The sequence below is a fragment of the Symsagittifera roscoffensis genome, chromosome 3, assembly GCF_963678635.1.
Source record: "Symsagittifera roscoffensis chromosome 3, txSymRosc1.1, whole genome shotgun sequence".
Taxonomy (NCBI): domain Eukaryota; kingdom Metazoa; phylum Xenacoelomorpha; order Acoela; family Convolutidae; genus Symsagittifera; species Symsagittifera roscoffensis.
This window is the reverse complement of record NC_087064.1, coordinates 77,917,611-77,989,699: the sequence shown is the minus strand read 5'-3', so window position 1 is coordinate 77,989,699 and position 72,089 is coordinate 77,917,611. Positions and strand designations below refer to the sequence as shown.

The 72,089-nt window shown below is 37.0% G+C and overlaps 1 protein-coding gene across 1 annotated transcript; it reads right to left on the bottom strand.

Moving 5' to 3' along the window:
* Window positions 1-14,872: 14,872 nt before the first annotated feature.
* Window positions 14,873-63,762, bottom strand: LOC134842946 (DNA mismatch repair protein Msh2-like). The gene is made up of 14 exons (XM_063859481.1): window positions 63,461-63,762; window positions 58,099-58,221; window positions 56,673-56,877; window positions 56,455-56,598; window positions 53,543-53,777; window positions 48,307-48,542; window positions 41,349-41,481; window positions 36,889-37,118; window positions 32,122-32,309; window positions 26,763-27,004; window positions 23,140-23,294; window positions 18,325-18,482; window positions 17,750-17,889; window positions 14,873-15,278 (listed from the first exon to the last, which is right to left on the bottom strand). Exons 1-14 carry the CDS (start codon window positions 63,730-63,732, stop codon window positions 14,950-14,952), a joined length of 2,790 nt encoding a protein of 929 aa, XP_063715551.1. The 5' UTR covers window positions 63,733-63,762; the 3' UTR covers window positions 14,873-14,949.
* Window positions 63,763-72,089: the final 8,327 nt, after the last annotated feature.

Here is a 72,089-nt window from a genome sequence, read left to right as displayed (position 1 = left end):
TATGTTCTCGACATCGATGCCTCAGTAGTTGCTAACTCTGGAATACTGCATAAGAAATACGAACGGAAAGAGAGCTGTTCTCTGTTCCATTGCATATAGAAAAAACCCTTGAGTAACACTGAGATGGAATATGGTGGGCCAAAACCAAAAAAAAAATTGCGGTCGTCACGTTTGTTGAGAAATGTCGCCATTATTGGATTGTCAGTAGAGAAGACGGTCGAGATAAATCTCATACCCAAAAATTACTCCCAGAGCCAGATACCGCAGAAAGAAGCAGTCAGGATTGTCTTGAGCCATTTTCATTGGAGACAAGGCTGTTGGCGAAGATCTGGTGTGTCAAGATGGAAAAAAACGCACACAAACCAAATGATCTGAAATGTCAACTAAAAAACGAAAACATATTTGAAGATACAGACACTCGGTCTTATGAGAGCAAAGAGAAAAGATCGTTCGACGAGCAGCTTGAAAGAATAGAAAAAGGAGCTTTAGGTAAATGAGACGTGGAGTAAGACTGTTACCGGATCTGGAGAAAATATTACATGCAGAAGGAAGAGCGGTTGCATCTGAAAAAAGACAGGATTTTCGCTTGCAAAAAAGAAAGGGGAAGGTAAAGGTTCTACACTTGTACAACTTGATGGTGTTGCCTCACCTCTATCAAACGAAACTATTTTTCAGGTCACATGATCAAATGGGACATCAGTGAGTAGATGAGGCATACCAGAGAATAAATCAGACATTTGCTTTGCAACAAACCTTATAAATTTTTATTTGGATGACCCAGGTGAAAAGCATGGAAAAGGTGGAACAATTACCTGGGCAAGATGGTTGATAAACAATGAGTGGGGCTCGATCCTGATTCTGATGCGGCAGAAGCTCAGCTGTCATGGATGGCCCCCAGGACAAACACGCAACTGATGAGCTTTAGGTTTTGCGATTTATACAGAGAAATTTTGAAAGGGTATGCAGAAAAAGTGATCAAAGGGAAAAGATCGAGTGGAATGAAAAGAATCAAGCAGCCTTTGATAAAAACAAAACGAGAGCTGATGTGCGAGGCGCCATTACAGCTCATGCCTACAGAGAAAGACATGTATGTTCTCGACATCGATGCCTCAGTAGTTGCTACCTCTAGAATACTGCATCAAAAAAAAACAACGGAAAGAGAGCTGTTCTCCGTTCCATTGCATATAGAAAAAACCATTGACTGACACTGAGATGGAAAATGGTGCGCCATAACCGGAAAAAATTGCGGTCGTCACGTTTGTTGAGAAATTGGATTGTCAGTAGAGAAGGCGGTTGAGATAAACCTCATACCCAAAAATTACTCCCAGAGCCAGATACCGCAGAAAGAAGCAGTCAGGATTGTCTTGAGCCATTTGCATTGGAGACAAGGCTGTTGGCGAAGATCTCGTGTGTCAAGATGGAAAAAAACGCACACAAACCAAATGATCTGAAATGTCAACTAAAAAACTAAAACATATTTGAAGATACAGACACTCGGTCTTATGAGAGCGAAGAGAAAAGATCGTTTGACGAGCAGCTTGAAAGAATAGAAAAAGGAGCTTTAGGTAAATGAGACGTGGAGTAAGACTGTTACCGGCTCTGGAGAAAATATTACATGCAGAAGGAAGAGCGGTTGCATCTGAAAAAGGACGGGATTTTCGCTTGCAAAAAAGAAAGGGGAAGGTAAGGTGAGTAGATGAGACATCAGTGAGTAGATGAGGCATACCAGAGAACCTTGAAACGCTTTGAGTGGCCTTGAATAAAGAAAGGATGTGAAAAATGAGCTACAGCGTGTCTATCTTGCCAGCAGGTGAAAGATCTCTGTAGACTGAAAATCCCATTGCAGTCGATAGATTCAATTGAATTCAATGAAGTCGTGCAGATTGACGATCAGAAGACATGCATGACAGATTGACTGTAATCAGGGCCTGATGATGATTGATCACTTTATGACGTACGCAGATGCTATGCCCTGCAATGACGTTCGAAACGGACAATGGAACTGCTCATGTATGCGAGCTGACAAAAGAACTCATGAGTGAGATCTTCTTAAGTGACCCAAGATCTTTCAACAACGTATCACACACAGACGAATGCCTTATTAGAGAAACAGAAACGAACTTTGGTATCAAGGTAAGGTATAATGTTCCCACTACATAACTGACTGGGATAGATATTGCCACAATTGATGAGATCTTACCGCAGTACGCATCACTCTACTACGGGAATCAATCCACACATGCTGATGACAAGACATGAGAAGGATCTGCCGCTAAATTTTTTAAACTCGAATTTGAGGGCAAAAAGATATCATCGCGGGTCTATTTGAGGGATAGGATGAGACGTCAACAAGAGCTCAATGACTTTTGAAGACGCAGTTCACAAAAAGCACAGGCAAGGCAGAGTAATGAAATTGACAAGAGAGAAGCGGTTGCCACAGCCTACTCGGTGGGACACTACGTATGTGTCCTTCAGAACGTGATCCCATCGAATCCGATTAGTACAAAAAAAACTTTTGATTAAATGGGTGAGTGTTTCATGACAACGGAATTACGTCGAGAAGGACACAGACTCGGCACAAGCCGACCTGCTTATTTTAGAAATATCAAACCCTATAATCTATCCAGCAGCAGGATAACAGAATTAGAAGCGAATACATGGTTTTGAACGAAACCATCAAACATAGAGAATTGAACTCGCAAAAGTAGGAGTCAAAAATTGCATGAAGGGGCACTGCATAAGCACAGCGCTGGAGAAGGCGCATTGCAGAGTTTGATAGTGAAATGTGAACTTTAACAATTTGATAAATTACATACGCGGTCGCTTGAAACTGACACAAAAAGAATAGAAAAAAAACAATGCATAAAAGGGTAAAGAAACTGATATTCCCAAAAAAACACAAGTTTCTACAGTGTTAATGAATTTTATTGGTGAGTAAATGCTCTTTCGCTGATGTGTAATACGGTGCGCATTCAGTTTGGTTCTCGATTAGGTTTACGTCATCAGATATACTTGCATTCTTTTATATGCGGGAGATATTGTTGATTATTGTATTTGATTTTGCTGCAAGAGAAAACAGGAAATAATAATTTTACCCCAATACTAGAATTATTGACTTTTGATATGAGCTTAACCTTCTAAAAGACAAGTAAGAAATAAGAACTTGGATCAGCGAGAAATACCAACAACTGACACAAAACTAATTGTGAGAAAAGGGGAAGATATTTCCGACTTCGAATAGTAGTTCGAGGTGCAAATTTTTCATTTGAGATTGAATTAGGTTTTTTACAGAATGTAGATTTTTTGAAATTTGTTTCAAGTTTATAATTGACAGCAAGCAGTGATCAAAAACATAACGCAATGGTTAAAAGAGAAAACATTTCGTGCAGGCTCTGGATAAAAAATCAGTTTTGTTTGAAGACCTGACATAGACAAGTGTAGCAAAACCTACGAAAAAGATTTTACGAAAAAAGTTCAAGAGTTTTCAGACCCAGGTTGAAAAAACTGATCACTGAACTTACAACCTGAAAGTTTAATTGACTCGAGCAGAGGATAATCACTATAAATTAGAGCTATGAACGAGTGATTGAAAGCATACATGACAATTTCAACTTTTACTCAGCACAGTTAAGTAAAGATAAAAAATGGAAATAAAGTTGGAAATAAGTTTACTGGTAAAGTTGAAAATAAGTTTACTGAACTTTTTCAGCGAAAAACAAACCAAGATTAAAGTATGCTGTTAACAGCAAAAAAATTTTGCTTTAAATGTCATATAGGACATCTGCCGAAACAGTTCAGAGAATAATTAGGCAGCCGAAGAGATAGCGACGACCACGCTAGAAAAATTAAATGCTATGAGTGCAAGGAGTTTGGACATCATGCCACTTTTTGCAAAGCAAAAAAAAAGAATCCTTAGTGAAAGTGAACGAGAACAGCAAAAACTAGCAGCTAAAGCAGATGCTGATTTTTTTTTGAATGGATTGTCATCGGAAGAGGTTTAGTAAAAGACTTTGGAGCCCCCAGTAATATGAGTAAGATCGGGACATGCTTATTAGGTTAGGTCCGAACTGCAAGAGGTCGGTTAGCAATGCAAGTTTTTCCGAGTCAAAATTTTAGGGCAGGTTAGTGAGCGTAGGTTTAAATTAAAATTCGAGAAAATCGAGTTCAAGAATACAGAACTGAAAGATACTTTAAACGACCTGGATAATTTTAGCAGATTGATACCTGTGTAGAAATAGAACAAAGCAGCAGCACAAGTTGTTTTTGGTACGAATTCGTTTATTCGTCACGGAAAAAAAATAATTTTATCCATTTCGAGAGACAAGTGGTCTGATTTTCTGGCAATTTTTTGTACGAAAAGACGAATTTCTGCGGTGAGTACCTTGAATTAGTGGCATTGTAACTGGGTGATGAAAACTACAAGATCTCAGTTACAGCAAAAAAGATGATTACAGCAAAAAAAAAAGAAGCCACTCGCGGAAGATGCCTATGTCGAGAAAACCAGACATTTTATTTCCTAGAAGTTTTTAAACCTAATATTGAGATGTCGACTATAAGAATAGTTCTAAGCTTAGAAAATCAAAATAAGTATGAGTTGAGACATTTAGCCATTAAAACTGGATACCTGAACGCCAATTTTAATGCAGACACCTAGATGAAGCTGCCTGAGGGTTTCGAGCAGTTTAAATTGAAGGAAAATATTTAACTGTGTCTTCCGTAAAAAGACTTAATTGGTCGAAGCAGTCAACTAAAAACTGGCTAAGGACTTTAAAAGACTACCTTGAGGAGGTAGGTTTTGAAAATTTAGTCTTTGATTCTTGCTTGTTTTTTAACAAAAAAGAAGGAAAGCTAGGTTTAATTTGCTTGTGGGTCGATGTATAGTGGCTTGTGGAGCGGCAAAAACTTCTGTAGCTGAAAAAAAATCAAAAGACAAACCAGACAAATGCTCTTAAAAAAGTTCAGGAAAAAATGAATATCAGAAATCAAAATTAGGATCAGTCATATGAAAATATTTGAAAAAATTTGTAATAAAATTGAAGGCGACTAGAGCAAAACCTATAACAACACGTCTAAAGGAAAGATAAAAACTGAAAAGTATTTCGTTTACAGGGCAGCATAAAACCGGACAATAAGAAGACATGGGACTATCGATGTCTTGTTGGTTGTCTAAATTATTTAATCTATCAAATAAATCTGGCATTTGCTTTGCAACAAACCTTATAATTTCTTTTGCAATTGATGAGCTTTTTAGGATTTGCGAATTATACAGAAAAATTATGAAAAGGTATGCAGAAAAAGTGATCAAAGGGAAAAAATCGAGTTGAATGAAAAGGCTCAAGCAGCCTTTGATAAAAAACAAAACGAGAGCTGATCTGAGAGGCGCCAGTACAGCTCATGCCTACAGAGAAGGACATGTATGTTCTCGACATCGATGCCTCAGTAGTTGCTAACTCTGGAATACTGCATAAGAAATACGAACGGAAAGAGAGCTGTTCTCTGTTCCATTGCATATAGAAAAAACCCTTGAGTAACACTGAGATGGAATATGGTGCGCCAAAACCGGAAAAATTTGCGGTCGTCACGTTTGTTGAGAAATATCGCGCCTATTGGATTGTCAGTAGAGAAGGCGGTCGAGATAAATCTCATACCCAAAAATTACTCCCTGAGCCATATACCGCAGAAGGAAGCAGTCAGGATTGTGTTGAGCCATTTGCATAGGAGACAAGACTATTGGCGAAGATCTGGTGTGTCAAGATGGGAAATAACGCACACAAACCAAATGATCTGAATTGTCAACTAAAAAACGAAAACATATTTGAAGATACAAACTCTCGGTCTTATGAGAGCGAAGAGAAAAGATCTCTTAACGAGCAGGTTGAAGGAATAGAAAGCGGAACTCTAGGTAAACGAGACCTGGAGTAGGACTGTTACCGGATCTGGAGATAGTATAACATGCAGTAGGAAGAGCGGTTGCATCTAGAAAAGTACGGTATTTTCGCTTGCAAAAGGAAAGGGGAAGATAAAGTTCTACACCTGTACAACGCGCTAGTATTGCCTCACCTCTATCAAACCGAACAATTGTTCAGGTCACATGATCAAATGGGAAATCAGTGAATAGATAGGTATACCAGAGAATCTTGAAACGATTTGAGTGGCCTTGAAAGAAGAAAAGATGTGAAAAGTGAGCTACAGCGTGTCTAACTCGCCAGCAGGTGAAAGATTTCTGGAGACGGAAAAGTCCATTGCAGTCGATAGATTCATCTGAATTCAAAGAAGTCGTGCAGATTGACTATCAGAAGACATGCATGACAGATTGGCTGGTGATCATTGCTCAGGGCCTGGTGATGATTGATCACTTTTTGACGTACGCAGATGCTATGCCCTGCAATGATGTTCGAAACGGACAATGGAACTGCCCATGTATGCGAGTTGGCAAAAGAACTCATGAGTGAGCTCTTCTTAAGTGGTCCAAGATCTTTCAACAACGTATCACACACAGACGAATGCCTTATTAGAGAAACAGAAACGAATTTCGGTATCAAGTTAAGGGTATAATGTTCCCAATACATAACTGACTGGGATAGATATTGCCACAAGTGATGAGAGCTTACAGCAGTACTCATCACTCTACTACGGGAATCAAGCCACACATGCTGATGACAAGACATGAGAAGGGTCTGCCGCTAACTTTTTTTAACTCTAATTTGAGGGGAAAAAGACATCATCACAGACTAATTGAGGGATGTGATGAGACGTCAACAAGAGCTTTATAACTATTGAAGACACAGTGCACAAAAAGCACAGGCAAGGCAGAGTAATGAAATTCACAAGAGAGAAGCGGTTGCCACAGCTTACTCGGTGGGAGACTATGTACATGTCCTTCAGAACGTGATCCCACAGAATAGTACAAAAAAAAAACTTTTGAATAAATGAATGAGTGTTTCATGACAACGGAAGTACGCCGAGAAGGACGTTTCCACAGACTCGGCACAAAACGACCTGCTTATTTTGGAAGTATCAAACCCGATAATCCATCCAGCAGCAGGATAACAGAATTAGAAGCGAATACATGGTTTTGAGCGAAACCATCAACTATAGAGAATTGAACTCGTAAAGGTAGGAGTTAAAAAATGCGTGAAGGGGCACTGCATGAGCACAGCGCTGGAAAAGGTGCATTGCAGAGTTTGATGGTGAAACGTGAACTTTAGCAATTTGATAAATTACATACGCGGTCGCTTGAAACTGACACAAAAAGAATAGAAAAAAAACAATGCATAAAAGGGTAAAGAAACTGATATTCACAAAAAACACAAGTTTCTATAGTGCTAATGAGTTTTATTGATGAGTAAATGCTCTTTCGCTGATGTGTTATACGGTGTGCAATCAGTTTGGTTCTGGATAAGATTTACGTCATCAGATATACTTGCATTCTGATATATTCTATCGATGTTGTTGATTATCGTATTTGATTTTGCCGCAAAAGAACACAGAAAAAAAACAATTTTACCTCAATACTAGGCTTACTGAATTTCGATATGAGCTTAACCTTCTAAAAGACTTAAGTAAGAAATAAGAACTTGGGTCAGCGAGAAAGGCCAACGACTGACACAAAACTAATTGTGAGAAAAAGGGGAAGATATTTTTACGACTTCGAATAGTAATTCGAGGTGCACATTTTTCATTTGAAATTGAATTAGATTTTTCACAGAATGTAGATTTTTTGAACTTTGTGCCAAGTTTATAACTGAAAGCAAGCAGCGATCAAAAACATAATGCAATGGTTAAAAGAAAAAAGATTTCGTGCGAGCTTTGGATAAGAAATCAGTTTTGTTTGAAGACCTGACATAGAAAAGGGTAGCAAAATTTACGAAAAAGATTCCAGACTTTTCAGACCTAGGTTGAAAAAACTGATCACTGAACTTACAACCTGAAACTTTAATTGACTCGAGCAGACGATAATCAGCATAAATTAGAGCTATGAACGAATGATTAAAAGCGTAAATGTCAATTTCAACTTTTACTCAGCAAGTTAGGTGAAGATGAAAAAAATTTGGTTAAGTTGGAAATAAGTTTACCGAACTTTGTCAGCGAAAACCAAATCAAGATGAAAGAACGCTTTTAACAGCAAAAAAAAAGAGTTTGTTTTAAATGTCACAAAGGACATCTGCCAAAACAGTGCAGAGAAAAAATAGGTGACCAAAGAGATGGCGACGAAAACGCTAGGAAAATTCAATGCAATGAGTGCAATAAGTTTGGACACGGCGAAGCAAAAAAAAGAATCCTTAGTGAAAGTGAACGAGAACTGCATAAACTAGCAGCTAAAGCAGGGGCTTTTTTTTTGTAACTGAAATGTCATCGGAAGAGATTTAGTAATAGACTTTGGACCCACGGGTAATATGATTAAGATCGAGATAAATTTATTAGGTTACGGCCGAACTGCAAAAGGTCAGTTAGCAAAGCAAAGTTTTCCGAATAAAAATTTTCGGGAAGGTTAGTGAGGGGAGGTTTAAAATAAAATTCTAGAAAGCCGAGTTCAAGATTATTGAGCTGAAGGATACTTTGTACGACCTGGATAACTTTAGGAGATTGATACCTGTATAGCAATTGAACAAAGCAGCAGCAGAAATTGTTTTTGGTACGAATTTGTTTACTCGTCAGGGAAAAGAATTATTTTATCCAATTCGGGAGAAAGGACAAATCTGCATACTTGAATGCCAACTTAAAAGCAGAAACGTCTGAATTTCTGGCGTTTTTTTGTACCAAAAGACGAGTTTTTGTGGTGAGCAGATTGAATCGGTGGCATTGTAAAATGGGTCACAAAAACTACAAAGACTCATTTACAGCTAGATAAAAACAGCAAAAAAGAAGCCACTCCAGGAAGATGTCTACATCAAGGAAACCAGACATTTTAGTTCCCATTGACACTTTAGCATCAGATGGTCATAGAAAGGCTCTAAATATAGTTGAAAGTTTTGCTAGACAAGTAAAAATTTATTTCATCAAAACAAGAGATGAAGCTATAGAAAACTTGGAAAGGTTTTTAGCAGATATTTAAGTCTCAGATGGCACTGGTGAGTACAATGGTCAGGCGTTTACTCGAGTGTGTACAAAAAAGACTATAAGAATCGATACGTCCGCTCCTTGTAGCCTTTAACAAAAAGGAAAGAAAGACAGTGTGTCTGGAACAATTACTCCAATGGCTCGTTGCGTGGCGTCTGAAATAAATTTTTCAAAAAATGTTTGGACTTACACTCTTAATATAGATACCATTATCAAGAACATATGCCTACATTCTACTATAGGCAAAAACCTTTTGAGTCTATGTAAGGAGAAAAACCCAGCATATAGTATGTGAAAACTTTTGGAAGTATAGTTTTGTGGAAATCAGTTTTACAAGCTAGATAAAAAATCAATAAGAGGAATTTTCTTGAAGGCTCCGGATAATAGAAGAACTTATACGATAGAAACGTTAGTTTGGACGATTGTGAAATCATTTTTGAGAAAATGATGTAGATTGACGAAGAAGTGACCGTAGATAACGTAGTATTTCTTGAAAAAAAACTCAAAAAATTAACAAAAATGCTTTAAAAAATCTATGGCAACATTGAAAAAAGAGTTCGATTCTTTAGAGAAAAAAAAACTATTTGGTAACTAAATGGGAGTTTTATTTTGAGGTACTGCCCTTATGGTGAAGCTACTAGGGGTAGACATGTTGCTGAAGTCTTAAGCCAAGTTGAGAGTAGGTATTTTAAAAAAACTTATTAATCTAATATTGAGATGTCGACTATATGAGTAGTTCTAGGCTTAGCAAATCAAAATAAAATTGAGTTGAGACATTAAGATATTAAATCTGCATACTTGAATGCCAACTTTAATGCAGAAATCTCGATGAAGCTGCCTGAGGGTTTCGAGCAGTTTGAAGTGAAGGAAAACTTTTAGTTGTGTCTTCTGTAGAAAACACTTAATGGGTTGAAGCAGTCCAGTAAAAATTGGCGCGGGACTTTAAAAGGCTACCTTGAGGAGGTAGGTCTTGAAAATTCAGTCTTTGATGGTTGCTTGTTTTTTAAGAAAAAAAGGAAAGATAGGTTTAACTTGCTTGTTGGTAGATGGTATAGTGGCTTGTGGAGCGGCAAAAATCTGTAGCTGGTTTTTAAAAAAAAACAAATTTCAAAAGACAAACAAGACAAGTGGGCTTTAAAAAAAGTTTCAGTAGAAAATGAATACTCAGAAGACAAAGTTAGGATCAGTCATATGGAGAACATTGAAAAAAATTATCAAAATTGAAGAGGACTGAAGCAAAAGCTATAAAAATACCTCTAAATGAATGATAAAGACTGGAGAGAATTCGTTTACAGGGTAGCATAAAACCGGACAATAAGAAGACATGAGACTATCGATGTCTTTTTGGTTGTCTAAATTATTTAATTTATCAAATAATTCAGACATTTGCTTTGCAACAAGTCTTATAATTTCTTTTGTGGATGACCCGGGTGAAAAGCATGGAAAAGCTGGAAAAAATTGCTAGGTTATCAGCTAGGAACAAAAAGTTAATCTTGCGTCTGTAGTAGAGATTAGACATTAAATCTCCTTTGCCATTCTGATGCGGACAGGGTCGGAAACATAGATAATAGAAGTACTTCGGGATACTGTTTCAAGCTCAGTGTGTACTAACTTCAGGCTAGCAGACTCCAGCGGTGTGTACTAACTTCAGGAGCCGAAGCAGAACACAATGCTCTCATAGAAAAAAGGAGTTATTTACAGGGCATACTTACCAACTTAGGCATAATATCTATTAGGTATTCGGAAGTGTTCGTTGACAACCAAGCTACTTAAAGCAATCGACTTTTTACTAGGAGCTACCTAATTTTATATGGGGCGTTTTGGTGAATTTTTCTAACCGAACTGGAATTGATATTTCTTATTCGGTTCGTTCTGAAAGATCACTTTCCGATTGTTTTTGAAAGTAGCTGCTGAACACGACCTTGAGTTATAAATTCGAGAAACTTTTCAAGTGATTTACCATTTGGAATTGATCTGAAATACTACTAGAGTTATGACTCAAATCTCATTAGTTCATTCTTTATTAAACAACTGTTTGTCGCTACATTAGGCTTTGTAGAATCAAGAAGCATCATTAAATCTATCGTGGTGAAAAAGAAGTAATCTTGGCAATTGGGAAAACGGCATTAAAAACGCTCAAAATTGGTAATGGTTTCTACATTGGAACTCAATTCTGGCAAAATGTCACTTAGGGATCAGACGCTTGCCATCTGCCTTAAAGTGTACGAAAAAGCAACGTACATTCAGATGAGTAGTATCTTTGCAGCAAAGGGTAATGAAGTTATCAAACAATTCCTTACTTCAGCGATTCTTTAAACGAATCCAAACAATGTATCTCACATTACAAAATTTTTTTAAAAAAAATATCGTGAATTTTATCCAATTGTTAAAAAGTAGTGATATATCAAGTTTAGAGTGTAAAATATTATCAGGATGTGAAAAAATTTTCTTATCATGAAAGTTTAACCAATTCTCATCTTAAGCCTTGCCAATTCTACTGTTTACCTTAATGCATTGCAAACTCTATACCCTATTTTGTGACCCAACCTGGAAAGCTATACTGGAGAAAGAAAGTAACGCAACCAAACAGTTTATATTTTTCGAATTTCCCTAAAACGTTTAAACCTGGAAATTTTTCAATAGGTGTGCAAAAAGAAAGAACAAGTTTGACCATAACTAAAACTGTTTGATAAAAAAAATGAAAAACTGATTCAGATGACAGAAGTTTGGACTTTTTAAACCAGATTCAAGAAATGAGTAGGGAAAACTTTCATTGGGTTTTGGTAATTTGTAAGTCTGAGATAAGTTTTTAAGCGCTGTATTAAAAAATGTGAAAAAGCGAAACTTAGAGCTCCAAACCGAAACGTTAAAAGTAGCTTTTTAGAAATGAAAATAGTGCTTTACGTTTTTTTACTTTTTGTACCAGAACACGTTTATTTTTGGGACAAGCAATCGCCTCAACTGAAGCCAAATAATAGCTACTACCCAAAATAAATCTGAAATTGATTTAGCTTTATGAAATTTATTTTTTCAGTTAACAACTAATTGCGTTACTTTTTTCTCCAGCATAGAGCTTATCTCAATATATGGGATCTTCAATGCACCCCCTTCAGCATTTACTATTTATTAGCTTCAATACAAATTAAAGTTTGAAGTTATTTCTGTCTAAGCAGAGACGGGAGGTGTACGATTTTTAAACATTCGGAGGTCAGCTCTTCAGAATAAGGCAGCTAACTCTAGTGATTTTGCGTTATCGGAACTTTCTGTAATGTGATAAGATGCTTATACTTCGTTCGGGGTTATGTCCATCGCACTGTCCTGTATTCGCGCAAATGATGGCCAACCTCTGAATTGATTTTAATATACGCCTAAGTAACACACATAAATTGAATTGGGGGGGGGGGGGGGGGGGGGGTTGTTGCGTTTTCTTTTTTTCTGGGATTCGACACCATGCCGACCCAAAGGGTCGCCCAATTGGTAGTAATATAACACTTTCATTTTTGGAAGCCCGACCCTAACATTTTTCTAAGGGGCCAACTTATACTAATAATTTTCAGGGTGGAACGCTGGCCGAAAAAAACGCAATTTTTGGAACTTATTAAAGCGCCTAAAATGATTTTTTTTGTCTTGTTTTTTTTTCTGCGCCGAAAATTTGGCCAAAATAGGGCCTCTATAAAAAATTTAGGAGAGCTCAAAATATCAACTTGGTCAACTTATAAAACAGATCTTCAAAATGTTTTAATTTTTTTTGAAAATACCCCCTCCGCTCGAGAAAATCCTAGGTACGCCCCTGATTTAAACCACTCGCCAATGGAATGCAACACAAAAGTAAACATAAGATTAATTATAGCGACAATGTAATTTTGTACTACATTAAGTATATCGTAACAACGCCTACAAAACATTAATTGAAGGAAGATAGAAAGTGCGCTTAAGTCACTTCCTTCAGAAACATTTATTGATTCTATGTGAGCCCTCTAGTTTCTTGCACAAAAACAAACTAAATTGAAAATTCAAGCTTAATTAATTCAACACATCAGCAAATCAGAAAAAGCGAAACAATACGGCAGATTCAGTTTCATGGCAATGGGTTTGTGCACTACAGCGCTGATTTAAATTATCCGGACAAAACTTGAATTTTCAAACGCGTTTTTCTTAATTTGGGTTACGATTAAACAAAACGTGAACAGAAGAAAAGTTGCTTAGAATTTCATCAGAGTTATTATCGTGCAATTTTTTCTCCGAAATTCTCAACCAAATATTTATCCCAGAAATGGGTCATTTTGGCTTTTTTTTTCAATTAATCAAGAATTACGCAGAAACTACTTTGTTAATTGATGAGAAATATATATCAAAATAAGCCTCTTACACAGCCCAACATAGTTCTAGAGAGTTAAATCTCCAGAAATTGGAGTAGATTGTTTAATTTGTTTTTAAGCATCGATTTTGAGTTTTATATAGTAAAAAGCACATTTCTTGACAATCAAGTAAAAATATTTTCTCTTATACGGGTTGTTGGAGATTTCACCCTCTAGAACTTTGTTGGGCTGCGTAAGAGGCTTCTTGCAATATATATTTCTCATCAATTAACAAAGTAGTTCCTGTGTAATTCTTAATTAATTAAAAAAAGCCAAAATGACCCATTTTTGGGATAAAATTTTGGTTGAGAATTTCGGAGATTTGCTTGAACGATAATAATTCTGATGAAATTCTAAGCAACTTCTATTCTGTTCACTTTTTGTCTAATCTTGACCCAAATTAAGAAAAACGTGTTTGAAAATTCAAGTTTTGTTCATTTTGTCCGTATAGTTTAAATCAGCACTGTAGCTTCAAAAAACAAACGCATGAAAGTGTCGGTGAGACATAACAAGTGGCAGTTTAGCATTTTCTCCAGCGAGCATAAAAAATAATTTAAATAATTAATGATATTAGTCTTCTAATCAACAAAACATAGCCAACTGACAGTTGAAAAAGAGTAATGAACGCAAGTAAACTGAAAAAAAAAAACTGACTTTCAACTTTTCTAAGACTTGAAATTCTAAAAACTAAAAATAGATGGCCTTAAAGCTCGAATTTGTAGAACAATTTAGGAGGGACACTTTTTTGCTAAAGTTACCCAAATTCAAGAAAACAGGATCATTGGTAAAACTTTTATTTCTCTGGGAAATCTGATAATTAAAATTCGATCACGTTTTTCAAGACCTTTACACTTTTGCTGTTCGATAGTGGAGTTTGCCCTCCTTTTAAAAATGGAAATGCACTGAACTTATAAAAAAACTTAAGTCGAACCGCGAAAAAATTGAATTGAGCGTGAAAAAATTTTAAGACTGTTTACTGATAAAAAAAAAATTAGCAAGACCTATATAAGAGTACTAATCACGTTCATTACTCTTAATATTTTGCGAAAAAAAAATTAAAACGTAACATTTGTTTGCGGCTATTAAATTGAGTTTGATTTGCATGCATCAATTCTAATGAACTTCAAAGCTGCCACCTATTATAATAAATCACCAATATGTCATTGCTAGGGCAACCAAAATCCCGATGGAGAAAAATCAAAGTCGACAAATTTGTCGACAACCTTTTTGTCGACAAATTAACCTTCACCTGCCTGCTGTAGAAATTTAAACAAAATCAGCAAATCAACCAAACTGGGGGCAAAAGATCAAATCCTAAAGGATCTGGTGGTAAAGTGGTGATCATCGAAACGTAAATTTGTGATATGAAACCTCGAAATTACATACAAAATTTCGAAAGGGCGGCAGAGGGTCGGAATTAATTCAAAAACTTAAGGCGAAATAACAAGGGACGAAATTTAGCAAAACAAAGGTGGAGGGTGGTTGCCGTAGTCACTGAACAGTGTCTTACTAGTTGTTTAAGTCTCTTTAGTTATGCTTTGCAGAACATGTTTCGAACAAGTTGTGCGACTTGTGAGTTTGGGTGCTGCTGCATCAAATGTTGGTACATTTCTCTTATCGTGTCTATCTTGTGCTGTTCCAAATCATGCCCCCCTTCCAAATGAGTTCTTTCGTGGTCCTCGTGGTCTGCCTGCGCAACTGCCTCCACTCTTTGCATGAACTCGTGCATGATCCTGTCGTCCTCTGGTGAGAAGGGGGGCCACTCCAACTCCTGCGCCTTCCGCTCTGCCTCCTCCAACACATCCTCGGGGAACTTCACCATCTTTGCCACGTGGATCCCAAAACTACTATCACAATATCCTGTAACAAAAGCGACAAGTGTGAATGAAATTTACGGCTCAGAACTTTTATACCCAGAACTTTTCCAAAAATATTCATAAAAAGCTGGGTAAAAAAATTTGAAAACTGTTCAAACTGGTCTATTTAACTCCGACAATAGTCATCCTTAACCCTATAACTTTAATTGAAACGCTTCAAAAACGTCTTTTTTTCATTAACACTGATTCAGAAAAACGGACCGGTAACCAAAAACATTTTATGACCAGAAGGATGAAAAAATTGAAATGATTTGGTAAGTCTCGACAATCAAGACACATGTCAAAGACCTAAGTCGAGAAAAACTGTAAAATTATTGTCTAACAACACATCACATCAAACTATTCTACACATTTTTGAACGATCTTTAACGAAGAACTCAGTTTGGGCGTCTTTTTCGTATCTGTTTGAACCCGTAGATGGTCAGTTTTATCGCATGTGTCTGCGTACAGAGCATCTCTATCTTTTCTATTCAGAGCTCGTACTTTCTTTAAAGCGGTTCGGTAAAATTAGTCTCTCGCCGGAATTGCTACAGGGTTTCCCGATTGCGGAACAAGCTTTGTGGTCAGACCATTACAACCCACATCTACCGCAAGGATTTGTCATCTCGGATCGCTGACTTTTTCCTCTGTTTGTCCCTCGACTTTCTGGTTGTCTGGGACTGTTTTGATTCTGTTTATTGTCCTAAACGAGATTTCTCACCCTTTGTGTAGCAATTTCCCGGATAAGCGGCCATTTGTGTCTTGGATCTTTTGCTTGCTGGCTTCTCGTTTTTCAAGACTAATTGCCGGTTCTTTCTTAGATTAATCTCTTTCGAAAGCTCCTTATGAACATCACTATCTGCCAGGTCGAGAGTGAAAAGGTCACGTACACAACGCTCCTCGAAGTCCTCAAGTGGCGCACTTGAGCTATGTCTCTGAGAGTCGCATGGAATATTTTGCAGGATTCGTTCAGGGCTTGATTTCTGGAGGAGAGTGAAGACACCGAAAGCCATGTTCCGATGCGATTTGAATGTATCCTCCATTATTTCCCACAATCCCATGAATGTCACACTGTTCCGTGATTTCGACATTTGCATAGTTGCTTTGAAATTTCCGACTGCCTTCCTCTCCCATTGACAGGAAGGAAGATGTGCGTTTTACCCGTCTGTCTACTATACTCCAAGGGGTATTATTGATTGTGACCCCGATTTTTCTCACTCGTTGACATTCGTTTTCCACCTATTTACCAGTGCAAAAATACGGACTTTTCGCGCTCCAATAGATTGTTGTGCTAGATGTGCGTGGTTCCTTTCTTCGAACAGTATGTTTGGGAGCACGACTTCCGTTGATTTTTCTTGTAGCAGATCTTCCAGATCCAAACTCTTTTTGCCAGTGCTTGCCAGTGTTAAGAGTTGCTTCCATTTTTCCCATTTCACTGGGCGTTCCGGTGTAGGTTTCTTTCCCAGAACGCGTCGACTCCGAAAGGTGTTTTTTCCTTTGCTGGCTGCGCCGTGTGACTAGAGTTTTAAGGAGCGTATCCTAAAAACCGAAACTTGGAATCCTCATGTGAAAGGCTAAGGGAATCTCGCTAAATGGAAAGGGTACCTGAAACCAGTAATCGAAATTGAAAAGGGATAAATTGAATCACACACACACACAAATTAGTAACTCAATTATAACCTAGGTCTAACGACAAAAGAACACGTTCGAAGTGAGACAACGCTTCGCTCGTAACCTGTCAGTGTGACCTTGATGCTTTAAGTGAATTTATTGAAGTGCACAAATTAGATTACTGCATTAGATGGACTTGACATGGCCAACAAGATTAAGGAATGACTCATTAGTACATCAAGTGTAAATAACTACCTTATCCGGCTAATGAGGTACTCCAACGTTGCACCCAAAAAAATTGTTTGCGGATTAATGCAACTGGATTTGATAATAACTTTGTGAAAATCATTTTGTTGCTAACATAACGCCTTCTTGATGTAATGCAGCATTCCTTACCTGCATCATTTCAAAGCAGACTCATAACCTTTTGCTCATTTTTTGTCTGAAACTAGAATGTTGATCCAATCTAACGGGTAATTTAATTAAGCGAAATTATTTCAATTGTATTGATGTTTGTAATCCAGTTGCGGCGGAATGAGGTTTAAGTCTGAAACTCCCATCTCAAAGTAACATCAACCAAGCAATGAACAGGGCTAAACCGAACCGGAAAAAAACACATGATCCGATCTGAGATGCATGTACGAATAACGAGATACGTGAGAGGCATGTACGAATAACGAGACACGTGAGAGGCATGTACGAATAACGAGACACGTGAGAGGCATGTACGAATAACGAGACGCGTGAGAGGCATGTACGAATAACTGAACCATACATGTTTTCAAACGTTATTCATCGGAAAAAAATATAGTAAAGGGTTAGCACGAAATGTCTTCTTTCCAATTTATGGGGAAAAAAAGTTACCTGGATTCATTTTGTACATCATGATCACTTCATTGTTCTCCACAGAGGCAGTGAAGTGGTAGTTCTTCACCGTATCATACTTGTTGGCCAAAGCAGTCAGTTCGTGAAAGTGAGTGGCGAACAGGGCGAACGGTTTTATTCTGCTCACACCCAGGCACCACTTCTCAAAGGGGTAAGGGTAGCAGAGGATAGATATATTTTCTTCAGGAGGGGATGCTGCACACCAAGTTCTTCTCCATTTCAATTAAAATTACTGATGAATTCTAATGGATTTTCTCCAACAATATTTTTATTTTGACGCTGGTTCGATGAAAAACAAAAAAAGTTAATCGAAAAGTTTTTAGCTTTCATCGCGTCAAAATTAAATAAAGATCCATTTTTTTGCGTGAAAACAGCTTTTCATAGTCTAGCACTTCTTAAACATTATATGCTCACAATACATGAATCAGACTAAACTAGAAGTAGATTTTGAAAGGCTCCAATGGCACATTAATTGATTCGAAAAAAAATGTCCTTCTCCCCTCATATTTATCTTAGCAGCTGTCAGACTGTACGAGAGGAGGTGGAGGTGGTGCCTGGTGAGTATGTGTTCAGATATGGCCATGGCCAGTCCGAATCCATCAAACGTCGAAGTGCCTCTTCCGAGTTCGTCAATAATGACCAGACTGTTCTCCGTGGCTGTGTTAAGAATCACATTAGTCTCCACCATCTCCGCCATGAAAGTGGACACGCCCTAGAGCAGATATGCGCAAGAAATTGAATCATTTTGATTGAATATAGTTATCTATATTTGAAATAAGGACAGCCGGATACTGTGCAAATAGCACAGAATGTTCCGACCACAGTCTTAAAAAAATACAATATTTTTTATCAAATAAGTGTTGTTTTTTTTCTGTGTGGTGTGAGAGTAAGATCTGAATGAAAAAAAAAATTAGGTATATGCGACAGTCATAGTCAAACAAATCTATTGGAAAACAATTTCTGTAGAAAAATGACTCGAAAAATCAGTTGTAAAAAAAGTTCAAGAAATTTTCTTTTTTTTGCAGAAAACTTGAGAATTTTCAAGTTTTTGTTTCCAAAATGGCGCTAAAAAATTTCAAAAACTAAAATTACTCGAATAAAACTAAGATTTTATGGCTTAAATTAAACGAAGCTTAAATAAGCTATTGTAAGCCTGCAAGGCTCACTTTGACGAGCCTTATTAGCTCAAAATTAGACCAAAATTTCAAACTGGTTTTTCTCAATACTGAGATATTTTTAAACGTCGTTCGAATCACGATTGAAAGGGATTTAATACAATATAAAACTCGTCCCGTTCCGATGATTATTTATGGTGTATGATTTTGCGTTAAAAAATAACTAAAACACCTGAATACAAAAGTTCAGCCACATTTTTCAAATTGTTGGAACAAAAAAAAAGATCACCTTACTTACAATCATCGATACGCATAATTGCGGCACGGCTGCCTAACAAAATGGTGGACAATAACAGCAAAAAACGGCAAAAAACTTTGAAAATTAAAAAAAGGATAAAGTTGAAGAAAATGCAAAAATATGCGATCAAAGAAACTCAGCTTCAAACACTCGGCTTTAACATATTTCCTATTCTTCATTAGTATATTTCCTTTTTTATTGAAATTCTAACAGATTTCATACTTTTCACTTTTAGGTTTGATCAGAATTAGCCACAATTTATCTATCACACTTGTACGCCACTTTTATAACAAAATCAATGATATCTCAACAAAGCAAAACTAGATGGGTCTTGATCCTTGTCTCTGAGTAAAATTGATTTAACTACACCGTCTGTTCGCCAAGCTATCTTTTTTGGCTTCTCGCTCTTTACTTTATAGTTAGTGTACAGTAATGATTACTAACCAATCGTAATCCAAAGCTGATTTTTCCTAATTAACTAGTCAGACCGATTTTAGTGAAGGAAAAGAACAGGTAGAATAGCTGCCACATCCTCATTGTGTAGTCATAGCGGAGAAACAATAACGTGACACGATTTTAACGGCCGCTCGTCTCCGTGGATTTTAGCGCCACCGTTTCTTCATACCTGATATCTCTCCAGAAGGATCCCTGGCAGCGGAGAGATATCAAATTTGACTTACAAATCGTATTAACCCAAAACTAAGTTGCTTAAACGCCGAAAAACAAAAACTAACTGCTAAGAGCAAAGAAAACATTGAGGAGACTTCCTCCAGACATTGTCACCGCCAGTTGTTCAGTACATCTGGAAAGTGGTTCGCTCTTTCTGTGCGAAAATGGTTCACTGTGATAGGCAACCAAAGGGCATCGGTCAGCGCCCTGGATATCGGTCCTGAAGCCTCTTTCCGCGACGAATTGAGGACGGTAGAATCATAGGAAAATTTGTAAGTAACGTTTAAAGCTTTAATCAGATCAACACTCGGTTACTCATGCCCAGTTTGGTCGATGTAAGCTAGTCCTGCAAGCCGACTTAATTGTCGTTCAAAATGCAGTTCTCCGTTTCGTAACCGGGTGCACGAAAATTAGCCACATAGATGACTTACACACTGAGAGAAAAAAGTTTTTTTTGTGCAAGAGAACCATAAATTCCTGTCCAATCAATTCTATCTTCTTCAATTTTAGCATACCAACTCCCTTTCTCTCCTAGACAAATCAAACTTAATTTTGAAATTGAAAAAAAAAACAAATTGACCAGACAATTTTCGAGAGCAAAAGCTTAAGCCCTTTTTAACGATAACACTGACCAAGGCAACTTCGTTTTGAATAATCGACTGATGAACTGCTCCCTTGCTCAATTAGGAGCACGTTAGCGCAGCTCAGCCGGCAATCGGCGTTTTTAAATAACTATGTGAATAAAATAGACCCCAATGTCCCCTCGAACAGTCCCCACTGTCCGTACCCCCAAATTACCCTCCACCAACCGAGGTAGCAATGTTCCTAAGACTCGGGCCAAGTTCGCATTATGTGTACCCTGTACGCAACTAACAACAGAAAAACCAGAATTCAGTTGATCGCTCTCTAGCCTCGACTCTTCAGTAATAAACCATTCCTAAAAAGAAAATAAGAGTATCCTAGTTACATAGCCATGAGGAAACATCGGACGTATCGTGAATTAAAAAAGACCAGTGAAACCGTGGCAGGGACCAACCAAGTTAAACATAGAAGCGAAGCGCGTCATCAACGTGCGCTTCATCAGGCAGCTAAAAGACCAAAAACACGAAAAAACCGTAGTCTATTCGATCTTTCAACACGTACGGTAACTACGAAACATTCCCTAAATTAACTTTAAGGAAAAATAATTGAAAAAAAAAACGAACATGAAAATTAACGCTAAATATTTATGCAAATTTTCTTGAACCACTATTACAGAAATCATTTAAAATATGCAAAATTGAAACACAGATAATACTACAAACAGTTTGCATTTAAGAGGTGCCAATTTTATGTTCCTTGTCGTGCAGAGGATCACACAGAAACTGCACTAATAACTATCCGAAATCATTTAGGTAGAATTTTGCTTATTTTCGGGTTCTCAGGGTTTTAAATATCCAAAATTAATTTCAAAAGATTGGTTTTAAAATTCTCAAACAAAACAACTACGACGAACAAAATGCAACTCAAAATCAATGAAATTGAGAAAAAAACGATAAAAAATGCCTTTTTTATATTTTGAATATGTAAATTATATGCAGCCTATGTTTGAATTAGGTCTGCACTATTTGTTAAAAAACACTTGGTGAACTTTTTGCAAAAAACTTACATAAACAGACGTGATTAGACGGAAACGGATCGATCGAATGTTTGATAAAAATTGAATCGGAAATAGTTTTCCTTCTCACCCTAGAAATTTCAAGTACGTGACGCAACCAGCCCTTGTAAATGGAAGTTGAAAATCAGCCAAAAAAAACTAAATCGAAAATAAAGAAACCGAAAAAAAAATTACAAGAAAAATAATTTAAACTTTTGCGCACTATCTATTGGCGAGAACATCTAATGAGTTCTAAAAAGGGAAACTTGATCTTACATAGAGACCGCTGAACAAACGAAGTAGACCATTGAGCATAAAACGCTGAACGGACACATGTGGACACAAGAGAACGCACGTGTACTGGAATCTGTGAACAAAGTTGGTTACGGCTGAAAAAGTCTTGAACCCGGTTGCAACACACTTGCTATCGCAAGTGTAAAAAAAACTTTGATAAACAGTTCTAGACGCCTGCTAGGAACTGTTCCACAAAACCAACAAATTTTACAGGAAAATTACTTAAAGAAAAAATTTTAGGTAGCCGCAAAGCCATTGTTAGGCTTAAGCAAGAGTTTCAGAAAAACTATTTTCGTTTGCAAAATGTGATTATTTTTGTATAGTTATAACCAGACTCAACTTTTCACACAAAAGAACCAAAAATCAAAACCATTTTGTGTGGCGCCATAATTAGTTTTTCTTTGTTTTCAAACGCAAAGATAAGTCTAAGTATGACAAAAAATTATTCTAAAAACTTTCAAACACAGTTTTTTTTATGTAGAATTTATCTAAGCAACATAGAAAAAGTTACGTTCTGTTTAAATTAATCTGTGCAAAATTGAAACTTTAATTTCAATGGTGAATCTACAAATGCAGTTTAACACCGACATTGGGCTTTATTCTATTCGATTAGCCTGTGGTTTGTTTTGTTATCGGGCAGGCTCGGAAACATTTACAAATGAGAAAATTCAATGAAAAAAAAACATAGAAGCCCTGGTCTGGAATCTCACGCTGCTCCGAGAAATCCGGGCCAATCCCTTCAAGACTTTGACTTGGTTTTCCTTGGCCAGGTAACGCAGACAGGGCAGAGATAAGTTTTAGACAAAAGAGTTGAACGAACCTATTCCGCCGACAAAAGATGACGAACAGAAGCTGTTTTTTTCCTCATCTCAACACACGAGTTGACTTTAAAAAGAAAATTTAAACATAAAACTGTTTTCTTTGAGATGTACATGTTCACTGTTTTTAAAGCTATTGCAGTAGAGAGAGCCACTTTTATGGTTAATTTAACCTAGTGTTATTCCTCAGGAGCAGTAGCGGATTCAATGGGGGGGGGGGGGGGGGCGAACCCCTTGAGGGCTATGCTCATTTTTGAATTTTTTTTGAAAATCAGTACTCCAACTCCCCCACGAGAAAATCCAAGATCCGGCCCTGCTCATGAGACAATACTTTTTGTAAAATGAGTGATAGCTACAGGTTATCATTGAATTCTGAGTCCAATGGGGAATTTTTTTTACCATTACCATTAGTTTTCGCAACACAAATGGTGAGAGGCGTTCCATTTTAAGTTGCCGTCCACGAAGTTAAAGAGCCTAAAATCATGACTAAAATTCCCCGCTTACCTAACAGGAAATGGGCAAAAGGAGAAGGGGATTACCTTTTCGATGGAGTCTCCCGCTCCAATTCTGGCCATGATGGCGTCAACTACAGACAGGTGGGCTTCGTCACAGGGGACATAGCAGCCCACTTGGGCCATGAGACAAACTATGCCTACAGACCGGATGAAGGTCGACTTGCCTCCCATATTGGGCCCTACAGTGAACAAAAGTTGATGTGAGTCAATATTGAAAGCTGGGATGCCATGAATGAAATTAATGCCGCGTTTAGCTGCCAGAAGGCGCAATGATTCAGACAGACTACCGATCTCGTTTCAGCTTTTCAAAAGTTAGTCTAAGCTCATCTTGACCAAAGTATTCTGAATCTGAAACGTTTTAACGTGTGTTTTAAACTTCAAAGCTTCAGACAAGATCCACCTAAATAAACTTCAAGGCTAGACAGTAGTTTTTTTTCTGATTTTTACGCCAACTTTTTCATTTCAAAAACGAACTATCTGGATCAACAACCTTCCCTCTTTTGTCATAAGAAAACAAAAACATAGCTTGAGAGCTGCCCATTTTTCAGCAAGGTGTTCGAATGAAATTATACCTTGATACAGTGCTGATTTAAATTAACCGGACAAAAGAAAAAAACTCGCATTTTCAAACGTATTTTTCTCAAATTGGGTTAAGATTAAACAAAAAATGAACTGAACAAAGGTTGCTTAGAATTTCACCAGAATTAATATGGTACAATTTTTTCTCCAAAATTCTCAACCAAATTTTTACCCAAAATTGGGTCATTTTAGTTTTTTTTTCAATTGATCAAAAATTACGCTGAAACTACTTTGTTAATTGATGAGAAACATATATCACAAGCAGCCTCCTACACAGCTCAACAAAGTTCTACAAAAGTTGAATCACCAAAAATTTGAGTAAATTTGTTTTTGAGCAAAATTTTTGGGTTTTACATAGTAAAAATCACGTTTCTTGACTATCACGCAAAAATATTTTCTCTTATCCAGGTTTTTTGAGATTCAACCTTTCTAGAACTTTGTTGGGCTGTGTAAGAGGCTTCTTGCAATATATAATTCTCATCAACTACCAGAGCAGTTTCAGCGTAATTTTTGATCAATTGAAAAAAAAAACTAAAACAACCAATTTTGGGGTAAAAATTTAGTTGAGAATTTTGAAGAAACAATTGCACCATATTCATTCTGGTGAAATTCTAAGCAACTTTTTATCCCTCACTTTTTGTCTAATCATAACCCAATTTGAGAAAAACGCGTTCGAAATTTCAAAATTTTAATCGTTTTGTCCGGTTAATTTAAATCAGCATTGTTATTTTCGGAACCAAATAATTCAAGAAAAACTCAAAAAACTTCAAGCGTCTTGTTTCTCATTAGCTTGTTTGAAAAATTTGAATCCGAATAGATCTGATTCAAGTCAAAAACTTAACTGAAATACTTTAAAATTTATCGCTTAGAGATCTTGCATAATATCTCTCTTTTGTGAGCAGATTCAAGCTTGAAAACATACTGAAATGTTTAAAAATGCCATCTCTGGATAAACTTCCTCAAATTTCTTTTATTGGATATCTATTCAAGCTTTTGTACATACATCGAAACTCTCACATAAACTTTTGGACTTGGAACTTTGAAGTTAAGCTTTGTGGAGCCACGTTAAAACTCAAAACCTAGCCAGAATACTAATGGAAAAGAATCAATGAACGCAAGAAAACAGAAAAAAAACTTGGAAAAAAAACTTTTGAATTTCAAAGCAGAAAAAAGATGGCCTTAAAGCTTTGAATTTCAAGAACACTTTCTGACTGACACTTTTTTCTAACATTAACTGAAATTGATTTGAAACATTTTCTTTTTTTTTGCTGGGGAATCGAAAAATTAAATTCCATTTTCGAACCTAGAATCTGATCCCGTTTTCGTGACCTTTACACTTTTCCAGTTCAATAGTGGAGTTTGCCTTCCTTTCCAGGAGCGGAATTAAGGCCCCCCTCAGAGATTCGACCCGATGCCGAACCAAAGGGTGCCCCTTTGTATTATTTTAGGAGATATTTATTTTTGGCTGACTAACGCAATTTTTGGGTCAACATTTTTCATAAAAAGCCTAACAATACCTTTTTTGGTCTGTTTCTTCAAAAACTTACCTACGGCGCAGAAAACTGCTGTCAAAATAGGGTTTTTATAGTGATTTGGGAGAGTCAAGAAAAGAAATCCAAAGTCAAATCGCGAAAAAATAAATTAGAGCCTGAACAAACTGTAAGACTTTTCCTGAAAAAAAAAACGGAAAAACATCATCGACCTATATGAGAATCTGAACTAGGTTCACCGACTCTTAAAAGGCATCATCAAAAAATTCAATTTTAAGATCCACCTCGTGATAACCTTTAGTGAAGTTGAAAACAACAACAAATTGAAAGAGGGTATCAACTCAAAATTCGGTTCAAAGTGGCGAATCCTGGTAGCTTTCGCTGAGGATAAACTCAATAAGAAACCCAATTATGGTATCATCTCATAGTTCAATTTCATGATAGCGTTTATTGAAGTTAAACAACATCAACAAAACTAAAACTTATTCAAGTTAAAAAACGAAATTAGCCAATCGAAGATAGGAACAGAGTAATGAACGTAAACGTAAAAAAAACTGACTTTGTTGAAAAAATCTCAACTTTCGACTTTCAAAGGAAAATATAGATGCCCTTAAAGCTCTTTGAATTTCTAGAACGACTTATGGCTGGCGCTTTTTTGATAACATTAACCCAACTTGAGAAAACTGGATCAACAGGTAAAGTTTTCATTCCGCTGAAAATCTAAAAATTAAATTCCACTTTCGAAGCTAAAAATCGTTCACGAACTTTCGCGCCATTTGAACGTTCGTATTTGGAGAGTGCTATTTACGTCACTTTCAGTAGATGAATTTCAATTGAACTCAAGTATATATATATATATGCACTTTTTAAGTGCATCAATATTTTAAGACTTTTTCCTGAAAAACAAAAATAAAAAATCAGCAAGACCTTTATAAGAGTCTTCACTACGTTCATTACTCTTAAAAACCAAGCCAAGTCGCGGTATCAACTCATTATTCGATTCAAAGTTTCAAGTCAAGGTTGAAGTTCAGATAGTAGTCAAAAAGTGGTATCAGCTCTTGATTAACTTCAAATTTTTGAATCTGGATAGCCTTAATTGAAGATACAAATCAAAAATAAGAGCAAAGGGTGGTATCGAATCATGATTAAGTTCACAATTCCATGTCATGATACCATTTTTTTTGAAGATTGAAGTTTAACCAGAAACTCATAAAGATGATATCAGCTCAATTCAGTTCGAAGCTCCACGTTTTGGCATCCAAATGACTTTCCCATTATTTTTAGAAAAAATCAAGATTTTATTGAGGTTAAAGTGAAGTAGAAATTCTGAGGTTAAGTTGAAGTAGAAATTCCAACGAATGGTGGTATCAAAATATGATTCGATTCAAGGTTTCAAGCCATGATACCTACTTTGAAATTGAATTTCAACCAGAAAGTCAAAAGATGACATCAGCTCATTTGGCGCCTTTATCAATCTGAAGAAAAGTCATTCTTAGTGTTCTTAGAAAATTTTACTCATTTACTCAACGAATTGCAAAAAAAACGACAAATGCTTGATTTGTTCCGCAGGCTTTTTACCTGTGATGAGTATGAACTCCTCGAGGTCTCTTTTAAGAGTGAGGTTGTTAGGTATGAAGTAGACATTGTCCTCTTTCTCCACGCAGGGGTGTCGCAGTCCACTCACTCTCAACTCCCTGCCCCCTGGAAGAATATGCGGCCGCACATAAGTGCCTTTAGCTGTGCTGATGAACACAGCGAACCCAGTCAACACATCCAACTCTGCGATCACTTCACTCAGTCGGTACAACGGCTCCAGGTACCTACAAATTATCGAGTGCACAGTCTAGAAAGCGGCATTGAGCTACTAGGGCAAAACTTCGAGCACAAGAGCTGCGCACTAGTAGAAACATCAACTTTCAATTGCTCTCTGGACAAATTACACGATGTTTTTTTGGAGAATTTTCAAAAGCTGGACAAGCCCCTTAAGTGTCTCAATTAAAATTGAACAAAATGTAATTTTTTCCCGGGGTGTATAACTGTTGTGATAAACTGAAGAGCTCCGGAAACGATTGACCATCAAGGTGAGATTTCCGAAGTATTTCCTTTGAACTCAAAAACCCTGAACGAATGGATTTTCACGACAAATAGAAAACGTAAATTAGAAATTATTTGTTCTTTCGTATTAATTATAGTATGAAAGAAGCAATGTATCATTATTCGGCCTTTCCAAGAAAGTGAAAGGCATATTTTTGATCGGGATGGTTTTTTTCTCCAGACAACGTCGACTTTTTAACTAACAATTTTTGACGGAATTTTTTAATCATTCGAAAGATATTGTTGTCCTGAGCTAAAATTTGAAAAAATATTTCATATGTGATCTTTTTTTGTAAAGCTACGGGGGTTTTAAGCTGGCCAATTTGGGACAATTAAGGCGCGATATATTTCATGCTATAAACGCGCAAGCGGAGATCGTCAAAACAATCGTTCCAAATTGAACTGAGGCATGCTATTCTGGCAGCAGACTGGTCTATTTATCACTTTGCTTACAATACTTATAATATTTATCACAATACTTCAAATTTCGAAAATCAAATAAAATAATCTATGGCCTTAAAGCTCTTTCAAGAAGAAATAATGGTTGAAATTTTTTTTTGATAAAATTAACCCAATGTGAAAAAACTGGATCAATAGATAAAATTTTTAATTCATTGGGAGATCTGTAAACTGAATTCCATTTTCGAAACTACAGTTCCATCACGTTTTTCGTGACCTTAAGACTTTTGCTGTTCGACAGTGAAATAGGCCTCCCTTTTAACAAAAGCAATGAACTGAACTTATAGAAAATGAAATCAATAGTCAAACCGCGAAAAATCAAAAATGAGCGTGAGAAAACTGAAAAAAAAATCACTAAGACTTATATAAGAGTATTCACTCTGTTCACGACTAATAAAAAAAAATTGATTAAAAAATTCATTGGAAAAACGATTGAAAATTTCATCATTTTTTTAAAGTGAGCAATATTCCATAGACCTGAAAGGGCAGTCGGAACAATCAGGGCTTTCCTCTGATCCGAGCAGTCTTGTTTATAGTTTTTCGTAGTTTTCAGAGTAAACTTCAGTGCACCAGGTAAACTTCAGTGCACCAGGTAAAAAACTAATCACTTATACCTCTCTATTTATTTATGCATGATTACGAGTTAGTTTATATATATAATATGTATATATGTATATTTGTATATATGTACATATATGTATATATGAATATATAAGAGCATGGTAACTAAGCCGACAAAACAAGCAGAAAAAGGAAACCCGACAGTTCAATTTTTCCTAAGAAAAAAACAAGGTCAGGCCGGGACTCGAATACCAGATCTTAGGTTGCATGGACAACCGCGTTACCTCTAGCCAAGTGGGAAGGAGTCTCGAAGTTGCTAGGGTTCAACAATAAAGCAACTTCAGTTTCAACTTCAACAACAACCTAAATCATAAAACAAAAACCATAATCAAATTGTTTCATGCTACTCTCAAAACATGATATCCAATGTGCTCGTACCTTTTAGATAACGTGCGCTTTACAAAAAGCGTAAAAAACTAAATTATCCAACCAGGTTTTCACCATTGTGCAGCTAAATACAACCTTCACAATTAACCTACCTCAATATATTGGAATCTATATACGCTCTTTTAGCACATAATCTGCTGCCTGGATACCTAATCCATATTTAAATAGATGGGAGTCAGCAAGATAACCCTATCATCCGGACTTTTCTATGCTTTTAACTTTTAGTTACTGGTGAATTATCCACCAAACCATGAGTGCAATTTAAATAAATAACCAGTTAGACAAAAAACTTTCCGAATTAGCATGGAAAACTGAAGAACTATTCACATTGCTGCCATTTATTATTTGACGTTTTCAACATAAAGGCAAGCTGCACTTCAAAAACACAAGCGAAAAACGCTAAAAAAGCTATTATAAAGTGGTAAAAAAATGGCAGAATTTTTTTTTGAAATTTGAAAAATATATCACCTCTAAGTGATTTAAACGCCTGCCGTAATATCTGCCGTAAATACCTGTGGTACTGGAGCCTTCAGAAAACCAACACTGGTCATTAAAAGTCCAAAAACATATGCTATTTTACTCCCAATTCCATGCATCAAATGTGCTGCCTTACAGTGACTTTCAAATGGTAGCCGCAAAAGCAAGAAAAGCTCAAAAGTGTTCGATTGCGAAAGAAAGAGCGATACATTTATGAGATTCAAAGACTGGAAGGGCCTCATAAACAAGGGTTGACACAACGGAAAAACATTAACAATCTACTTCGGAAACTAAGAGTCGTTCTCGTTTGTTCGCGCCATTTCGGATTTCGTAATTGGAGATGACAATTAACCTAACTCTCATTAGATGAGTTTAAAATGAACTCAAAAACTATATATAACTAACAGCATATATACCTCAGTAAATGCAGTAATATGTATGAATGCAATTGTGTATGTATTTAAGCATTTTAAGTCTTTAAAAACAAACAAAAAATCAACACAGCTTTGAGCTTGAATTTCATTTCGTTCTTTTACACTAAATAATTGTGGTTTCTAGCAGATGATCTATGATAAGCTATCGGGCCTGTCTATGCATAGTCCGTTTCTATGGCTTCTTTTTACAATCCAGAGAGTTATTTTGTTCAGCGACGCTTCTTGGGTCTAGAATTTTCATGTGGTATCACTATTGGACCCTGCATCGGTCAATCTGTGGTAGACTTGAAGCTACATGTTAAGTGAGAGCTGGTCCTCGTTCACTAATTTTGCCATGACAAGGGATCAAATAATCTCTACTTATTGTAATTCTCAACTTTTTGGCCATCAGAATCACCAAACGAGCCCAAAATGCATGTTTACCGGCGTTTTCGATGGTATGTAGAAAACCACGTGAACAAAACTTCTTTTCATATTTTTTGTCGATACTGAGCCAAACAAACTAAAAGAAAATCAAACACACGTACTTATAGCCAAACTCAACCGAAAGCATTTAAGTCGACAGATTCTTCCTGTTTAGTATCAATCCTTTCCGTGGTCTTTTAATTTCTAGATGCCTCAATCTACCCCCAATCTCACCAATAACTTGACAAGGCCACCCGCAAATTTAGCTTCCGACCTTTGCACTCGACCTCAACAGCCTTGTCAGGCGGTTTTAATTTAAAAACGGCCAAAGAAGTAGACGATACTAGTTATTCTCAACTTGTCTAAGGCCTTCGACATGGTGAGCCATCAAACGCTGCTGACGCTTGCACAAAATTTTTTTCACATTTAAAATAGCGGATGCCTCGTCAACGTCAGAAGGTTGAACAAAATGGTGGAAATCATTAGCTCAAGATTGAAGTCTTGAGGCCTTGAGGATATCTTTCACGTAAAAGTTAAAAAACGTAGTCAATACAACTGAACCTTGAAGTACCCCAGTTCGAACAAGTTTGGTTGTCAATATAGGCTTTCTAAAAAGAGTCCTGATTTGACGCCCACTAAAGAATTTTGAAACACACCTGACAGTAACTCCGGGTATGTCGGAGCCGTGGTAAAGCTTCAGAAGCGTTTGATGACTCAGTATGTCGAAGGCTTAGACAAGTTGAGAGTAACTAGTATCGTCTATATCGTTGGCCGTTTTTGATTAAAACCACCTCAGATATACAATTCTCCTCGAACTGGCATCTACTTAATGCTCCTCATCAAAGGTTCAGTGAGTCTACTTAGCTCACACAATAAAAATATAATTCATTAAATTTAAATGGATTCTGTTCTTCGGGTCAAGCAAAACTCAAAACCACAATTTTTTTATCTCTCAATTATAGGGAATAATACAAATAAACTTCCATAAAAGTCACGAACAGGATATCTATCATGCAAGCTTTTTCCGGTGAAAACTGGGGTCATTCAAACTAAACCTCGCTTGTGACTTATAAGACTACGATATGACCAAAACAATACTCGTACCCCGTTTGGTCACACGCAGCGAGAAAGTCGTCCCTGAACTAACTGCAAGTCGTTCAAAAAGCATCTCTCTGTGTCGTAAGAGTGAGGTGAACAAAAATGAGCTCCATCAACCACCTTCATACTGAAATCAACCAACTAACGTAGTCTTGGCATCTATGATCCTCCAATTTTTATCTGAATCCTTACTTCGACTCCCATCCCTTGCATTGATTACAAGTACCAAGATTTTCACCACAATCAGGAGAGTGGAGTTAAGAAAGGGAAGAAGAGAGTGGGGAAAGAGAGTACAAGCCAGTCTTCGTCCATCGACAAAGGACGAAGAAAGGATTGATACAAGCTAGAAGAGACACCGATGGATCAGAGTGAAATTTAGCTGACTCAAGCTGATTATTGATTGTTTACGCATTTGCGCATGAGCAAGTAAGGTGACAGGATTAAGTGAGTCACTTGTTGAGTATATTTGAATTCGTCATGACAGTAAGCTTGACTATATCTGATCTAGCAAGCGAATATACAAAGAATAAGTGTAATAAAAAACACCCTGAGAAAGGTTGACTATTTATTTTTTTTATAAAAGATTGATAAAAGGTCATGAAGCCAAACGTAATTCAGACTGCATGGTCTAATGAGCCAAAAGTTATTCAATTTTTTCTACTTGTTTATTAATTTTTGACGACTGGAAGAGATGAGTTAAACTGGATAAAAAATAGTCAACCTAACACATCTCTTCCATTCGTCAAAAATTTTAAAACAAGTAGAAAAATTTGAATAACTTTTGGCGCATTAGACCATGCAGTCCGAATTACGTTTGGCTTTATGACCTTTTATCAAGCGACTTACTTATTCATAGCTTTTTCAGGTTTTATGGCGCAAAAAAAACACGTTCTTATAAGTCTGAGAATATTCTGTTGTACAGAGGGCATCTAGAAGAAGTAATAGTAATGAATAGCACTGACCCCTTGGTGACATCCAGCACTTTGTCCACCACCTCTTTCTGCTGTTCCTCATACTCACTCGCCTTGGCCGAATAATCTGCACTCAATTTGAGCATTCGGTCGTTGGTGAAGCGGATACCGTCCTTCTTACTGTCCAGCCACTTCAAATCCCCCCACTGACGCACCAGTTTATCATCCTTGATTGTCACCTGATCACAAATCACACTCACAAATTTACACAGTTAACAAGCTAATCAAGCGATGAAACTTGGATATATTTCATGAAGCTTTGATAGCTTGAAACGGCTTGCGAAGGCATCTTTGCGCAAGCTGCTCAAAAAACCTCGAAATAATTCAAAAACCTGTTTGATAGCTCGAACAGGTTCGCAGAAAGCTAAAGTGTATCTGGCAAGGAAATCTAGTTCATAAAAAGGAACATTTTCGCTATCTAACAACTAGTTGGCAGAAATTACGAATCTATCATGCAAAATTTTGATTGTTTAACGAAAACACGAGAAGGTTGTTATTTTTAGATTGCGCGTTAAAAAAAAATCCTAGGATTTGCTTTTATGGGGAGAGGCGTAATATAGGGCCTTTGAAAAAATCGTCGAGCTAATATCTGACATTCCGAGCATATGTTCTTTGAAATTTCTAAGATTAGACCATTTATCCACGGGAGAAAGGACCAACACAAGAGCTGTACAGCTCCTCACAGCGAACCGCTGTTGTGTCCCTGTTTAAGAACTACATGCAATTTTTTTGGTTACGTTTCTGGGCAGGGTACTGATATTTCACTCTCAAGGAACGAGCACGGATTTTTGTGGGATGAAATGGTTACGTCTCCGATTGAGAGGCGGAGACGTAACCATTTCACCACCGCTGCCAGAAACTCTGTGTGTAAACTTGAGGCATGCTAAGAACAGCAAATAAAAAGAACCTTGAATCTGGACCCCCATCGCATTTGCCTGCCTCTAGATTTCTCAACATAGCCGAAAAAAATATAGCACTAACTAGTTAGAATTATTCGGGTTCGAAACTTATTTATTCGGCGTTCAATTCGATATACTCACAGATCATTAGACAATTATCACATATCTAAAGAGGACCATGGGAATAAGACGTACCAATGTGAGCAGATCGCTTGATTCTATTCAATTTTAGTTTAAAATGTCCCAGGCACATCGTTGGGAATAAAAGACGGCATATCTCGTTACCCGACGTGTCAAGCACCGATGAAATCTCCTAACGACAATCTGTTTATCAACTAATCAATTTAAGCCTTTAACATGTTATCAACTTTATACATGCCAAGAGTTTCACGAGCAGGTCCCAACTAAACTCGAAATCAAAGAAAAAACCGCGAAGCAAGAAAGATATCAAGAAAAACTTGAATCAGCCAATCACAGCTCATGGCCACATTCTAGGGGAAACGTGTAAAATGACTATCAAACGTGACAGCAAAACAAATTCCAGCAATCGACGAAAGATATTGCCATGAGAGGGTGACGCAAGGTTTGAGTCCAGTCAATCGGATCACGACATACAAATTAGAGGTCCATCTGAGCGTCTGAGTTCAAACCGAATTCAGTGTATATACTCTTACATGATGCAACGGACAACTCTAACTCGCAATCCAACCTATATACGAAAACACCTCCGAATAAAAAACAATTAAATTTTGTCAAAAATTCTTAAGCTTATGTTTTGCAATCGAGAAATTGTAGAAAAATGTTAAGTCAACGTCAATCTCAGTCGAGAACTTTGAATAAGTGTATCAGATAAGTGCATCAAGTGTATCAGAAATCGGAACAGCTCGAAACCGTTCCGTGGCACAGCGATCAACAGCGCTGGTAACATAAGTGATTGAAAGGCAGCTACAAATGACGGGGTGTATGCCATCAACAGCGAGATGCCAATAGTCAATCACTAGTCGTGCGAGTCACTGGCGAACCTGACAAACGCAGCGGCGGTGAGCGACTGTGTCATTGTGAACAACAAGTTAAGAACCCGGAGCAGCTAAGAACGGCAATTCTGGCACGTTTTCATTGATATTACACAGGATAAGAGGCTATAATTGACGTCTCCAGTAGATCTGGCGGCCGCTCGTCAATCGCCAAATTGTAGAAACGTGTCGAGAGTGCCAGGACTGTCATTGTTTCAATAAGAAATTAAAAACGAGAAAAGAAATACATCTCTTAATTGCGATCAATCGCTTCTCATAATCAACAAAAACTAAGGAGGTTTCTTCGGTCTTATATAAGGATATACTGGATTCCACCAATCACAAGAACAGATACGAGTTCAGAGTTCAAAAGTGAATCAGTAGCGCAATTCTGTTACCAGAAAAGTGTCGAACATATTTTTGCATCAGCCGGCGGCCACAGACAGCGTAAGTTAGTGGAACGGTCAATACAAACTATCAAAAAGAAACTATGAACAGAGCAACTTCACTTTGAAAGAAATTAAATTACCGAAACTTAGCGAGTTCGAAACAAGTATGTTATTCGCGATGATTTAAGTGGAAGATTGAGGGAGCGCAAAATGCTGTCCCCAGAACACATGGTGTCTTAATAGTACAGCAGATACCGAGTCACAGTGGTCCCGAAACAAGCCCCCACTACAGATGTGACCGTCAGATTAAAACCACTCTTCGAAAAATCCAGCACTTGAGGGCGGCACCGCTGGAAGCAGTAGTGGGCCCCACCAAACTTTACACAACCAACTTTTAACAACGGAAAAACACCCTAGAAATCTCGCTGTCTATTTCCAGGCAGCACTTAACTTTACCGAACACAGCAGGCAAACTGCAAGTAAAGCCATGTGCAGGATAGCGGTCCTAAAGGCAAGGTCGGGCACAAACTGGAGTTAACCGAATGAGAATCATTGTAACTTATAAAAGTTCAACAAACCCAGTTCTTGGCTACGGCTCTTCGGCCTGAGTGCACGCGGCTAGTGATATCTCCATTAGTAACCTGCAAGTAGTGCAAAATGCAGCTCTTCGGAGAGTGATCGGTTGCACTAAGAAGAGCCCCATTGACCACATCAGAGAGCAAAAATCTCTGTCGAAAATCGCCAAAAGCTGCCCGCATTTCGATTAACGCTCAAAACTTATTTGACGTCATGCCTATTGCATTTATTTTTACCAATCTCAACAGCTGCCACCACAAAAAACTACTTCCAAAAATTATAGAAGAGGAATGATTATACCGAGGAGGAATTCCAACAGAACTTGGTGGGCAAACGCATCCAACTCAATAAACGATTTTTACTAGCTTAGTATTTTTGTACATCAGAATTTTAAAACGCTTCTAAGCACTTTCATATTCGTAGAGCTGATAGCTGAAGCCCGTCCAAAAAAGTCACAGCTAAAGCCCTCCACCAAGTTTTCCCACTAAGACTCCAGAAATCTCTAAGACAGAACTAACACACCCCCTCCACTCAGCTATGCACATCCTGGCACAAATAAGATCCGGCTACAGCCCCTACCTCAACACCATTTTAAATCGAATAGAGCCGAACGTCGCTCCTAAGTGCCCCCAAGCAAACTGCGCTGCATCTTTTTAATTGTCCGAAAAACTCAACTTCCCTGGCTCGGATGAACCTGTTGCAACAACAAAACGACAACAAACACAACAACAACAGTCATTCAAAATAAGGTCTATTGCGCTTGGCTCCTCTAAAAAATAAATGAGTGTTGTATATTAGATATTGTAAATCAAACTACTTTCGTAACAAAATTTAAATATTTTCATGTGAAAATCCTAAATTAAAACCAGGAAAGAGTGTGAGCCAAGATGGGCTCCTCGCTGGCTTCGCAACTATTTACGTACACTTTCTAAGGCTTTGTACATGTTCTAAGGCGATTGAGTGTTTTTCTGTTTTTCGTCAATTAATTAGGGCGACCGACACCTCTTTCACAGAGGTGATTCACAAAACATTTTCTTTCGATTAAACCCTGAAACTCAGATTTGTCAGGGCGGATAAGGAGGACGGCAGATGCCCCACTCAAGCATTCGACCCACTGAAACCCAAAGAATCCCCCTGAGGTATTATTTTATGAAATCCGTTTTTGGCTGACAGAACCTAAAATTTTTCTAAAGGCGCATTCGACGCTAATATATAGTAACTTTGATTAGGAAGCGCGAAGAAAATTTTTTGGTAAAAACTGTCAGAAAAGGCCTTAAAAACGCTTTTTTGGCCTGTTTTTTTTTTTAAATTTGCCCGTTGCGCAGAAAATTTGGGAAAGGGGGTCTTTATAATTCAACCTAAAAAAAATCAGATTTTTTGAAAATCCCCCTCTACAAAATCCTATATCCGCCCCCGGAGAAAAATTTCCAAAAGTTTACAAAAAGTAGTCAAACGTTCCAAATGGACATTTTTCTACAACTTTTCCTTTTTTAACTTTTCATACAAAATAAGGGCACAGTGAGTGAGTTTCTAACACTCATTTTTGCGATTGAGGAAAGGAAAAAGTTCAATCCAAAAAGCCAAAATTTAGACGTCTGCTCTGGCCAAAACTCTTTTTTTTTCAAGACAACTAGCGCGTAGCAAAAAAAACAAAGGAACTACTAAAACAGGTTGTTTTGATTGAAACCTTAATCTCAGACTGGTCAGGTTAATTTATGAGAAAAAAAAAACAAAAAATTTCACAACAACGGTCAAAATGTCAAAAAAGGGCTTTTTCCTAATGTATGTAACTGGTTCCTAAATTGTCTTTTTCCTAAAATGGTAATGTCAAATGATCAGCGACCAGTGACTAATAGTGTATTTGAGCAATAGTACTGGTACCTTGAAACAGTATCCGTGGTTTGGGTGGTTCTCCAACTTCACGCCCTTGTCCGGCTCCCTGTCTATCTTTCTGCCCACCTGGCAAAGCGCCTCCCTCATTTGCCCCTTCATGGCCTCCATCTCCTCGTGAGTGTCCTTCAGGTGTTCCATGAAGTGGGGGTTGATCATGAACACGCCCTCGTTCACCTTTTCCAAGTGCACCACTTTGGGCACCATCTCCACAAACTTACCTAAGGCCCACAAACCACTCTGCACTTTCAGAAGGATAGTTGATTTTATTGTAAGTGGTCATTTTGACTCTCCGCCGAATCCCACAGCTTGCACCTGTTTGGTTATCTCATTTCAAGTGTCTATCTTTCATTGGGACAGCTATTTTTCTTCCTAACTTTCGTTCCGGTAAAGGCCTTTCAGTTCCAACCTACTTCTACGGTGGTTCACAGTGGAGCTACTTTCATGTATAAAAAAGACATTCCATGCTATTCAATTCTGTTACGATTACAGTTGGGAATTTAGAAATGTTTTCCAGTTTCTTTCAATAATTATCAAATATTTGCTGAATGAACGTGTAAATCGCTAGTGGTGAAGAACGAACATCCCTTACTTCAGATTCACGTTTACTTCACCCGACTGCGTACTGACTTAACTTCAGTTCAATACTAAGCTGTCATTCATCGCTGTCTTTACAGTTGGTCGCCAACTTCCCTCTTCACTCCAACTAACAGCAACAAAAAGAATCTGTTCTCAATGTGATCTGACTAGGCGGCATTAACTTTTCAAACTGATTGGCCAACTTTAACATCCAGAGCTGAAAACTAGTAGGCTGTCCTAGACACTCTTTGCAGCTTGACTATAGGCAAGCGATCAACCTCGAAAATAGAAATTAATTGTTTGCCGTGATACTGTGCAATACCGGGGACATCAGATAATTATCTATTGCATACTTCCTGATTAGGGATTAGTCGCGATCATGTGCCATACAAAGCGAGGATCATTGTCAATTTAAACAGTCGTATTTGCGCGACAGGCGAAACGGCGGATAATCAAGAAACCGCCATGTCTACAAACCGCCATATCTTTAACCCGAATTTTTTTGCCTCAGAATAACTAAATGGGGACCGGTCGTTTAGCAGACCAATCTAAATGGGTTGCCTCAGAATAACTAAATGGGGACCGGTCGTTTAGCAGACCAATCTTTTAGCGTAAAAAGAGAAAAGGAGTATTTTAGCAGACCAACGTAAAAAAAACTGATGCATAATTTATTGACAGACTCACGAAGACGCTCAGACTTGGGTCAAGCTTGCCCAATTAGGACGATTATTTCACAATTTGTCAACAAAACTATCAACTTCAAAAACACAACAGTCTAAATTAGCGGCAAAACAAAGGTTTACGCGAACGATAACACTCATACCGAATGAAAGCGCAGCGGAGCAAGCGGTCGCTAATTACCAACGCCGCGTTTGAAGTTAGCTTTCTGATTTTCTGATCGCACTGAGTCTGCTAAAAGATATGTCTGCTAAAAAACTGGTCTGCTAAAATCCCTAGCACCAACGTAAATTACATCAGAATTGCATATTGTTTGTTAGATAGCGAAAGAGTTAGGGATTTTCCGTTGGTCGTCTTGTATAGTTCCACCAGGGTCTCTAGCGGCAAACCGACGAAGAAGGGACACCACCTTTCCCAGAAATAGCGTCTTTGCGATGGTGTCGGCGCCTCCTCTCTGTATAGCACACTCAAGAGGGAGGTTTGGTGGTCGTTAATGATACCCGTTCTAAGGGCCAAGTTTTTCGGCGTGCGGAGAACCGAGTAAAACTCCATGCCCGGTTCAAGCCGGCAAATTTTAGTTGAGGAGAGAACCGATAAACTTCCGTAACGTGAGGTTATGTGATAAGCTGCAGATGTCTGGCCGCTCCTTCAGGATTCTCCCATAGGCTGCCGATGGTAAGTGCGGTAAGGTGTACTCGGCAATTAAACAGATGGTCAGCAGTGTGCGGTCCTATACAGCAATTTGGGCAGAAGTCAGGTTTATTGTTATTTAATCTATGGTGATAACTATTAAGGTGAGTTGAATAACCCGACCTAAGTTGTGCTAGCGTGAATCTGGTTTTCTGCTCAAGTTTGTTTTCTTTAGCTGATATTATTGGTGGAATTCTGCCAAGTAGCCTAGATTTCTCGTTAAGGAAACTTTGTACTTCTGTGGTATGAAAAAGTTTTTGATCCCACAAACATATTCAAGCTAAGAGATGCTCTCATGGTTGTTCCTAAGAGGTGTTCAATTACGGGTTCAACGTTAACTGATGTCCGAGGGTGGACCTGCTGTTGCGGTTATACCCTTTATAACTTAAAGTATGGAGATCTGCTCTGTGGTCTTGATAACATCCAAGCAGAAACTGTTTGGAGAGCATTTCATAATGTTTTCTGAACAGAAGTACTTTTGTTTCGTCGAGTAAATGCGTGATGTCACTCATTTTTACGCAACCAATGATTGTTCCTGTTGCATTGTTTTGCTTAACTTGCAGATTTTGCCAGTTTGTGTAGCTCAATGTGGGGGTCCAAATGGGTGATGCATAGTTCAGTACACTCCTGCCAATTGCCTTGTAAAAATTAGTGCTTGTTTCTTTGGAGTAAAACCAAGTATTGCCGTCAAGTTTTTTCAGAACGTTATTTCTTTTTTTAAGGCTTTTCACAGACTTTATTAGTGTTCGTTGAATTAACTTGGTTGTCGAATGTAACGCCCAGAATTTTTGGGTTTCGGGTGGCAGGTAGCTGGGTGCCATCTACCATGACATTTGCTTTTAGGTTGAACTCATTTGTCCAAGTTGAAAAGATAGATGTTGTAGCTTTATCTTCTGAGAGTTAAAGATTTCTGCTCGTAAGCCAGGTGATGAAGTTTTCTAACAACGGATTAATGGTCTGGGTTAAGTTTCTGATGTTGGTACCTGGTACTGTTATGGCAATATCGCATGCATGTGCTGTTATTTTGACATTATTATTCTCAGGTATTGGCATTTGAGACATATACAGGTTATAAAGGACCGAGGATAACACACCACCTGGGGAACACCTTTACCCTTGCAAATCCAATCTAATCAAAATTGAAGCTCTTCGAAATATGATTTATATTTAGAGCCAAAGCGATGCTAACATGCGTAGTATAGATTAAAAACGGAAACGAAGCTGGCGTATGCCTTAATTAAGGAACAGCAAACACCTGAAGAAATTTTCAAAGCGGGCCGTTTTGAAATATTTCACAAGTTCTTGAAAAGTGATCGACGCTCTACCTAGACAATCTACCTAGATGATGATAAACTTTATGTGACCCAGAGAAAGCTGAAATTTCAATCACTTTTTAAAATCGGTCTGGAGCAACATTCCCTTTTCAGCTGTTTCCAATTTGTCTTCAGCAAAATATAATGAATAAATTTAAAAAAAACTAATAACCAAAAGTCTAAAGCCCTCGTTAGATTGCAGAACCTTCTTTTAAAATAACTATGGCGTTCTTTCGCCAGATCACAGTTTTTCTTTTTAACACGATAGTTGAAAAGCAACATCTCCTCTCCAAATAGAAGACAAAAAAATTAAGCCATTTACAAAGAGCGAAAAAAACTAGCGTCGAAATACCGACCTAAAAGAGTTCAACCATTTTCGTCGAAACGACTTGAAAAACTCATTTATCACATATCATGTTAAAGCGAAAAACAGAAATATAGACAGTGGCATAGAACGAACTCCAAAGCACTTCCTCGGAAAAGTTGTTTGAAAGCATATTTTACGTTTTTATCAAAAACTAATCTTACCCTTCAGACAGTCCTACTGATGCACCAACCCTCGCAAACGTTTCCAGATAAAAGTACAATGAGAAAGCCTAATCTTTCCAACTATTTTACTGCCGTACTCAAGAGTGACATTGGGCGACAAAGTGAGATAAAATTAGAAAAAGTTTGGGCCTGGTGGGACGAAAAAGAAGACAAAAATCAGAAGTTAGATAGATTCACATATTCACCTGCGATATGAATTTTAACCATCGTTTTCACATATTCCACATTATTACAAACTTAATGCCTAATGATCCAAGTAATCATTGATTGCAATAACTATTGATTCAGGGTCTGACAATATCCTCTCGTCAACATTGAGCGAGACAAATTTCATAGAAGCTGAGGCATTATCTTTAAATTCAGTTTAGATCAAATACATTTGTCTCGAGCCTTCTATATAATAATGGAATTGATGAAAGTAATGTATACTTTTTGCTATTTTTGATTGTTTTTCGAAAATTAATCATGAGAAACAGATAAAATACGGACTAAGATTCAGTCAAAAGAATAAACGTTTCAGACCAGCAGCTTTTCTTCTCCATCCTTCTACAATCGAGAGAGAGAAAGAGAGAGGGGAGAAAGAGAGAGGAGAGAGAGAGAGAGAGATAGGGATGGGAGCGAAAGGGAGAGAGGAATTTGTACCTAGATCCAACGCGACGTCCCTCAGAGGCTGGAAGAACTTCTCGTTGAAGGCTGACGCATTCGAACCCTCCTGCAATTGGCTGCTCTCAATCGTCGAAATTAGATTGGGAAGCACTTCAATTCCTTGATACACCTAAAATCCAACAGCAAGTAGTCTCTTTTTAGATAAAAGCAAAGTTAGCATGCGATTTTGCAGTGCCAAAAGTTTTATCAATTAAATCCATTTCTCAAAATTTGATCACTAATCGTAAAACTTTATCAACTTCTGAGTCTGTCACGAAATGGGTTTGTCTAATCGTCAAAAACTCGGAAATAGCTTGGGTCAATTTATTTCGTTGAGTGTATGTTTGCTGGAACATTACGTGGCTAAAATACACATTTTCGACGCATTTTCACCAAAACAAAAAAAAACAAAAAATCATTCAAAATGCTTTACGGCAAACAGCCCTCACGGGCATATTTCACCCATTTCGATAAAAATAATTAATATCAATCGAATTAAAAATGCAACAAACTTGAGCGCAACGAAGAAGAAGAATTTATTTCTCCAGTATACATAATAAGATACATCAAAACAATTTACACTGAATTAAATCGATTTTTTTTTCATTATCTTCAATTATAATCAAAAGATAAGCAACATAGAGAGGACAAGCTAAATGCACATTTAGGTGTCCACTCAATGCCTACCCTTAAATTTTATTGAATTCCAAGCCAAAAAGAACTTTTTGTCTCTTTTTTTTTCAAAAATAACTTAAGTTTTTTTTCCTATTTTTTTCCAGATATAACACGCACAACACAACTGCAAAACATTTTTTATCACAAACTACAAACATACCTATCCAAATCTGTGCTTCCTAAGATGAAAGGAACACAATTTTTCCTTTTTCTAAGAGCGCTCATATAAAAAATGTTGAATTCTGATAATTTTTAAAAATATATGTTGCTCGAAAAATAAAAACTGACGAGCATTTCAAAAGTTAGCCATTGATTGCAACCACGAGCGGTCATCAAGTTGCAGATAATTTTATTCAAAATCCTACAAAATGACTATTGAAATTACTCTCAGAAACTTTTACCTAATCATAAAAACGTCCATATCTCCATAACTTAATGATTCAGGAGTCTCAAAAACTTCTTTATTTCTAGCAAAAAGTTCACTATATAAAGTAGAGCTCTAAAAGTGCAATAAAAAAGTAGAAATAACCCTCGCATTAAAAAATTCGGATGTCTCGAATTCGAACATGCGACCTAGAGATAATGAATCTCACTCACGAACAACTCAGTCACGGACGCTTAATTGATGCAAAGAATAAGCCACAAAAAAGCAGAGAACAGATGCTATGCAATTTCCAATGCTACAGTGAAATTTCTATATAAGAGAACATTTTAATGAACACTTTTATTTGCGAGTTAGGTTAGAAAAACAAGAAGGTTCGTAGTAATACACTACGCTGATAGCTAGTGTAAACAGCTGCCAACCAGAAATATCACCAGGCGCTGTCCAAAAGTTGAAACTGATGAGATGCGGATAGCTCGCGTGAATAGATGATAGATTCGCGTCTGTAGCAATAGTGTTCAATTTCTGATCGAACTTTTGTTTAACGGTGACAAGAGAATAAAAGAACACACTCTTAAAATATAAAGTCATGCGGAGTTTCAAACAACTGCTTGGAACTTGCCGTATTACATATTCGTGTGGCTTCAACCGGGCTCACTAGATTCGGATGAAATAGTTGACCTAATGAAAAAACATCTGCCATACATTTTTCTATTCGTCATTATCTTACGAATGATATTGTTTGCTACTGCTGATCATATGACTCAAATTCAGGAATTCAATAACAAAAGCAATGCGGTGAAAACATGACGGCCACGCAAATCATGTGTTTCAAGCAACAGCACCAGGAGCGGATCTAGGATTTTGACAAGGGGGATTTTCAAAAAAATTGGAAAATTTTGTCGACCTTTTTTTAGGTTGGCTAAATTGATTTTTTCGCGCTCTCCGAAAGCACTAAAAAGACCATGTTTTGGCCAAAATTTCTGCAACAAAACCGATATTATCTCAGCAGAAACCCTTCATGCCAAAAAAAGTTCTTAAGTTTTTTTTAATTGAGTCACCTTCACCTCAGGACACACATGCACACAAAAACTTTTTTCAGTCATCAAACGACGCAATAAGAGGTCACAAAGTCGATATAAAATTACCGAACGATTAAGCCGAAAAAAAACAAAAAAAATATTTTAACAAATCAAGTAAAAAGCAAATTTCGATTCGGTCGGACTTTTTAAATGCTAAAGCACTAAAAGCAACTAAATTTAAAATGTTTACAGCAAAAATAAACAATTCTTAGACGCGGCAACTAAGATTCGTTACCTCCATGCTAAGTGAGCATGATATACTTACAAAATTGAATACAATAAGAACCAAAGTACCTCGAGGAGTCCAGATCCTTGCTTAGCGCAAGAGTAAGCACATTTAACATATAACCGGTTGCTTCAACCAAACGTTGCTGCAAGCGGATATTTACAACACTGCCCATTTTTTCTTACTTATTAGCAAAAAAATTACTGGAAAAGTTTAAACAAGCATCGAGTTCTTTGGCTCCAACCAACATTTTAAGCTGGCTGCAAAACATTTAGGTTCACTGGAGACGACGACAAAAAATTCAAATCCCAGAGAAAAATGAAAAATCAGACAAACATATCGCCACGCATCTTTTATATCACATTACAGGAACCAAGACAAATTAAGACTGAGAAAGAACTTAAAAAATTTCAAGAACAAAAATTGTTTGCTGTTTGTAATTGGAGTTTTAACTTATTGGAAAGTGGAATGAACAGAACATAGTAAGAAATCAAAAGTCAAAGCAAAAACAAATATGAGCGCTACAAGTTTCAAGATTTTTTCCTGAAAAAAAACCGAAAATAAATTGATTACGACCTGTATAAGTGACATCACTATGTTCATTGCAACCAACAAATCTCTCAAGAACAAGCACAAACACAGTTGAAATTAAACTTTGAAGCTCAAAAACTCTCAAAATCATGGGCAAAAATAATAAAACTTACAAAAACATTGACAAAAGACAGCTGGAAGCATTCGAAGAAACAATTTTCGAAGAAACAATTCTATCGCGTTAACACTATTTGCATTTCAAGAACTGTTTATAATTTAGAGAAATTTTGATCGATCTATTTCTCATTCCAAAAAAAAAAACGTGAGTCTCTTGTTTAACCTAGAAGTCATTCAAAAAACTAGGAGTCAAACCGTGAAAAATCAAACTTGAGCGTGCACAAATTTTAGGAATTTTCCTGAAAAGAAAAACAAAAAAAATTTCATCACATTCTATATCAAAAAAACTACTTCGTTCTTTAACACTTAAAATCACTTCGCACTGAATTCCATTCTATTAGTTAAAATGGTTATCCTTCTGAGCAAGATAAATCAAAGAGAAAGAAAATCAACATGAAAGAATGATTGACGAAAAAATTGCTCGAGAAGTATTTTAAAAAGAACTGAAAACTCCTGTGAATTCCAATTAATTGTATTAACTGCACCAATAATTACACACAGAGGCGTAGCCGCGCTTCCCGCCACTTGCGATAAAACCGCTTGCAACAATCACTCCGCACCACTTGCAACAAAAACATAATAAACAAGACGTCGAAAAAAATGAAAAACTCTGAAAAAAGGTGAACCGAATTTTTGGTATATTCCGATGAAAAGAAACTAGGGGCCAATCTAAAGCTGGAGGTACCTGTTCGATATTTTCGAAATTGTTAAACCGATGCGGAAAAAAAACAGGTTAACTCAAAACTTCAAAAATTGGGCTGTATCTATAAGCTTAATCGTTTCTCCAATAAAAATAAGTCAGAAGAATGGAAAATTTTGAGAAAATGGAGATTTCGCAAGGACATCATTTTTTCTACAAAAAAAGTGAGGAGTCAACGCTTCTGCAGAAAAGTTTTTCAAAACAGGTTTTTCGATTAAACTCATAGCCGCGGAGCAATCTACGCCAGGACTATTTTTCGCTTACTCTATGATTTGGCAGGGTAGTTTTGGAGAAGAGAGAAAAAGTTTGCAAAAATGGTGAAAATATCAGAAAAAGCACTTTTCTCAAAGACAAAACTTTTTTTTTCGTAAGCCAAGGAAGAGGGCCTTTTGCAGGAAAACTTTTGATATCCAGTTCTTTAGATTGAACTCTTCATCTCAGATTTGATATGATAGTTTTTGAGCGAAATCAATAACTTTCCAAACAACTGTCACAAAAATAAACAATTTGACTTTTCCGCAGGCTGTAATTTTTTACTGCAGAAAATAGGGCGTAATGCCTTATGTAGCAAAAAAGCTTACAGTCTATTTTTCGATTGCACCTTTAATCTGAGAATGGGCATTCTCAAAAAACATCAAGAGTAACCACTTATGCAGGGATGCTTTTCCAAACCAGCTATTTTGATCGATTAAACCGTTCATATCAGTCTTGGCAGGATAGTAGAAGTTCCGAAAAACAAAAATCTTAGCTTTTGTGAAAAAATTAGGTGTACCCACTTATGCAGAATATATTCACACAGGATTATATCAATTTGAACCGAAAAACTCAGATTCGAGAGAAGTCAAACATTTTCAAAAAACGGTTACAAAAAACCAAAAATTGACTTTTCCCAGGGCCATATTTTTTTTGTTACAAAAATTGGGCGTATTCGATTGTAAAAAGGAGACTCCCATGACCCGTTCGCTTCTTTCAACCCAAATTCTCAGGTTTGAGAGGGTAATTTTAGAGAAAAGTCAAAAAGTTTTACAAAACGGTGAAAAAATCATATACTAGATTTAAAGCCGACTATATTTAAGCAGAAACCAGTTGAGCCGAAAAAATTTTTTTTATAAGAACTTCCAAAAGTTTTAAGTCCCCCTGAAACTACAAAGAACAACACTTGCAACTACCATAATTCATGCTTCCAGCACAAAAACAATCCGTGATTTGGCACCTAATTCAAAAAAATTTGGGCAGACGAACGAAAGTCCGACAATTCTTGTAAATCATACTTTAAAAAATAATAAGGTCCTGCCGGGACTCATACTCGAGACTTTATGTTGCAACGCGACCGGGTTACCTCCAGGCCCAGTGATAAGAAACCTGGAAGTTGTTAAGGCTCAATAATAAAGCAAGTTAAATTTCTTGTCAGAAAAGCTCTCGCAAGTATAATGATAAAATATAGCCAACAAACCGTTGGAAAAGAGTCAATGAACGCAAGGAAATAGAAAAAAACTGAAATGTTTTTTGAAAATAGATAGCCTTAAAGCTACATATGATCAACGAGCGCATTTTGGTAAAAACGCACATTTTAGTTTTCCCCATTCTAGGAATAGCTTTAAAAGAGGGCCTTTTGCAGGAAAACTTTTGATATCCTGTTCTTTAGATTGAACTCTTCATCTCAGATTTGATATGGTAGTTTTTGAGCGAAATCAATAACTTTCCAAACAACTGTCACAAAAATAAACAATTTGACTTTTCCGCAGGCTGTAATTTTTTACTGCAGAAAATAGGGCGTAATGCCTTATGTAGCAAAAAAGCTTACAGTCTATTTTTCGATTGCACCTTTAATCTGAGAATGGGCATTCTCAAAAAACATCAAGAGTAACCACTTATGCAGGGATGCTTTTCCAAACCAGCTATTTTGATCGATTAAACCGTTCATATCAGATTTGGCAGGATAGTAGAAGTTCCGAAAAACAAAAATCTTAGCTTTTGTGAAAAAATTAGGTGTACCCACTTATGCAGAATATATTCACACAGGATTATATCAATTTGAACCGAAAAACTCAGATTCGAGAGAAGTCAAACATTTTCAAAAAACGGTTACAAAAAACCAAAAATTGACTTTTCCCAGGGCCATATTTTTTTTGTTACAAAAATTGGGCGTATTCGATTGTAAAAAGGAGACTCCCATGACCCGTTCGCTTCTTTCAACCCAAATTCTCAGGTTTGAGAGGGTAATTTTAGAGAAAAGTCAAAAAGTTTTACAAAACGGTGAAAAAATCATATACTAGATTTAAAGCCGACTATATTTAAGCAGAAACCAGTTGAGCCGAAAAAATTTTTTTTTAAGAACTTCCAAAAGTTTTAAGTCCCCCTGAAACTACAAAGAACAACACTTGCAACTACCATAATTCATGCTTCCAGCACAAAAACAATCCGTGATTTGGCACCTAATCCAAAAAAATTTGGGCAGACGAACGAAAGTCCGACAATTCTTGTAAATCATACTTTAAAAAATAATAAGGTCCTGCCGGGACTCATACTCGAGACTTTATGTTGCAACGCGACCGGGTTACCTCCAGGCCCAGTGATAAGAAACCTGGAAGTTGTTAAGGCTCAATAATAAAGCAAGTTAAATTTCTTGTCAGAAAAGCTCTCGCAAGTATAATGATAAAATATAGCCAACAAACCGTTGGAAAAGAGTCAATGAACGCAAGGAAATAGAAAAAAACTGAAATGTTTTTTGAAAATAGATAGCCTTAAAGCTACATATGATCAACGAGCGCATTTTGGTAAAAACGCACATTTTAGTTTTCCCCATTCTAGGAATAGCTTTAAAAGAGATGAATACATTTTATATACTGCTAAATGGGGAAAACTACAAAAGCAAAAATTTGAAGCGGAAAAGAATGATCTGAATATGAAAATTGGCTTTGACCATTTTTCAGAAAAATTTGCTTTACAAACTGAGCCACACTAGTAAATATTTAGCAAAAATGGCAAAGTAAACCCGTTTTCAATAGCAACTTGCAACTAACCTCATAAGTTACGTATTCAGTGAACTCGGATTTCAACCAAAAATTCTAATTTTAGACAAAGTAAAAAATTGCTCAACAGTAAAATATTAGGCTACGCTCGCACGTAGAGACTCCAAAGAACATTGGAGTAAAGTTGAAATTTAATATTATCCAATTTACCTTGTAAACATCCTTGAGACTGGCTTTGTTTTTCTGGAACCGAGCAGATATCCTCTGGACGTCTGGGATGCGGCGGAGCAAATGGTCATGCAGCTGCCTCCTCAAGTCACTGTTGCCAACCAGTACAGACACACAGTCCAGCCTCTCCTCAATCAGTCGTACATCCGTCAGGGGGTGTTTGAGAAACTGCCTCAGCAGACGGTGACCCTGCCCAGTGCGACACTTGTCCAACAGACCTGTAACCGATAAGCCCCATGCAATCTAACAGAACACAACACATCACCTAAATGCCGAGTGAAAACTTATACTTCCAGTATAGTTAACAGATTTTTTGGAGTACCCAAAGTCAACTGGTCCAATTACTCTGGCGAAATATATTTTTTTTAATTGGTGTTTTTCAATTTGATAATGTGAAATTTACAACAAACAAATGTACCTTTCAGAACGTTCTCAAAACAATATTAAACCTACAAGTGAAAAATTACTCGGAAGATGATGAAATTAGCAATACATTCCTGATAAAAAATCGTCTATACCACTGCTCCTTATCTTAGAGATAGATCTGAGCTTCGAATCCGGTAGCTTGCCCAAACTTCTGAAAAATGTTGTTATCATTCCTTATCATAAATTGGAAGCTGGTCAATTCCAATTAATTACAAGCCTTTAGTTTAAATACAAAGTTACAGCAGAACTTTGGAAAAAATAAGGCATTCTCGATCATCTAATTATTTTTTTACAAAACTTTGATAAGCGATACTGCTCGGCTTTCGACAAAAATAATGCTTGAACATGCAAGAATGCTTCAACTGTTTGGCTTTCGACAAAAACTTGCCACCATTCTTTTGTGGAACTAACATAGAAAATCAGATTCAACGGATCATTCGCTTCTCCTCAATAAACTTGAACCACTTCAACCGAATAATTTGTGTTGTTTGCGATGATGCTTCTACAGCAAGGACCTCTAAAACTAGACATGATATGAAAAACTAGCCTTCAAAAAAGTATTCTCAAATTTTGATACAGCTAGCTCCTTGCATATAGCCTCATCTAGCAAATGTCAAAAACACGAAGAAAGGTTTCGTTGATTTCAAAAAGATGGAACTTCTTTGACCAATGCTTATATGGAAACAGAACGAAGTAAAGGTTGATAGTATACTAAATTTTGCCGGTCAGGTTGTTAACCTGAGATCAAAATTAAGTAGGTTGTGGTTTTGTCTCACAAATGTGTCACTTTGTAATTTAAAAATATTCAGCTATTAAATAAAAAAAAATCAAACTTACCATACAAAATGATGTATTCAAATACAGTTGCACTCCTCTTTCTATCGCTAACACTATTTTTATGAATCAGAAAAGCAACTTAGGTCTATTTCTTCAATTGAAAATCATGTCGTGAAACGCACGTTTATGCATGTCCCAGGTCTTACACCACCATATTTCGATTAAAAACATCATATACTTTATAAATTGTTTTTTAATCGTTTAAAATCTGTATTAACCATATGAGAAAGCTTTCGGAAGTTATGAATGAAAGTCATACTACTCACCGAGAAAAGGGGGTTCTATGCTTAATAGGTAACATTGTTTTAGTACCACCAAATCTTGGGTCGATGGTAGAAAATGAACTATTAGAAGTGTTTGTTCGTCAATTAAAAGCTAACTATGTTATGTGAAACTATTGATCCTACCCGCTTGCCAAACAACAACCTAATCCCACTGGTTGGATACTTGGGGCTAGGAAAAAATCGCCCTCCAGTTGCGAACCCGACATGATGTGCAAACAGCCGCAAATGTCACTTACTCACACTCCCTAAAAAGTGGGGAACGCGAAAGCATGCTCCCTTAGTGTTTTTGGTTGCAGAGCGTACTAAGATGGCCAGGTTGCTCTGCCTGTCAATTTGAAAAACTATCTTTCGAGCTGCCATAAACTTCAACCCCAAATCTTACACCTGCTCCCCAAGCAACCAAAAAATCTTCAGAAGCATATTAAAGATTTGGTGTCAATATTAAAGCGAACAATTGGTGTCAATGTCAAACTTGCGGGTGGATTCATTTTAAATATAGCAATCCGAACAGCAGTTGAAATAGCAGAAAAAACTTTCTAAGTTGTACATGCACATCTCCTTGTAACATTCCCCAAACCAAAAAAAACTGTGCATTTCAGCCAAGAACTGTTTCCTTAAAAGCATCGATTCCCCTGCCGTATCTTCTTCTATACCCCCATCAACCAACCCGCGATTAGATCAAAAAGCGATATTGCCCGACTACCGACGACAAGTCCCCTAGTAACCAAGCCAATCCACTATGAAGTTCCTAAATGTTCTGCAATTAAATTGTAATGCGCCCTATGGGGATACTACGGAAATAGCAGCTTTAATGAGCCCTATTCACCTAACTGTTCAAGAAACCAATTTGAATTCTAAAAATTGCACTCCCTTGGTAATCTTAACTACAAGGTTAATAAAAAACACAGACAGCGAGAGGGAAAAGATCTTCTCACTGCAGTCAATAAACCTCTTCGAGGACTTGAAACAGTGAATAAGGAGATAAACGCCAAAAATCAAAACCGTTACATCGATTTGATATCCCTCCCTCTAACAAGTCTCCTAACCACTAAAGCAATCCTTTCCACTCGCCAAAACAAGAGAACAGTATTTTTAATTGAGGATACAAACCCTCATTTTCCCTATGGCGCTCAAACATACCAGAGACCCAACGTGGGGCAAGCCTAGGAGCCTAGAAGCTATGGAATCATTCTCCACGCCATACAATTACTACTATCAAATAGGTGTCACATTGACAGGAATTCATCAGCGCAAACCCGGAAGTATCACTGGCATCCTCCTCAATGCTACAAAACCTTGCATGGCAAAAATTTTTTAACCTGGGCTCAGACCAGCAACCAATTTTGTTATATCTTCCCAAGGCTGGGGATATTTCACTCTTGCTTCTTCAAACTTTCCTGAAACTTAGCGGAAGCGTACTGGCAAAGTTGTGAAATTGCAATTTAATGTTCTCACAAAGAAACTTATGTAGATTGATGCTCACTATGCAGATCGTAGTTTTTGGTGAGATGACTCTCACTGCAGCCCGTCAGCACATTCAAGCAGCCCGATATCATTTCATTGTATTGGCACCAAGTCATCAAACAAAGAAACAGCTCAGGGACAGCATAAGAACTGCGAAGCCGTCCCATCCAGTTTAAAAAAAAATTTACACGAAATTGTGACCAGAACAGCCAAAGAGAAGAGAAATATATGGCAAAAACATCTCCATACTACTTCCATTCACCAGAATTCGACTAGTGGTTTCTGAAAATGAATTCATCGTTAAAAGAAGTTTGTCCTAGGAACGGTTCCAAGCCATTTTAACGGCACCAGTGTACTTAGAAGCTTCACCAGATGGTTATTACATTATCTGAGTGGTCGTCAATGAAAAAATTTTTTCGAGATGCTCTGTCTACAATAACGTTTGTATGTGCAGGTGTCTCACTAAGATCAGTCCTATCCCCATTTTTTTTCAATTTTCAGGTTCATTAGAATCCATTATGCACCTTAAAATCTTATTGCATCGTATGCAGATGTTTTTGAACTTTTTGCTCGCCCAAAACAACTTTCCAAAGGCCCCCTTTAATTTATTAAACTACATCACCATGGTAAATTTCAAATTTTTTACTTAAGCTTCCACGAATTTTCCATATCAAAAAGTTCCGCTAACGTTTTCTATTCAATCAACAAGTAGTTCATTACCAGCCCTCAAATGAAAATGATTAATACACAGAGAAGCGCCACAAATTAGACTTCGTAAAGCGGAAAGCGTCCTCAAACAAATTTCAAAGGTTCCAAATTTCAGTCTCCGCTTAAATTATGGATAGCACATCAACAGGCGCTGCCAAATATTTGCATTGTAAATAAATGTTTACTTATAAATGTCGCCCAACACCATAACTTACTCGCTTCCCAGTTAATCCTTTGAACTTTTATTCTTTTTGTCACCAACAGCCAAAAGCTTACAAGAAAAACTGCACAAAAATGCTAGATCTCTGTTTTTCCAAAAAAAAGAACGTATCATGTACTACACGGCAAGTGCATCTTTTCACACTATCTGTAACATCAAGGTACTCAAATCGTTTGCCTCTTACAATTTTCATACATCTGAACATTGAAGGTGCTTGGAAGATACTGCAGAAGCACCTTCACCAAAACTTCTCCTCCAAACCCCCCTTCCAAAAATCCTTTCCCCGCTGCACCAGAAAAACGCTTTTCCAGTTAAAGTCCAGATATATTCCCTTCCTACACACCTACCTAAACCAAATAGGCCCAACTTTCTCTCCAAACTACCCTTACTGTCCTTCCGCCCAAACCACCTTACACGTGTTTAACTGTTCAAAGAACTCCACTACTCAGCTAGACTAATGACTCCGGTCAACCGAATTTACTACGTATCTGGGATTTGGTTTGATTTTCCGGACGCGCCTCCTCGATGCTAACAACAACATAGGCTGCAAATCCAGCCCAACATTTTCCCCCTCAAACGCAGCTAGTTTCGACGTTTTAATGGTTTTTCAGAACTTATAAATTATACGTTATAAATTATAATAAATCGTGAAAGCTGGTTGGTTTCTATGAAAGCTGGTTAGTTTCTATGAAACCTTCATTATTTGCTAGGAAACTAGTCCGATAATTTTAACCCATGTTGCTAATTTGCGAGATAGGTTTTGATTATTTTCAAAAAGTTTCAAACACTAGGATTTTTTTCGTACAACAAATGCTAATTGAAACATTGACAATGTGAGTACTCAAGGTATTACGTTCCGCATGATTTTTTCGTTGAAAATTTTTTAAGACCATTTATCCACGAGAGAAAGGACCAATATACGAGCTGTACAGCACATCAAGGTGAACCGATATTGTGCCCCTGTATAGAACTACATGCAACTTTTCTTTTGGGCTGGGTCATGTTGCCTCACCCACCCTCAAGCAACAAGCACTGATCATGGTGGGCCTCCAACATCCGACTTTTCGATCGAGAGGCGGAGACGTAATCACTCCACCACCGCTCCCCAATATGCATAATTATTATCTTTTTTTGTTACACTATAACGCTGTCGCTGTGTCAAAAATAGAAAAAATTTGGTGAAAAAATTAATGTAATCAGTCGAATCCAAACTTCACAGCCTTACGATTTCACGACCAAAACTGGATATTTAAAGGCTCTACATAGAAGTTTACAACACCTGACAGACACTTGTCCCTAGTGACTCCCTCCAGAGGATCTGGGAGCAGGTGCAGCGCCTTGATCGCACTGGAGTCCAGTCGCATGTAGTTCAAATCAGCCAGAGTGCCCAGTTTAAACTGAGATCCAAATTGCGACACCAAGTCTAAGTGTTTGATTGCTCCAGATAATGCCTTACATGCTACATCCAACTCCATCTCGGGCAGAGATGCCGCACTCACCGGCTGCTGTTTTTTCTGCAACAAACAAAACTGTCATCAACCCTCCTCTTTTTGTTTCATCCCTGATAGGACAAAAATACCAGAATTAATTCAAGTGGCATGAGATACATTTCCAATTGGCATCAAACGGAGACACGAATAAACCAACGCAGAAAAAAAAAGTTCTTAACCATTCGAATCTAGGTAACATAGCCACCAGAGAGTTGGAAATGAACTCTTCGAAACCGAAAAAAATGTTCGAATTTCGAGATGAAAATTATCACATAAAAGCTCTCTAAGTTCTAATTATCTTCTATGATTTGGATTTTTATCATTATACAATCCCAATTAGATAACATTGTGTGAATCGACACTTTCATTTCGCTGGGAAAATGAGAGAATTAAAGTCAGTTTTTTTGAAACTGAAAACATAGCCAACTGACAGTTGGAAAAGAGTAATGAACAAAGAAAAAATATATGCCCTTGAAGCTCTTTGAATTTAGCGGCCTATTATGATTGGTATTTTTGTTTTTTTGATAAAATTACCCCAATTTGAGAAAACTGGATCAATAGGTAAATTTTTATTCCGCTGGTGAATCTGTTAATTAAACTCCACTTTCAAAACTAGAAGTCGATCAAGTTTTTCACGAACTTTACATTTTGCGGTTCAATAGTGGAGTTTGCCTTCCGTTCCACAAAGGAAATGATCTGAGCTTGAAAAAAAACCACGAAAAATCAAATTTGAGCGTGAACAAATTCAAAGACTTTCCTGAAAAAACGAAAAAAAATCACCAAGACCTTAAAAGCGCACACACTGCATTCATTACTCTTAATAATTCACGTTCTTTTGCATCATTTACATTATTTTTTTTGCTCGAAGCGTGTAATATGCCTTCCTTCAGCAGATTAGTTTGAATTGCACTTGGTATTTGGTAGCGCATGATTTTTGTTCCGACCATTGAAAATGGGGAGGAACTTTGTATTAGGGTGTTTTAGTTTTTGAAATTATTTTGTTTTTATTACGCAAAAACAGGTACAAATAATCACCGGAATGGGTCGAGTGATACACATATTAAAGTCCATTCAGTTGTGATTCGATCGACACGTTGAAAAATTTTGAAAAAAATCTCAGTCTCGAGAAAATTTAGTTTGAACTTTTTGAATTTGGGTTCAATTTCGAGCGAATAAGGTGAGCGAGCAGGCTTTTGTTTTTCAACCAAAAGTTTTAACCATAAAAAATTTTTCGTTATGAGTGGAGTGCTATATCATATTAAAACCCTGACTCGAACATCAAAAAATTTTCAAAACGTTGTCTGTGTAAAGAAAACTTGGTTTTAAATTTTTGAGTTTTAGGCTAATTTCGAGCGAGTACAGCAAGCGAGCAGGCGTGTTATTGAAGAATAAGTCATGAAACTTAAGTTGAACTCCAGTAAAAATTATTTTTCCAAACTTTTTTTAGCGCCATCTCTGATATAAAAACCATCAAAAGTTCAAACAATTTGTGCAAAACTTTTTTTTGTTTGAAAATTTTGTAGTTTTGGGTCATTTTTCGACTAAAACCGTTGCCCAATATGCCTATTTTACTCTGACTGTCGAATATGCCTAAATTCTAGGTTTTCGTCAGATCCATTTATCACACGCCTCGCACAAAAAAAACAACACTAATTCGAAAGACAAACATGAAAAAGCGTTTTATGTATTTTTTAAGAGTATGGTCGGCACGAGAAAATTTAGTTTGAACTTTTTGAATTTGGGTTCAATTTCGAGCGAATAAGGTGAGCGAGCAGGCTTTTGTTTTTCAACCAAAAGTTTTAACCATAAAAAATTTTTCGTTATGAGTGGAGTGCTATATCATATTAAAACCCTGACTCGAACATCAAAAAATTTTCAAAACGTTGTCTGTGTAAAGAAAACTTGGTTTTAAATTTTTGAGTTTTAGGCTAATTTCGAGCGAGTACAGCAAGCGAGCAGGCGTGTGATTGAAGAATAAGTCATGAAACTTAAGTTGAACTCCAGTAAAAATTATTTTTCCAAACTTTTTTAGCGCCATCTCTGATATAAAAACCATCAAAAGTTCAAACAATTTGTGCAAAACTTTTTTTTAATTGAAAATTTTGTAGTTTTGGGTCATTTTTCGACTAAAACCGTTGCCCAATTTGCCTATTTTACTCTGACTGTCGAATATGCCTAAATTCTAGGTTTTCGTCAGATCCATTTATCACACGCCTCGCACAAAAAAAACAACACTAATTCGAAAGACAAACATGAAAAAGCGTTTTATGTATTTTTTAAGAGTATGGTCGGCACATTCTGTGTTACTTGCACAGCCACTGGCTATCCTTGTTTTTATTTGAAAAAAGATATACTTATTTTATTTTTTTTAGACTATTACAACGTCAGAAGAACCCTTTTCCAGTTAAGCTCTGGAGACGTTAGCATATATACAATTTGAATTTAAAAAAATCATATTGCAAAATATCAATTCTTAACAAAAAACGAAAAAAGAATCAACACAACCAATACAAGCTAAAAATCACTTCAATCAATTACACTAAATAACAAAAACACCAGGATATCCCAGCCGCATCGCAGAAGCTTAAAAAGGCTCATTAAACAATTTCAAAAACGCATAATTTGTACTTGGTTTAGAGAATAAAATCGAAGATCAAACAAGATATAGTGAGGCGTGACGTCGGATGAGAACAGAGATTACTCTTGGAATGAGGAGGGTGTTGAGATCCTGAGTGAGACTGGAAATGTCGAAAGCATTGCGGGCCACTTCTGACACGAGGATGCGGGACCTCTGCAGCACTGCCGCTAGACACTTGTCAATCGTCCCCTTCTCCACAATCGCCTCCTAAACAAACATCACTGCTTATCCTTAAATGCGGCTGAGCATGTCAAGAAGAGGAGAGAAGTAGCAATACTCACTTTGGGTCCCTTTCTGAACAAGACTGTCTCCAGTTGGTACAAATGGACAGAGTCGGAGAACTGCACCACTGATATGTCCCTCAAGATGACATCAACGAAGGCCAATCCCACCGTCAGTCCTCCGCCACCCCCCACCGAATCGGACGATGCCACAACTCGGATGGACACAAAGCAGGAGGTAATCGAATCCATTGAGTCATTAGACCTAGAAAAATTAATTCTAACAACTCTTCAATCTTGTTTTGAATGACTGGAAACCAATTACCTGAAAAACTGACTTTTTTCAAAAAATTCTGTAATCTGATAAAATCATAATTCTAGGAAGCTTACGGAATAATTCCGTTCATTGCTTTCAGGTGTCTAAGGAAAACGGAAGAAATCACGAAAAAAATTTAAAGAGGAAAATGAAATTTTCTAAACGCAAAAAAAAATTCAATGGCAGATTCAAAAAATTTTAAATCAATAATAACGACGCGAAGCTGCACTTTGCAAAAAAAACCAACAAAACGCCAAGAAGTAGCTTTAAAAGGATACAAAAAGAAAAAAGGCAAAGGAGGGCAAGAAAAAATATATATGCCCTCTCGGTAATCGAATCACAGGCCTCGATCATCCAAATAAAATTCCCTACACAATTATAACACTGCCAAAACTATGCAGCAAGGACGCCACCAAAAAGACACTATTTTATAGGAATTGAATTGAAAACATAGCCAATAGACAATTTTTTAAAGTTTATACGAACCACATAAAAGCGTGAAAAAATATCTTACTCATGAAACAATGCAATATACTTTCACTAAACTGAAATAACATAAGCCGATCAGTTTAGTCGAAAAAACAAAACAAAAACAATTCAAAAATTACAGAACTTGCGATTATAGTAAAACCTGTTAAACTCAATATAAAACCTATGCGTTGGAAAGAAACCTATGCGTATCAAAGAAAACAAACTGACCTTAAAAATAAATCAAAAGCGAAACCACGAATAATCAAAATTGAGTATAATCTTTAAGCCTTTTCCGGATAAAAAGCTATAAAAAATACCACGACCTTTAAAAGTGTCTTCACTACTTTCATTAAAAATTTAAAAGAATCGTAATATAATACAATGCTTGCAAGGTCGCTTCTTCTGTATTATTAACTACAAAAAATTTCTTTTATCATAAGAAAAACCACGCTGTGGAAACTTAGCCGACAAAAAGTAAGCATACAAATGGCAGTACGACAATGAAACTCTATTTGCAAAAAAACTACAGTTCCTGGACGGATTCGCACCCCGAACCTTTGTCGTCCCAAATCCAAACGGTAAAAATAAGAAGCTAGATTTTGATGTATTAATTAAGCACACTGAGTAGTCCCGTGAACAAGTTTCTAACGTGAATAGGAACCAATTGTGTCCTTTCAAGATTTTTGTAGCTTGTCGTACCTAGCATTGGCGGTGGAGTCGGTTTCTGTCCCGAACAGGTCGTCTTCGAAGTGGGTCAAGTTGCCAGGAGAGGCCTTCTTCAGTAGCACCCAGCCACCACTCTCCTTCACATACAACTCCACTCTTAACACACAAACAGCACTAGAACCTCACACCTATTTGCGAATAGAACTTGAGCTGAAGTGAACAACGCAAGAATGTCGCCTGTCAATTTAAGCTTATTGAAGATACAAAAAACAACACATACCTATAATCGGCCACCTACATAACAGTTAGTTAAAATAACATCTTCGCCCTTCCATAAATAAAACCTACGCCTACAACAGTCACAGCACAGTTTTTCTTTCTTCCAAAACACATGTTAGCAGATGACGAAATATGAACATGGAAACTGTTTCACTTGGTCCGCTCATTGTAACTTGTTCATAACATTTGAAGAAAGACTTGGTTTTAAGCTGGAACTTTCAGCCAATCATTAGCGACCATTTTACAAGCGGCGCAAGATAATTTAAGATAATATAAACTTGATCCAAAATTTTATAAACAAAGATCGTGAAGCTATGGCGGTTTGAAAACTCGGTTGGCATAAATTCGTCTTGCAGATTTATTACCAATTCAATGAACAGAGTTGAAAAAAATCTTGTTCAATTTAATTGTAACTTTACCTTTTATAATGATGCAAATTAAATTAATGATGATTTTGACATAACGATACATTCCTTATCAGCCGCGGATCTAAGAATTTCTCGAGAGAGGGGGGGAGGCTCTCCCAAACCACTATAAAGACCCCAATTTGACCAATTTTTTTTCGCCGCGGGCAAATGTTTGAAAAACAGGCCAAAAAAGCTTTTCAGGCACTTTTTGGAAAATTTCGACCAAAAAAATGCGTTTTTTCGGCGCGTGTTCCCCCCTCAAAATTAGTATAGATTGGTGACCCTTTGGTCGAATCCCCCCATGCCGCTAAATCCGCTACTATTCCTTATTGATAATCAGAAAGAAGACTCAACTAACCATCTGCAACTGAATTAACTTATAGTTCTGACCGATAAGCTGTAGGCATCATTATCAAAGGCCATACTCACCTTTTCAATTTTATATCACCAGAAAGGCCCCGGACCAAAAAACGCACCGTAAACATAAAAGAACTATCGTGATAACTTGAAGTTATCACATGACGACAGAGATGCCGGCATCTTTCTTAAGTTTTTTAATATATACTTAAATCTTCTGCTAAAGTGCATTGAAATTATTACAGAGAGGCAAAGATGAGCTTCGCATCACTAGAGACTTAACAAGAAGTTCTTTGAGTCGAAGTCGAAAAAAAAGAAAATGTCCAGAAAAACTATTCTAACAAAACTAATCAAACTAGTTTTGAAACAAAACAGGCCAAAGCAAAACAATATTAGATTAGCATCAAAGAAACTTCTCAAGCGGTATTGTAGCAAAAATACCGTAGCAAAAACCCTTTGAGCCAAAAAAATTCAATGAGACTTATTAAAAACTATCATGTCCCCTCGCTCTCAAAACACAAGCAAGCACGCATAAAAAAATTTTCGCTTGTCGAACGACGCATTATGAGTCGAGTAATCCGATATACTATGGGCCGAAACCTATCAATTTTGCAACCGCAGATTAATTGCGAAAACTCAGCAATTCAAAATAATGCAAGATAAATTGGAGAAAATGAGTAATTCAAAAAATGGCACCAAAAACGAATATAATACGAAGAAGGTGTATCGCTGACAATGAATCATTCGATCTTTGCACTGAAAGCAGTCGAAACATCGACGTATATTCCAACGAGTTATAGTGTCCATCACGGGCTTGCAGCAGAAAGTGAAGAGCTAGGTGACTATGACGATGAAAACGAAGCATTTGATATTGATATTGGGTATTATGATATTGACGACTATCAAGATATTCACGAAGATTTTTCTGGATTTGAAAGTCAGTAGCAAATTCAATTGTCTGATGGCAAATGACCTATGACAGCCTGGGCAAACTGGGCACAGAAGTCGGTTCTTTTGGAAATTGCTGAGCAGCGTAATTCATCTCATAAAAAATTAATCAAGGCAACTCTCCTACCTCGACTGACGTTTAGAAAAAAAACTTTTTTACTCAATTCATCTCCTTTATTATATTATGAATAGTTTGGTACTGAAGCTCTGACAGCCTTATTTGACGACACTTAACGCTATTAAAACTAGGTAGAGCCCAATAAAAATTTAACGAGCTATTGTCTAACCCACAGAATTAACTCCTGTAGGACAAATTAACACGAAAAAAAGTACGTTGTTTCTGTTTCATTTGAACAGAATTTACTCTTGAATCGAATGCCCTCCACCTCAGCTCCAGTTGTAAAGTTTCTGCTTCTAAGTTATTGTCGAAAAAATGCCAACAAACTTGGCTTCTAATAGTGTTACAGAATTCTAGTAACCTTTCTCGTCATTAATCATAGCATCTCCCTCGCAGTGTGCAGACCTTCAGCGCTAAACTTCCTTATTAGTCTGCCTAAATCTTAAAACAAAAAAAGCATTAGCTCTCTAAGTATTAGCCATTATAAAATGTCAGTTCTTTAACTATCCAGTGCATTACCTTCAACTAAAACAATCATATAGAAAACATAGAATCTTATCGTTACAGCAGAAGTTGACTTCGCCTCGAAAATCACATTTGCTATCATCTATGTCTTCCGAGAAATTTTAACATTTACCAACCAGACAAAGACATACAGACAAAGAGATGTGGGTTGGCCCGAAGCACTTCGAATCAAAATCTCAATTAAAAAGTTGGATGATCAACCTACTGGAGTGTTTGAGAAAGAAAAAGTCAAAGAACCATCCATTTTGGCGGTGCCATTTTTATGAAGTTAGATACCCATTACCATTTTTAACTTTCATTTTTCGATCTCAGCATCCTTTTACCAAGCTTGCATCTAGTCTATATTATATCACCAATCACTCTTCCAAGCTTCACTGCTATGGAAGTCCGCAATTGAACAGGAAATGGATAGCGGAAAGATCGACAAAACAAAAAAAAGCATTTTCAACTCTCTGTTGCTTGACAGTCGCCAATCGGTCGCGCCGTTAACCGCATTGCATTTTCATAAACAGTTAGTTTTTCGAGCCTGGCCAGCTTGACGTATCATCCCGATTGTGGGCTTCAAGCACTCCTAAAGATTTGAGTAAAAAACCTCGGCAATTACTTATGTGAAAGGCACAAAATATGCTGGTACATAACAAAAGGACGAATTCTATTCATTTTTCAGAAGAAAAAACCTGCTGAAAACCAAATCTGTTTAGAACTGAAAATAGTCAATGTGGTGTATGATTGAAAGTAAAAACTTTACATTTTTGTTAAGGCGTAGCAAATATGATAATATTATTGCAAGGTTCAAGCATAGTGTGATGTCTGTAACTATAGCTCACGCTATCAAATTAATCCGAAACGAAAACACACATCGTAGAATTGAAATCATAGCCAACAGACAGTTGGTAAAGATTTGGAAAAGACCGTTCAAAAAATGATGGCTTTAAAGCGCTTTGAATTTCTAGGATACAACAATTTATGTTTGACACTTTTTAGTTAAATTGAACCCAATTTAAGAAAACTGCTGGGGTAATATTAAAATAATTTTGATGTCGCTGGCAAATCTGATAATTAAATTCCATTTTCGAAATTGAAAGTCGATCAAGTTTTTCTTGAACTTTGCACTTCCGCTGTTTGTTCGTGCAGTTTGCCTTCCTTTCAACAACAAAATCATCACAACCTATATAACAGTCCGAACTACGTTAATCACCTCTTAACATCTATCGCAATAACTTGAATATATCATATATGTCTTTAGAATAGCTCGATTCTTTACCTGGCAAATGTTCATTCCGTAATGACAAGGAAATAATTTCCGAAATTGAAATTCAAACGCGAGAGAAAGAGAAAAAGGTTAGCCGGTTACTGTGCAAGTAGCACAGGATGGATGTTGCGACAATAGTCTTTAAAAAAACAACAAAGTTTTTTCAATTTGTAATCATTTTTTTTGACGTGGTTTAATAAAAGCAGAAGAATTTTAAGAAGAAGAACTTATTTCTTCAGAAGTTACAAGGCATCAAGAAACAACATCGGCACTTAACAAAAATACCTTCACTAGATATTGAAAACTTATGCCAACATAATGAGCACCAGACATTGTAGTGGATAAAAAAAGGGCACAGGGCTTGCCCACTTAGAGTCTACCCATTAAGCATATCAAAGAAAAAACTTCAAGACTTTTTTTATGATTATTATTAACATTTTTTAAAGTTATTAATAAATTTTTCTCAGAAACTACAAAAATTTGAGATTTCAAAGTTTCAGCCCTGATTTGCAAGCCTAGTGCACATGTCTAACAGCATTTATACCAAATTTTAAGTCTCAAGAATTTTTCGAAAAATTCTAAAATCGCGATATCTCGAAAACTATAAGGATTTGAGACGGCACTTTTTCAGCCAAGATTCGCAAACTCAGTGCAGTTGTTTTACAGCAGTTATCTAAATGGTTAAAAATGTCAAACACTTCTGAAAAAAAATTTACGTATCAAGAATTTTTTTGATAAAATCATAAAAATTGCGATATCTCGAAAACTACAAGGATTTGAGAGATCCTATTTTCAGCCAAGATTCTCAACCCTATAACTAGTAACTGGTATAAATTAACCAATTGGTTTGAATTATTATAAATATTTTTTTGCAATCTGAAAACAACCAATTGAAGAGATATTTTACCAAATCGTTGTTTCTTATTATAAAACTATCTTTAAACTTGCGTGATAAAAGGAGCTGAACAAAAAAAACTGGAGATTAGGTGTATTCGACATTCATAAAAAAAATAAGCAAAATGATGAACAATTTTTCTACAAAAATTAAACGAAAAACGAAAAAAAAATGTTTTTTTAAGGTTCGCGGCTTTTTGAAAATTTTGATTCCAAAAAGGCGCTAAAATACTCGAAGAAAACCAATGCTACTCAGGTAAAAACTAAAATTTTACATTTCTAAAACAAGCTAGTGTAAGCTTTTAGGCAACTAAAATAAGACAATTCGAAATAGGACGAAAAACCAAAAATTTCAAACCGGATTTTCTCGACACCGAGAAAAAATTTTGAAATTTTTTAATCTGGTTAGAATCACGATTGTAAAGACTTTAATATGATATATCACTCAACCCAGTCCGATGATTATTTGTGGTACCTGATTGTGCGTGGAAAACACAAAGAAAAAAATTAAAACACCCGAATACAAAGTTACTCCCCATGTTCAATGCTGGAACAAAAACTATCGAAACATGCTTTCTTTCGCGAATGTTGATGAGCATGAGTCACAAGGCGTACCTGTAGTGCCAAGAAAGCAGAGCCTCTCTCAGTACACTCTCGAAGTTGTTCAGACTGAGGTTGATGTAAATCACATTTCTACTGCCCCACTTCTTAACCACCCCATTGGAGCGGAAAAATTTCTGTGCCAGTAGCTCCGCGTCACTGTCATACACTGTGATGAGCCCACTCTCTCTTTCGAAAAAACGGATGGTAGTCGAACACTTCACAGGCAGGCGGCGAATCTGCTCATAATAGGGATCCAACTCTTCCTTGCTGACAGTATCCGCCATAGAAATAACAAAAAACAAATACTCAAACCTGAAACTGGAAACTTTATAGAAATTTGATGTGCTTTTTATTCCAATCATTTAAGATTCAGGTCTTATTTCAACATAAAAAAGGCACTGTAAACAAACGTCAGATTGGGGGTTTGAGAATCCGGGCTTTTAAAGATTTATCAACAAAGCCCCGATTTATCGAAGCCGCTTCAGACATGATAAGAACGATAATTCAAAATTTTCAAATGATTTTTCAAACCTTTTTTCCTTATGTCGGGAAAAAAGCGGTTTGAAGTTTTCGCTCAGACCAATTGAGAGCGAAGGTCACTACACTCGATTCTTCCATACTTTATTGTAATTCAACCAGTAGCGGATTTAGGGGGAGGGGGCGGACGCCCCCCCCCCCCCCTCAGGGATTCGAGCCCCTGCCGACCCAAAGGGTCCCCCCTTTGTACTGTTGTGAGATATCCATTTTTGGCTAACTGGACTTCAATTTTTTCTAAAGGCGCCTTTGGCGCCAATCTATACAAATTTTGAGGGTGGAGTCGAAATTTTCCAAAAAGTGCCCAAAAACGCTATTTTTGGCCTGTTTTTTAAAATCTTGCCTGCGGCGCAGAAATTTTGGCCAATACAGGGTCTTTATAGTGGTTTGGGAGAGCTCAGAAAATCAATTTGGTCGACCCAAAAAAAGGTCGTCAAAATTTTCAAAATCTTTTTGAAAAACCGCCTCCCCTCGAGAAATTCCTAAATCCGCGCCTGAATTCAACTCATTTCAACTCATTTTGTGACCTCATCATACCTCATAACTTTTAAGCCATGCAGTTTGAACCAAATCATTCTACCCCGATATTCAACAAATCTTCATGCGTCTCCTCCAAATTAATTCGCCACCTTATGAGTAGAAACTGTTCATTTTGTGAACTTCAAGCGGATATATCTTCATCAAAATCACTGAATAACAAAAAAACGTTCGGGGTTTCTAGTTAAATTACAACTCTTCTGAAGCCTCCCGACGGCTCAAATTGAAGTAATTTCAACGCGAAATAATTAACTCCTAGAGGCCAAACAGTGAAAAAGACAAACAGTTCCTTTTATTATTATTGACTCTTGAGATGCTACATTGCCAAGCTTTTGTTGTTTTTTGACGTGCTGAGTGATTTCTTACTGTAAAAAATCATTCCATATCTTTTTTTTGAAGTTTCTTTTGCTTCAAATTTATTGACTTCATTCTTCTCCGGTTAGGTTTTTCCTTTGAAGTCCGGAAAACTTTGTTTAGAAATCTTTTAATAACGGAAAATTTAGCATTTGTTTGAAATATTACACATCTTCACTTGTTTAACTTTGAATTGCGACAGGACAAAATGTGGTTAGAGTCAACTCTCATCGAGATAAATACGTTAACCTATTTTGTTATTAAAACTAATTCAAAAAAAACAAAGAGCGCCCCTTTCTTCGAAACTAAAGTAGGCTGCTTCTTCAACATACGCAATATCATTTATAACAAACGACTGAAAAATTTCAAAGTAACTGTGAAACTTGCAGTCAGGGTGAAAAATTGTGGCACGGTAAAAAGTTTTTAGTGTAAAAAGCCGTACAGCAAAATCACAGGGAACGATACCAACTAAGTGTTTGTGTAGGAAGGTATTAGCTATCCAACTCGAAACTTATTAAAAGCGTAATTGCACAGAATTTTTCGTCTCTTTTGCTCTCTTTCGCTTAAATGACTGTGATCGGATCATTCTGTGCTACTAATTAACAGTTAAAACTAGAATTTTTTTGTTAAACATTAATATTGATAGCCTTTACTGGGTAAACAAATTTTTTTAAATACTGCACTACAGCACCAAATTCTAGATCAAACTCTACATTGCTTTATATTTATAACATATAATTAACATCAACCACTAATATGCAAAAAAAAGACAATTTAAGACAGAAATCAAACTTTTGTAACACTTGCTAATCCCCTGTACTAAATACGTAAAAACATGGCCAACAGACAGTTGAAAAAGAGTCAATGAAACGGAGGGAAACAACACGTACTTTTTCAAAAAAAAACTTACGAATTTCAAAACAAACATACGGTCTGAAAGCTCTGTACATTTCAAGAAAAACTTCTGATTGATTCTTTTTTGAGACAAATAACCCATGAGGAAAATTTATAATCAAATTCCATTTCCGAAATAAGAAGTCGATCAAGTTTTTTGTGACCTTTACACTTCATCTGTTTGATAGTGGAGTTGAGCTTCCTTTCAACAAAGGAATTCAACTGAACTAAAGAAGAAATCAAAAGAGAATCTGCTCAAAATAAATAAGTTTCACAGTTACTGGCATATTGTTTTGTTGATGTTCCTATATAATTAAATGTTATTTGCGCGAGCGGGTTTAGGCTATATTCAACTTAAGGACGTTTGGTCAAGATGTTCAAAATTTATATTTCAGTTGATCACCTCGATAAAATGTCAGCATCAATTTATACTTCAATGGTTTTCTGGTCACCTCTTTATAACTCTAGTCTCCACAAGTGAGCTAGCCGTATTTTACACTGTGTCAATAATAAATCAAGAAAACCATTTCAATGCCATTTGGCAATAATTCATGCTGGTTAACTTAGCTATTTGGACTATCATGTTTAAAAACTTGATAGATAAGGATGAAGGTATGTTTTTATAGCAATTATACCAATTTTTATCAGCATGGCTTTTAGCCATGCTGCGACCAGTTTTGATGATATCTGTACCGCCAACATTTCAAATTTAAGTTACTGTATTTTCAAAGAAACTCAATTCTTAATTTAGCGAGGTTTACTAAGTTATTTAGATCCACTAGGATACTCAAACTTTGGACACTCAATGGAACTAGCTACTTATTTGAATTTGTTGAAGTTTTTCTACTAAATCATTTGAAGTTCAAAAACTGGAAATAGTTGTGTACGTAAAAAAAACCAAAAAATGCGGAACGCGGATATACGCGTATTTATGTCACTTAAGATTTTAAAAACTGAGTTTACAACTCATTTAAGATCTAAAATTTGAATTATAAATTGTCACTAAAATTTAGATCGCCTTTAATAACTGCTAGACAAAAAAAGTGATGCAAAGCAAAGTGAAGCATCAAACAAGTGGCTGTTTTTCGGAATTGGGCAAATAACTTCTTCTTAATGGTATTATCGAGCCACGTTGTCAGTCAAGAGAAAAGTCAGTCGTTTTAATGAATCAATTGGGGTGAATTCAGTTTCAACTGCAAGAGATAGAACAATTCGTTCTGATAGTAAAATGCTTGTTCCTTTTCTTGTTGTCGGTCATTTCCAATGCCGACTGAAGAGCAGAATGATAATCGTCTCGAAGGCATGTCCGGCGCGCGAGCTTCCCTGTCGACATGGGCTAGCACTATATATTTCTCTCGGATCTGTGTTCCTTGTTGCTGGAAATTCTTTTTGTCCGATGCTGTTACTATCGTGGGCACTAAAGACATTCCATTTTATCCGCTAAAGTTGGTTTGAGGAGCCTCATAATTTGTGCGACTTTTGCCTCATTTTTTTCAGGTGAGGACTATCGAATAGCTTTGCTTTGACATCTCGGAAAAAATTTACTCCTGCGAACGTTTTGGAATCAAAATACGGCAGCCCCGATAGTTCTGGTAATTTTGAAAACAAGTGTGACAATGAATCCATAAAAATAACAGATATTCGTTTTGCTGATAATTAATCACAACTGTTGAGGTCTGGTCTTATTTTATATACTTGTTAATTAACTGAGTTCCACAGTCTGATGTTTACAAGAATATGATGCAGCCTGCGTCGTCATTTGTCAGCGGTTGAATATATTCGAGCGAGGCGCGTCGGCAAGTAATCATCGAACAATCCTGGCTCGCTTCGGCATTCGCCTAATGATGGATCGATTTCGATGTTTGTCGGGTCGATCGGTTTAATGTCTTCTGGTTGGTGCAGAAGTCCATTGGACGAAGTCGAATTCGATGAACACCTTGCTTGTACTTAGTTCCAATTTTTCTAAATATGTAGTTACTATTTAGTAGAACTCTTTCGACTCTATACAGAGAAATCCATATTTGCAGCGAATTGTTTCTGCTATCTGACGGATTAGTGGGAGCGGATTAAGAAGCAAGCAGAATGAATGGAGCGTTTGTGATTGTGCTCATACTTTTTGGCCATAAAATTCTCGGTATCGCTGGTATCAAGCGACAATGTTTTTTTTCGTCTCTTTAAATGTTTCAAACATTGCGTCTTTTAAGCCGTTACAGAGTCCACTTCAGCCTTTGCTGGCTGTTTCCAGTGTTTTGGTGGAAAACTTGAAACGAGAGGTTTGGTGAGTTCTCGTCCATGAAAAATTGTACTGGGACAACATCCAATCGACGAATAGTACAATGTATTATGGAAGAATGTCACATGTGGTACATATCTGTTTCAACCTGACCATTGTGCGTCGGTATTCAATTTGAAAATCCTCGTCGAAGCTCCGAGGTGGAGTAAGGTACTTGCCAGACGCATTTTAAATAGGAGGCATGTCAAGCAATTTTTCATGGTGTTTACTAGCAACTCTGTGAGCCAGGGTAAATAAATCTTCAGTCATTCTTGTCATCACTATGTGTCCTCCTGTCGGCAAACGTTGGATTCGGTAGATGGCTCTTTTCAGTTTTTCGATAGGCAATTTTGTTTGTATTTGACTTAGTCGATTTAACTGTTTTGCACACTTTCTTCGACGACTATTTTCATAAGTTTGATTTTTCTCCACTTGCATTCACTTTTTAACGGTCTAAATGTCTGTACAATATCTGGATCCTGCTGTTGTCCACATTCTTCTCAAGTGGCTTGTTATTATAACTCAAGTCGTTGCAGAGTTCTGCAGGGTCTGGATTTTCTACTACATTCAAAACTGTCATTCTCAGGTGTACACATCATTTCGGCTTCAGAGAGTCGCATTGTCCAGTATCGTTTCGCTTTTCTAAGTATGCCTTGTCCTAATCGATGCAAGTTTGCGATGAGTGCTTCATCGATTTGCTCAATTTCAGAGAATGCATCTCCAACTTTTTGAACTAGGTTGCGAGAAGCATCAGGTACTCATGCTTTTGAGTCTATATAAATTTCTCTAACTGGTAATTTGTCTGTCAATTTCAACGACAGCGATGCGGATTGGTCCGTTTGCATTCTGGACAAAAAGTTATATGTTCCAGGATTATGCGAACAATTATAATGTTGAAGGAAAGTACGCGATCTAGGAAGTTCCACACAGAAATTGGTATCGTCTTTGCCTGGAAGAACTGAGTAAGACTTCTGTCACAAGTTTAACGATCAGTGACTTGCATGATCCCCAAATGTAGTGCGAAAAGTGATCAAGTGCGAAATGAGAGGATAAAAACTCCGTAGTGGATAGAAAAATTTAGTTGCGCTCTGCTAAACAGGCGAGATCTCAAGGATAGTGGTTTAAATGTCTTCACTTTGCCGCCGTTATTGTTTGTGACGCAGTCTTTGACCATAAGCACAAACCCAATCCCGTGGTAGCTGGCATCGCAAAGAATCGAATATTGCAGTTCGGGATTGTGCAAAATGGTTGCTTGTATTTGGTCTTTTTAGCACTTCATGACTCTTGTGGTGCTAGTCAGTTATTTCAAAGTCTATTTTTTCAGAAGCCGATAGAACGGTATGAGTTTGTCACCCAAGCTAGACATTAAGTTCCACGAAATCAGTTAGTCTTACTTGCTTTATCTTGAGACATTTTGATTCTACTAAAGGCTAAAATTTTTGCTTTTTGGGGACACTCTTTTTGGTGTTACTATATTGCCCACAAATTTAAATCTTTGGGTTCCTAATTCACATTTACTCGGGAAAGCTGTAGACCTGATTTAATACAACATTCGAAAAATTTTTCTTTTGACTATATTGAGAGGGGCGAAACAGTTTTTTTTCAGCTTTTACATCTTCAAAAATTTGGAAGACGTTCGCATTAGGACGGTACCTTCCGCAAAAACTACTGCAGACAGATTGATTTTTTCATGCTCATGTATTTCAGTTGATGATAGCAATTTAAATGATTTACTTGATTTGACTGAGTGGATTATTTGCGATTTAGTGTTTTTGAATGAGTCTTAGTGGCCTCAACAAAATTTTTGGATCCGTTTAGTAAGAGAAACTTGTTTTTGTCCTCATGGTTTCATCTCCAGCATGGCTTGCTGTGTGATTAAAAATTCCATAAACGTCGCAAAACTTTTCTGCTGCGTGTAACATTGGATCGAATGTTCCATTGGGATTCTGTGTCTCTACCTACTGCATCCCGTATTGTACAGATTGCTGTTGGTATGAGGGGTACCAGGCCGTTAGCATACGCATAGCCTGCTGCTGCTGATTTGGTTGTGCCGGTTCTTTTGCGTTGAGGGCACTGCGGCATTTGAGGTAATTGTTGCATTTGGGAGTACTGTTATATTTGCTGCATTTGGTGGTAGTGTTGATTCTCAAATTTGTGAGGAAGTCTCATTGCAATTTGGGTTCCTTAGAATCCCTGGCAATTGTTTCCACCCATGAACCATGGTTGCCAATTACTCTGGATCTGTCCGCCTGTACCTCCTCTTGCTGGTCCTCATCCGATATTTTGGTTTGTTTTATAGTTTTGAAGATAACCACCTTCAAATTGTGCTTTTCGGAATGCAGTACTAGAAACATCTTTATGTTTTTGATTCTGTGAGGTGCCATGATTTTGAGATGCCGACGATGGTTCATGTGATGTCAAGTTTACTTTGTTCAGCTGTTTCTCTACCCCTTCCGGAGTAATGGACAGCTTAATAAGGGCGCTGATCAAAATTTTTGAGAACATTTAGCTCATTTTGTTGAAACCATCCTATGGGTAGTCCACATTTCGAATCACTTCGCTGATGGTCACCTGTTTTTATGCAAGGCTACACAGTACTTGCTGGTCGCTGTTTCAATCATTTAGATTGAAGCCAGCATGGCACTTCTTTAATAAATAACCATTTAATTTGGTCACTTTGATTATCACTAACGGCGGCGTCGAGACTTTTCTGTCTCTTTACCGTTTCTCTGATGAAGCGCGCTATCGTCGCATTACCTGCTGCTTTATCTGTTGGCGCTACTGCTGGTGAGTAGATCAGGCGTTGGGTAGGCTGTCTAAGCCTTTTTTGTCAAATTCATCAGATAATTTTCTGGTGTATCTTCTTTCGGGTAACACCGAAGCTGTTTGAGTTAAAAAACGTGCACTTCCTGTTGGCGCGGGTTGCAAAAATGGTCCCTCAAAGCTGTAAGGCTGGCGGGCACATTTGCTTCGGTCGCTCGCAGATGTTATTGAAGGTTACAGAAGTTTGCTTGTTGGGGTACAAGTTTGCCTGCAACTCCGATGTACCCTTGAAACAATTGTTCAAATTGCCCTAGGTCCTCTTTTCGTATCTTCCAAAGAGTTCGATTGCGAATTGCGCGTGAGCCATCTCAAAGCAGTCAAATGAATGTCAGTTAAGATTCAGTATATAAGTTCCGGTCAAAAGGCACTGTTTTAAGTGGAAGTAATTAATGCTCGATGGGTAAATGAGTTCTGGGAACTTTGTACTTTTCTTTGTATTCATAGGTTTCGTACTAATATTAGGCACGAGGGGGAGATGATTAACTCTGATTTGTAGTGTTTTTTTTTGTTTTTATTCCAAATACTTCGTTTCCTAAGGCTTTGATTTTTCCACTATTTTGTTTGGTTTCGGCTATCTTTAACTCAAGAATGCGTGGGCTAGATGTTCGACCTTTATCCTTTAGCTCATCTCGTCAATAAAATATGAGCATAAATTCATTTTTCAATCGTTTTCCGATCGCCTCTTCATAACTTCAGTATCCACAAGTGAGCTAGCTCCTATTTACACTGTGTCAAAGATGAATCAAGATGAAATTTTCATTTTTATAAAATTATGCCGAGGATGAAGGAATGTATTTAATTTGTAGCCATGTTATTAGCATCGAGACCTGTAAAATAGTTTTCACTGCGTTCATCGACTCTTAAAACATTTTGCGATATTTTCAAATGACTGTGACTGATTTTGAAATAACTTCAGAAAACAAAACACCAAATGAATTTTCAATTAACAGATATTGCGACAGATGATTGATTGGCTGAGATCAAAAAACACAGAAATGTAACTCGCTTCTACCTTTATTAGTTGAAATATACTAAAAGAGTAGTATTCAACTTCTTAAACCAACTAGTGCCATGACTCCAAGAACCTCGTGCCTAAGCCTAGACCGATAACATCGGCAAAAAAGGCAAATGCGAGCATCACATCACCTGCAATAAAAAACATCAATCGATAGTGATCGATATAGAATTCAAAGAATTTAAATGAGCGTCACCAAAATTGAGTTAAAC

What these genes read in the sequence shown, in the direction of transcription:
- LOC134842946 (XM_063859481.1), bottom strand. Translation starts at nt 63,732, where the DNA reads ATGGCGGATACTGTCAGCAAGGAAGAGTTGGATCCCTATTATGAGCAG. An exon ending in CTGCTTTCTTGGCACTACAG is followed by an intron (nt 58,222 to 63,460) that starts GTACGCCTTGTG and finishes TTGTGTGTTAAG; the next exon opens with AGTGGAGTTGTATGTGAAGG. An exon ending in GGACGTCGCGTTGGATCTAG is followed by an intron (nt 37,119 to 41,348) that starts GTACAAATTCCT and finishes TGTGGGCCTTAG; the next exon opens with GTAAGTTTGTGGAGATGGTG.